The sequence below is a fragment of the Daphnia pulicaria genome, chromosome 8, assembly GCF_021234035.1.
Source record: "Daphnia pulicaria isolate SC F1-1A chromosome 8, SC_F0-13Bv2, whole genome shotgun sequence".
Lineage (NCBI taxonomy): Eukaryota > Metazoa > Arthropoda > Branchiopoda > Diplostraca > Daphniidae > Daphnia > Daphnia pulicaria.
Window position 1 is genome coordinate 4,080,372 of NC_060920.1, and position 60,948 is coordinate 4,141,319.

A 60,948-nucleotide genomic window follows, 5' to 3' on the forward strand; every position below is an offset into this window, starting at 1 on the left:
TCCGAGTTTCAATAAAACTTTCTATCGTCACTTTTCTGTGTAGATTTTCCCATTCACCGATTTAGTCTGTAGGCAATTATTATTTTCTCCACAGAGTGGCGTTTTTCTACTGAAAATTGCAGTGTAAAGAAGAGTAGTTAGGGTTGGCACACTTTTTTTTTAAATTTTCTCTACATTTTCCTCCATCAATACCTTTTTTATATCTTTTGGTCTTAGAAAAAGCAAAAGTTATTTTATCTTGAAAGTATTTTTTGAATATTTTGTTAATGACCATTCCAGCGTTATTAAAGTTATAAAACAAAATAAAAAATGGCAGAACATGCCCCAACAACGGGGTTAGTTGCCTTTCCCTGTAATTCTAATGGGAAAACACGATACGGGAGCTCATTTGAAACCTCGATTTTTATAAAATAAATCATAATAACAACGATTTATTTTTTCAGGGTGGTTTTTATATATTTCCCTTGATTAGTTTTTCATATCCATAAATAATTTGAGCTAATTCAAAAAAGTTATTCTCAGCAATGCAATTTTTCCATAAGCCAACTAGCCCTACGGTGAAAGGCAGAAATAGGCAACAAGGTAGTCTACAAAAAAATATATTTTTAGCCACTATAATTTATTTTTCTGTTTACACCTTTACATATTATTTTTTAATATTTTATCATTATTCCAAAAGAAATTATTGAAAAAGCTTTTCAAAAAATCTTACATCAGAAAAGTCAAAAAGTGTTTTTATTTTTTATCTTCAGAACGACTAGTCATATTTTCCTAAAATTTCCAATATTAGTGTGCATGATCATAATGACATATATGGTAAAAAGCTCAAATTTTTAAATTATATACAGAGCTAAATAACTAGAAAAGAGCGACCTGCTCCCGAGCCTTTTCGGCCTACTCTCCCCTACTAGAGAGCTTATTAAGGGAACTGTTTGGTTGAATAGAGAGAGTCACCTACAGTGAATTTTCATTTCTTGCTGATGCTGTTGAGGAAATCCGCAAAGCAATTAATTGTTTTCTCGCTCTCCCTTTATCATCGCTGACGCAGTTACGCCGAGTTACTCTGGGCTATGAAAACTGTGGTATCCCACAGGTATTCCAAAATTCGTTTAACTCATTAGATGGGTCGGCAGATTTTCTGGCCAGTATATGAGTTCCCGGACTGCGAAAGAAGATTAATTGCGTCAACAAAAATGGCTTATCTGATCAATTTCGGGTTTGCCAAATTCTGTAGAGAATGTCTTCAAGATTTTTTGTCCAAAGCAGGCCAAAGACACTTGGCCAAGTCTCTTTGTCATTTGTTTTAATGAATCGTTAAACAAAGTTGCAAAAAAATGACAAAGAAACACAAATAAACGGACGAATTGATTTAGCTGTTCATTACTACATCAAGAACGAAGACAAGGAAGAGGTGGTAACACAGTATTTCAATTCAGCTTTTCTTAAAAAAGCATATGCCAGCGAGTTGTTGTCGAAGTTCAAAGAAGGTATTACTGGCCTTCCTGTGTGGAAGATTTTGCAGGTGTCTATGGATGGCCCTAACGTAAATTGGGCATTTTTGCGTCAATTGAAAGACAACCTTCTTTCCATCGACCCTGAGGCGACAGATTTACTTTAACTAGGTTGCTGTGGACTGCACGTCATTCATGGAGCCTTTCAAGCTCATACTAAGGCAACATGGAACGTCAACCAGATTGTAACATCTGCCTACTATGTGTTTTAAGATAGCCCAGCTCGCCTTGCAGACGACACGAATTTTACCGGTTCTACTTGTTCCCCCTAAAATTCTGCCACTAGCTGGATTGAAAATGGATCGGTTTCAAATGGCTTTCTTGAGATTTTTTTGAAAACGAAAAAGAAATTTGTGGAAAAGAACCCCGAAATGAAGAACGCAAGTCAGAATTGGAAAACTTGGAGTCCGCATTCAAAAGCAATTCCTTTCCTATTGCCAAATTTTACTTTTTTTCATCGATGCAAACGAATTCCAACTCTTTTAACAAGATTCCAAACCTCCAAAACTCTCAGTTCCTTCCTATACGAAATCTGTGTTTCTCTTTTGAGATATTTGTTGAAACGAATAGTAAAATTAGACATTGATGCAAAGACTACTAGTCAAATAATGGAGATTAATCCTGAAACCACGAAGTATTGCTTGTGGAATAAAAAATTGAGCTCCGCAACTGAACGAGAGTTGAAGAATGTCAAGAATGTTTCAATTTCATCAAAGGAATTTTTTGAAAGATTATAGAGAGGTCCCCTATGAACTTCAAGTATTTTTCATGTAATCAAATCACCTTTTCCTTTCTTAATTATCTCATTCGTCAAGTAAAAATTGCAATCTAATATGTTTTTACTGATTTTATATTAAGAACAATGTTTTGTGTTAAGGAAAAAGTGAATACGGAGAACTCCTATAAATAAGAGTAATCCAACTGAAATCTGAAAGACAGTCAAAAGAGGTTTTTACACTCTAAACAAACGAATATTCATCTGAACATATAAAGTCCAGTAAAATCATATTTTAAGCATTATTTATAGTTTAGATATATCTTATTTGTATGAGATTGTTTTTTATGTATAGATAAAATATCGTGAATCATTCTCTGAAAAATGGGGCAAAGCTGAAAACAAGGCTTGAAGATCGCATTTTATTTATCAAGATCAATCTTGGCCTTAATAAATTGTGTGGTATTTCTAAATGTTTGGAAAAAATTATATGAATAAAACAATGTCCATCAATTTTTCTCCTTTTTTACCATTATTTTATTAATAGTAACAATCACTTACCAATTTAACAATTAACAAACTAACAGCAAACAATATAACAATTGCATACAACAACTTTTCAAAAAAAACATACGACACAAATTACTAACGACTTTTAAACGTTAGCAAAAAAATGAAAAAGGTAACTAGCTATTAAAAAACGGCGTTTAAAAATACGAAATGGTTAGCGTAAAGTAAAAATAAGAATTCATGAAAAACCAACAACTTATTTCAATTACTAACAAAATAAGTCTATTTTGTTAATGAAATTTAATGTCGAAATAATAACAAACATGACAATTTAATGTTTATAAAACGATGAAAGCTGCCTTATCCATCCCTTGAAATTGTGAAGAATAAGAGCCCCTTTTTAACCCTCATGGTGTGACACTTTATGGTTCCAGCTGACCAAAAGCCAAGCTTTATCAAATTGAAGTCTCCCGAAAGTTCACTTTCGTTCTCTCATAGACTCACTTCCGTCCCAAACATTACTAGCATATATACAGATGGATATTAGACTATTGGCAGAACGTTCGGCGTAGTTTTTATTCCTCAAATAGACGTTTCTAAATCCAGGCTTCTCGAGAAGAACTCTACCCTACTAGCACTGCTCACCCTTTTTTTATAATATAAGCGTCAATATGGGATGGTCTGATCCCCATCCAAATGAAACGGCTGTGGAATATCACGGGAATATAGTGTTTTGCACGCAATTTCAAATATTTAACGTTATACCTTCCTGTATGATAAACTTGCATATCTGTTCCGTAAAATATGTATATCTCATTTCCAATTAAATTTCACATTCTTAAAATATACGATTTGCATACACACAATAGGTATCAATACAAATCTAATCCAAAAATGAATAATAAATGTAGCTTAATAGATAGACACATATAAGAATATTCCGGGAATGCAGTCAAGATTGCACAATATGCACGTCAAAATGGGATGTAGGGCCCCAGGTTCTACTGGGAGAATGATAGTAATAGGGGATGGCGCAACAAAATAAAAAAAATAAAAAAAACATACTAAAAATAAGAGAAAAAAAAATCTACCAATCATACTATAGCTGGGAAAAATTTACTTTACTAGTTATTTACGTTTAAAGTTTCGACTTCGTGGCCAGCCTCTAAAACGCAGGAGGTGGCCTATTTATCACGTGATTCTTGGTGCATTAGCGTTGGTCAGTTTATAACCAATGAAAATAGATCACGGGATCGGGGGAACCAATAACTGGTCGAAGTAATTACTACAGATGTTAGAGTTTACAAACAGCTAATTGAGATGGTTTAATTTTACGATGTGGTTAAAGGCACAACAATTGAAGAACTATTAGTTCTCTTTCAGTGTGGAGATGAAAAAGCTAAAATCCTAGTGGAAAATTAGCTTGAATTATTCGAGAACCAAAATTTCCACTGGACATGTAATATTATTGTTATTCGTTCAAGTCAAGTTACTTACTATATTCTTTAACTTTTTTAGCTTAGTGGGATTCAGTGCTGCTACCGCTGTAACTCGAAGTTTGGAGTCCTTGCGTCTGTTACTGCCTTGCTAAAGAAAAATGTCCGCATCTTATTGCTGTAAAGTGTTCGTGTCACATGTCACACTTATGTACATCGCATGCGTGCAAGAGTTTGCCACCTATTCTAGATAAAAGTGTGAAATGGATGTAAAACCACTTTGCCATAGTTCAAATAGGAAAAAAAGCATCTGCAGAAATTCAACAATTCACTATGTCCGTCAATCGAAATGGTTGTTTTATCACGGCTCTATAATCAATAAATTTGAAGAATAATATGTTAAACAAATTGATTAAGCTAACTTATTTCTTTTCACAAGATGCTCTGTATTCTATCCAAATTAATCGCAATTTTATTCGCAATTTTCAAAGAAGTGGATAATAAGTGTACACTAAGTGGGATTAATTTAAGTATACATAAATTCTTGTAAAGAAAAATATCCATTTAAAAGGAAAAAGCATCCTCAGACGAGTCTGAACATGCTATCTGTATATAATTTTTCCCAATCAATTAGCACAAATTATACACAGCATATAATTATGAAATATATGAGATAAAGACTTGGTGTTTCTGCTTGGTGGTGTTTCTTTTCAATATGGACATAATTTCACCTGCATCTATTGAACAGCATCGGACGAATGAGTAAGATTTCTCCAGGCAATGTTGTCTAGCATGTCTGCAAAATTTTGGTTTGAAGAGTTAACTGTATAGCAACTTTCTCGTAAGAATATCCAAAACACAAATTGTTCAAAGAAAAGATACAATTTGCATAGATGTTTTGGGAATTCTACTATTAACATGAAAAAAGAGGCGAACATGACACTAAATGCCCTCGCGCAATCGCTGCCAATGGGAATAACAGTAAAGTCTAGAATCAGGTTAAAGGACAAAGAATGCTCCAAAGATCCAACAACAATAAGGTAGGGCTGCTTGTTGTGGAAAACATTCGTCGCCTTAACAATTTCTGAAATTGATGCATTTTCTCGTTGAGTTAATCATTCGTTGAGATAATGTGGGAATTTATTTTTGATTGCTTTTAGTTCCCTTCACGAAGTGAAATAGGCGATCAAGTTTGTTATCAAATGATGGTTTATTGACGTTAAAAATGGCTGGCATCAGTTACATAAAATGAATTAATTCCATGCAATTTTAAACAAGTTATGGAAGTCATTGCAATGTTCGAGAAATTTAGTTATTGATTTATTTACCATCAGACGATTCAGAAAACGTTCTTGATTTCAATTTTAGCCAATAACAAAAGAGCAATAAAGAATCTATCAAGAAACCGGCTTTGTAATGAAAATATTTTCCCATTTTTGGTGAACATCACGAACAATTTAATTTTTAAAAAATATATTTAGAAGTTGAATTATGTTGTATGAAATAATTAGAAATTCCCAAAGATCCTTCATCACAATCCTTTATCCTTGGATACACCAGAAATATTTCAGATACACATTTGAATCGAAATATTCTTTCGCGTTTAGGGAAGTCGAAAGTTTTTGCCATGTACTCAACAGTTTTTGCTTTATTTGTGCCTGGCTATAATGATGAAAATAAAAAGAATTAAGGCTTTATGCCACTTCATAATTTTCTTATCAAACTAACCATGTAGATTTTTCACTGATACAACACCCTTTGTCAGCTTTTTCACTTCCTTTCTCATTAAAAAAAAAATATTCCATCAAATTCACTGTTTTTGGAGAAACCATTAGGTTTTCTATTCCTCATTACCTCTTTCCTTCTTATTTCCTTCAAACTTTACTCGATGAAACCACCACCTATTAGATGGTATAACACATCATGATTAAAGGACACACCACCAACTTGATCTTCCTGCTTGATTGTTAGGCATGGGGAACTCTTGATAATCGCAGCTGCGTACAAGTGTTTAGTTTTCACCGATGGCAAATGTTTTTGTTGGAACAAAGGCAATGATGATCTGGTTTCGATCCCCGGCTGAACCCGTCATAAAACTGTTGGTTTGCGCCTTGAGGCTGCGGCATAACACTAAAATGTTATTAGACAGGATCCTTGATTGCTTTTAAGGATATGACGTTAAATTCGCGTCATTAGAACTTTACTTGGATAGTGCGCGTTACAAATAAATCAAATCAAATAAATCAGCGTACAGCATCTTTAAAACGCTTTACGCTGATTGGGCCATTTTGGACACAAAATAAATGAAACGTGTATGTTAGACTGCTCTATTGGATATTTTTTGGTTATTTTTTTCTTATGCAGCATTCATTTATGCATAAGGGCCATGTTAAACACGGCGAAAAAATTTCGTATAATAATTCGTGTAATAATAATGCATGTTTATCAAAGTCATTAAAATTTGAATTATTTTTACTGATACATAAATTATGATAACATGTAGGCTATTAAAGTAATTAAATATAGATAGTGAGACCCCCATTTCTCATTTACAAATTTAGAATTAAAATTTGTTCTAGGCATAAATGATAAAATGACTTCATACTTCATTCGAACACTCAAATAAAATTGACACCTGGTGGATTGGTGCCGAATCGGTAAAAAGACGGTGCCGAATTTTCACTAGATATTGCCGAAAGTTTTTTTTGACAAGTCAGTGCCGAATCGTCCGGACACCAAACAGACTACAGAAAAAGGAAAACAAACTTTCCCTGTACTTTAATTCATATAATTTCATTTCTTCGATTTCCATTACTTTAAGCGAACACAAAAGTTAAACCATCAAAAAGGAAAAAAAATTCCGGTTTGATTGGTATATTTATACATAATTAATATTGGGTTAAACTATTTTAAATATATATTTTCTTAAACTGTCCAAAAAATCCACTTCTGTGGGGTGAAACCGGACAAAAAGTCAGTGAAACTAAACCGTTAATATTTAAGCTATTTATTACTAAAAAACATTTTTAACAGAAGTTTTTAAAAGAAGAAAACCTGGGCTACATTTTGGTACCAAAACAAATACTTTTCTGAGCTTTTACTTAAAGAAATGTAAACTATAAAACAGTTTGCAAAATTTTGTCCGGAATAGCACCGCTCCCCCTATGCTTAGCCAACAAAATCGACGGACAAAAAAAAATGCCTAGGACATTCCATGCACCGTGCTTTGCATATTAGCGTATGTTTAGGCATTTACGCCAAAATTTCCCAATTTAAGTATGCTAAAATACCTACTTAAATTGTAAAGTACTGTTCAGTTTCCAGTACATACTTAAATAGCGAAATATAAGTTCCTTACCGCTACTGTGTTGTTTCTCATATAGATGTCGGCCCGATATCTGAAGCCAACATAAAAACTTGACAATTTTGAAACGGTTGGCTGAGAGTCAGATAAGTTGGCCGATATTGCCAACCAAAAAATAAATTGGGTCGACATCAGTCCAATAAAGTGTGTTACTTGCGTAAATTTAAGAATTTCAATAAATTTTGTGCAACCTGCGTATAAAAGCTTCGTGTTATCCATTTTTGAATAATACACCAAATCAAATCATTGTAAATATCTGTTCAGTCGATTCATGTGTTTTAACTTCAGTTTCATTTGGCTTACTTTTTAATAGTACTCGTTATTCTCCAGCAATGATGTCAGCACTTCGTAATGTTTCCAATAGTTTAACATTAGTTACGTAATTTAGAATATGGGCAAACTTTAAAGCCCACCCTTGCCACTTCTGCGCAATTAAGGAAAAGAAACATCTATTAATAATTGATTTTTAAATCACGAACTCTCGAAAATTTTTGTCAGCGAATCTTGGACTAGGTTTTTTTCCAGAATCATATAAGCAATAATGAAATGCTCGGTGAATAGTGAAATGATTTCTTATGTCAGCTCTTGAAATTTAACGTAAACGTCAGAGTTTAGTCGCTAATGCATGGGTCCATGAAAGGACCGATTTCATGCGCACTCTTGGTGTCGGCACACAGAGTTACTACTGTCCCATGCACTCGAAAACTGGGCCAATGAGGAATGTCAACAAGCATCCCCTCTTCTGATTGCAATATTCTTTGATGATTTGATTCTTAGGAATTATTTAATAAAGAAATTTAATCTGTGATCTTTTGATTGTTTGGTTTTAACTATGAAAAACGGAAAATATTTTTTTGAAGAACTCTCAGGTTAATCTATATTTTAAATCGTGTAGCAGAAATGGCCAATTTAATGAATATTTACTTTAGTCCCAAGCGGATTAACCAAATCTACACCATCAAAGAAAACTTGGAACCTTATGCAAACGGGAATCGTTTTCATCCCTATGTGAACGTAAATAACTGTCAGTCAACTTCCTTTCTAAATTTTTTTTCTAAAGTCGTCGTTCGAAAACAAAGAAGTCATTGTGTGTTAAAGACTGATGAACCGAAATTTTGTTTTGATTTGCTGAGGTAAATAAAACACCATTTCGATATCTAATTGGTATTGTTTACAACCAAATTCAATTTCTTAAATGCCGTACATAATTTATTCTAGTGAAACAAACTTTAAATGTTGAGATTTAGAAAAAAAGTCAAAGCAAAGGCCTGTTATTTTCTCCCCCTGCCTCTCATATTTTAAATCTCGATATTGGGAAAAATCGGCAACTACGGGAGGGGGAACTAAGGGATGAAATCTTAAAAATGAAAAATTTTCAATTTCAAATCGAAATTCAAAAATTTTTTCATCTGGCATGGTATAGTAAACCATGCATGCTGTTTCAGAGCTAACGATGCTTTTTTTTGAGCCTTAACGAACCCACCTAGCTCTGTTTTTCGTCCCGTAAAAGAAAGCCAAAGTAGTACGATTTAGGCTACTACTGCCCCTTTCGAGTGTGCGGAAACTTCAACTTCAAATTTCAAGGGCCCTTCCCGTAAACGAAAAATTCCCCAAAAATTATATGTTATAAAACTTCAATCTGTGAAATCTTGATTTTTGACGATTTTTCAAAAACCCATTTCCCCATAAGCTTCTCTCAGCTGTGCGGAAACTTAAGATAGTTACTGTATTTGTAGTACTATATTCGACTATGTCTTTTGACAGATACATGAAAGACTAGTCATTAATTATGCAAGAATCAAACAGGGATGGTACAGATTGGTATTTATCAAATCCCATAAACGAGTACTTTCTCGTCAAGCGGATGAGCGATGGGAATCGCATTCTGCGATAATTAATTTTTTCCAATAGCAGCAGGCTGATCCATTCAGACTTAATTGATGAAAACGGCAGTTTTCTGACGAATTTGCCTTCTTCAGACGACGTTAGCGAAGCTGCAATAGGTCTAGTCCGTTTGCAAACTACTTTCGAGTTAGCCACTCAAGATGGAGCTGAGGGAAAATTGTTAGTTTCATCTATTGGTCTAAATTCAACAACTCGTCATCGACAGGTAATTTATTTTAGAAAGTATAGTAAGATGTCCTCCTTTCAACGAGAGATTGGCTATTTATGTTTTACGAATAGCCGGCGACTGCTCGGAATTGGTTCGACAAGCTTACTTAATCGAGGAAGACAAAACTGCAATGGGTTGGATCCAAGAGTCTCTTGTGAGATACAAACAAGAAGCCGATAATGAGAAATCGGTTGGCATTGAAGACATTCTGAAGTATTATGCATTTTCTTCTCTCAATCAAGGTAGCCTCCATCTTTACACATTATTACATTATTGTAATTGGTAAAGGTTTTGACTTAAAACTGATTTTTAATCCCAATGTTCCACAGGGCATAATGCCACAGCTTCAAAATTAACTCGAACATTGACCCAGTTACTTCCTGTTGACCAGTCAGAACTCCAGAATATTTTTAAATTGGAGTCCGAATTATGCGATTCTACAATTGCAAATACGGGACACGCTTTTCTATGACCAAGATTACAAGGCTCTTTGCAGGTGGAAATTGCTGAAATATATACGGTACCTACCGAAAGTCTTTGGATGCCCGAAAGGACCTCATTTAAAAACGCTGTTTTTTAAGTCCTCTCAGTACTACAGTTTTTAACCAAATGCTTTCAAATTTAATTTGTATATAGTAAGAGGTAGTGAGAACACCTCTGTTTTTTTCAGATTTTTGTTTTCATTTCCTGAAGTACTTTTGGCCGGTTCTAAAAGTCTTTGGAAAGCCGAGACGGCCTCATGCAAATTAGGCCACTTTGGTCTTTTTTTGCAGTTGAACGGCTAAGGCTAGGAAAACGCGACTCAAAAAAAAATAGACCTGCGTTAGCTATATTTCAGGTCTGATTTTCAATTTTTTTCATTTATATTATCCAAGTTGAATTTTAAGTTGAAAAAGGAAAAAGTAGATTTCCCCTTTTTTTCCGCACCCATCCCTTTGTTTTTTCGTTCGTGCGAGAGAAAACAAAGGGATGGGTGCTGAATTGTAAGTTTCAAACGGTGGAAACAAGCTTTGGAAAGTTGAACATTTTACTACTTTCGGCATTGGCTATGATAAGTCAGAGAAATGTGATGGGAAAGGCTGGATCCATTCGACATCAGAGGGATATATAGCCAGTATGTAGGCAGTGATGGTAGTAGGTCATGCTTTCATTAAAGGACTTTCTGCAAATTAAACATTGCCTAAAGTTCTTCAATCCGTATTCAACAAAACTTAAACTAACTTTAAATCCCGAAGGTGCCCAACGGGCTTTATTTAGATTGGATTGAAATATCACCATTTTTAAAAAGCAGGAATTATTCTTTATTTTATAGATTTGGTGGATCTAAATACGTTGGAAAACCTGGGAATGGGAGCTAAGATAAAAAAGTGAGCCATTTGCTTCACTCTCCCATACTAGTCTTCACCATCCCTGTTTGATTCTTTCATAATTAATGCAAAGGGGAGAATGGAACAACTTGCTCGTTTTTTTCTTTTAGCTATAATTCTCTTGTTTTTTAACGAAATTAAGTTCCCCAAGTCTTAAAAAAAGAGATCAATTCAACCTTTTCCTGGTTTTTTTCAAACTGATCAAGTTATATCTAGTTTAAATATTTGACGATTAAAAAAAATTATATTAAGGGGCGGCTGACCCCAGATACGAGGTCACTTGCTCACACCACCAGGATCTCGTGGCCCCTGTATTTCTTACGGGAAAAACCGTTGACTGACAGTAAAAACTCAAAATTAAAGAAAATAACCCAATAATGCAACCCACCAACGGAATATCAATAAAATAGGTTAAAATAGTATGGTAGTTAACTATAAACCAAAAAAATTGAACTGGAAAGAATTTTTTATTTTTTTTAAACCAAAAGATATCAAAAAGGTATTGATGGAGGGAAATGTAGAGAAAATTAAAAAAAAGTGTGCCAACCCTATTTACTATCCTTTATACTGCACTTTTTAGTAGAAAAACGCCACTCTGTGGAGAAAATAATTATTCCCTACAGATTAAATCGGTGAATGGGAAAATCTACACAGAAAAGTGACGATCGAAAGTTTTATTGAAACTCGGAAAGACAATCATCCGGATCGGTAGACGGGGGTTAGCAACGTAAGCGAATGCTGGTAACACCTGTTAAACGTGTTTTATAGTTACCTTTCTCTAAACTTGGCTCCATCAGGCTTTCCCTAACTTTATCTTGTTGCTGACACAAAGTAAAAAAGACTTAAATATTTGCATGCGTCTATATTAGAAATGCACGACCAAAATAGGCAGTGAACAATGACCCAATATGAGTGTGACTTTTTCCCAAATATGTATTGTCACGGGTATCTTGCTAGGGTTCATAATACAGCGTCTCTTGTTAACTGTTGTCGACGCCAAACCCTAGCGGCGACTCGCTTCGTATAATCTAGTGTGAACGCTGGATCCGAATCCACCACCAGTCACAACACGTTACCACATTCAAGTCTAGTTTCTGACTTTCCATTAACTCCTCTAAGGACATTCAAATAACACAGCCTACGTTCTAATAACACTTGGGGAAATGAGGGGTGATCAAGGAAGGAGGAACTTAAAATAGTCTATTTGATAAAGGGACAATATAACCCTTTTTACCTTTTCAAAGTCCAGAGCCAATAACTACAAGCATGTTTCTCATCTATTATAACTTGTTACCCCTGCTTTCCTCCCTTAAAATTTTCCTGATTTATATATTATTAGTATACCAGGTAAACAATACAATAAACAGCACAGGTTGCCACCACCAGTTGCGCAATAAAAAATATATAAGGTTTCCGTAAAAAGGGAGAATCACCTACATTACTCTGGGAGTTTTTTTAATGCACTTTTATTTTACTATATGTATACTTGTACTTCTTAAAAAAAACATCCGTATTATCCAGCTCTTAACCAAGATGAATGTAGGAAAAATAATTTGCAACTTAATGGATTATGCAACTTGTTCTTGTTCAACGAATTAGTTTTAGAATTTTTTAAAAAATAACTTCATTTATAATCCTTTTTTATTTTCACCAGAACGAGCAATTTCGCATAAAATTGTGCTGCATTTCTATAATAAATTCCACGAGGCCCTTCAACATGTATGTCGAGCTTGAAATCTGTAGGAGGATTTCATTGAAAAACAGATAAAGTTTCAACACACTAGACAAAAACTCAACTGCTGGATAAAGAATCCCCCCCTCAGTCTGTATAAAGTAATTTGAGTATTGTTATTCATATCAATGAAAGTTTCTTATGGCTTATGGGAAAGGTTACAAACCTAGTCGAAAGATCAGCTGCATCAGACTGTCTGTGGGTTTTACATCCTAAAAATCTGGCTACACAGTCCCAACAAAATTCTTCTTCAATTCCAATGGCCAGAACATATTAAGAATCTTCAGAAACTTTCATAAATCTTCAGAATCTCGGAAATTCTGCCCAACTTTGTCTACCAAAAGTTCACTTAAAAGTCGGTAAATAAGCCACAATCAGGAAGTGACGGTGTGGTGGCAGGTCCCTCTTGCTGGTGTGGTCTTTTTTGTGTCTGTGTGTGTGTAACGTCTGGTGTCTGCTTAGCGAAAACACGATTGAATCAAAACAAAACGAAAGCAGACAACACTTTAACTACCCATCATAGTGGGGGTAGGCCCCCCGGTAGAAATATCGACTCCTCACTACCCGCTTCTCCCCTCAAAAATTGACCCTTTCCCACCCATCCCCTCCTAAAAAATTGACCCCTTCCCTCAATCCAAACCGAAAATAAAAAAACGAAAAAAAGCGGTTTAATCGCCAGCGCTCACGATCCGGTGAACGGATCGTAAATTTTGTCGTGTCAATTTGTCCGTCTGAACAAGTTTGACTACGCCCAACTACCACAGACAGGATCCGAGGGGAAAATTTCACGAAATCCTTATATTTTCCGAAAAACCGGTCCTAATAACACACCCACATCTTTTCGAACATGGAAGTATTGGGCTATTAGCAATGGGCATAACTTCTCTCATCCATGATGATTGCGTCCCTGGAGGATGGCAGGTCCATTATCCAATGAAGATCAACAGGAAAAAGGACGACGAATTAGAAATCCAATAAACCAAAGTTCCAAGGTGACTTTCTTGGGTGAAGAAAACACCATTCGTCAACAGAAGCAAATATCTAATTTTCTATGTTGGTTAGAAATTAGGTGCACCTAAAAAATATCTAATTGTTTTAAAATTATAACATCACAACCTATCACTGGCGATAACAACATTTCCCCTTCTTTGCCTTTAGGGTTTGTTGGGGTGGTCTCCTTCATAACGTCAGTAAACACCAGCAGAAGGGGGCGGTCACCCAAACAGACCAAGGCAACATAGTGAGTCGCCGTGAAAACAGTTGGGTTGGTTCGGCTGTTGGTTAAGGAAGTCCGCAAAACAACTAATTTCTTGGTCACTCCTCAACAAATCTTGAAGTGATAAACTTAACTTGGCCTACCACTTTCATAATTAATTTTTTAAGTCAATAACTAGTAAGCCACTATACTAAAGCTTTACTAAAGGCCTTAGCAGTCTCGTCCATTTTGCTACAAAGCCACTCAGTTTTTAGAGTGTGGGAATACAGTTGGCTCTGGGCAACGGACTAGCGTTCTTGTAAGTCTTTGTCTCCCAGAGATTTGGTTTACAGCAAGCTACTGGCTTATTCATTCCTCTTAAAAATGAAAGAACAATTTACTTTCTCTTTAATGGCTCATCAACAGGTATATGGGCACCATTGGCACCATCAATATTTTAAACCCATGACATAATTTTGAAAAACAAATCGCCATTTTGATTTTCATGAGTATTTATTTCTGCTCTGGCCGATTAATTGATTATAGTAGACTCTTTAAACACCAGAAAAGATAAAATAAATCAGTTTTTGGCACTTATCATCTTTTTCTAATAATCTTGCTTGCTTTAACAATCGATCTTTTAATCAATGGAGTCAGAAGTGCTTTCTTCAATTTTTACAGCTCCTCCGGATGAAGAATGGGTAAAGTAAATGGATCTCAAAAATTCAGCTTGATCTTGATCATCAACGTTCTCAGTTAGAGCTCCATAAACCATATTCAACGAGACCATCAACACCAAGAACGTAGCCACCAAAGCCATCGAAATCTTTGAAATTAAAAAAAAACTAACTTTATTCAAAATAAAAGTTGCAATATAATAATAATATTCAAATTGTTTTTCCTATTTACCATGGATTTAAGTTGATAGTTAAACATGTTGCAAGGAGAGAATTTACGCTTTGCCTAGCTCGAGTTGATAGAAATAGATAACAGATACTGTTTCAGACTTAATCCTTATCCTTTTATAAACTTGTGCTCGACGACACGATTTAGACTCCCTGAATTGCTGCTCTCCTCTCTATTGGAGGCAAAACTCTTCGCAGTTCGCAGTTTGTGCGCACACGTGCACGATATTTTCCACTTTTCTAGCTGCGTCGTAGATGAATAATTTAATTTATGCTTAGAAAAACCCAACACGTATACAGAAACAGCTACACCAAACCTGGCTAAACTGAATCTGGAGTGATGAGAAAAACCCAAATCTGAACATTAAAACCTGTTCACTTTGTTGTTTGTTCGAATAAAATTAATTTATAATTTGGTGACGGGAAAACCCAATAAATCTGTATAGTTAAGCCAAGAACGAAGTCAGCGAGAGCTCCACTTCCTTTTAAAATTTCCAAATTGCAAAAAGGCGAATTGGCGTTGTTTGAAAGAGACCCAACATTTCCTTGCCAATTTTTATTCCATCTCTATGTAGCAACAGATCAGGAACTTAAATGCTTAAATTATTTCAATCCTGTCTTGAAATCCTAAATATCCATTCATATGATTGGTTAAAAATTCTGTTGAAAATGAACTGGAATAAATAAATCAACATGGTCGCGCACTATCTCGTCTTTGCTTAGCGATGAATCGCGCCGTCACTTTTTCTACTGAGGAAAGTCGACTTTTATCGACTGTCTATAAGAGTCTACTTCTCCATTAGAGTGTGCCTTTTTGAATGCTAGCTTTATTTTTGCTTTTTCTACTGAGGAAAGTCGACTCTTATCGACTAGTCGATAAGAGCCGACTTGTTCATTAGAGTGTGCCTTTTTGAATGCTAGCTTGCATTTTTGTAATGATTATTGTATTTAATCGTTTGAATGTAGGGTTTGAATGTAAAACGTTTGCAGAATAAATTTATTTTAAATTCTCGTGTGTATTTTTGATGAACGGTTGATTTTAAAGGTCAATTTTAAAAAGGTGATACTCTCACTTGGTGCTGGTTGCTGGACTAGTGATGCTTAGGATACATTACAAAAGTGGTACAGGGATATACATAACTAAAACTTTATTAAATTAAAACGTTAACAGCATTTGTTAATATATATTTAAATCTGATTTAATCTAGATTGCGACGAATCGCACAGTCACTTTTTCTACTGAGGAAAGTCGATTCTTATCGACTAGTCTATGATAGACAACTAGTCCATTTGAGTGTGCCTTTTTTATAGCTAGTTTGTAATTATTATTGTATTAAATCGTTTGAATCCAGGGTTTAAATATAAAAACGTTTGCAAAATACTTTTATTCTTAATTTTTGTGTGTATAGTTGTACAATGTGGTACAACTTGTTTTTCTCAACGCTACATAAGTAATTGATCGCCCCTACCCGCTCCCCGCAGTTAAATACACATGTGTGTGTTCATATTTCGCTTATTCTGACTTCAAATTTTGATTCAGCGAAAAAAATTGAGTTAAAGTCGTAATTTTAATTAATTTTCAGCCGGTGGTTCAGCCGCATAGAAGCGTGCGTGAAAATAAAAATTCGTTCGCAGTTGAATACACATGCGTATGTTCATATTACGCTTATTCTGACTTCGAATTTCGATTCAGCGTCAAAAGTTGAGTTAGATGTGTAATATTCATTGATTTTGGTTGTAGCCTGCGGAATTTAGTTTTTGGCGATCAAATTTTTCCCTGAAAAAGTCCGCCCTGTTACACTAAGCGAGTTACTGCGCTTTTTTTCTAAAAAAAAAGTGTCGTAAACCAATAACTCCCGCAGGCTACCACCAACATGGTAGGCAAGACAATCCACATTGCACTGGTTATCTGGTTATCGAGAAATAAAACAGCTTCTCTCTCCTTCGAAGGCTGAACGTGCTGGATGAAGTGATTAAAAAAAATGAAATCTTTGACTTACATCCAGCCAGAATTGTTGGCTGATCAAGCAGAACCGATAAAGAACCATGAGAACCAAGAGAACCATGGAGGAAATATTCCTTAAAATTATGAACTCTGAAACATACAGAGAAATTTATTAGCAAAAGACGATATTTAAGTTGAAAAGAATGTTACCGTGGAAAGACAAAGAATGGTGGGATGGGCGTCCCTGTGGCAGATACTGCAAGGCAGACTGTAACCAGTTTGCCTCTCTCACCTGAAGTTATAGATCCACTTTTGTTTTCTTCCTTTTCGAGCGATAATTTCATCTGGTACATGCACTGTGGTAAAACCAGACTCGTAAGCATTAAACCAACGAGAAGGGGGAGTGAAATGCCTCAAGCCCTTATGATTTCAACATTTTCAAAGGAGGAATCAACGTTATGCTTGTTGAAGCTGGTATATCTGCTTAGAGATGTTAATTGTGGTTTTTCTGATTAAAACGTCTCGATGTCTTCTCATGAAACCAAAGAGCCAGTCCCTTCCGGCTTCCTTCTTGACTGACCAACAAAGAAGGGGGGATACACATTTTTTTGGGTAGCGATAAGCCAATCTTCTCAAGTCAGTATTAGTGATTCCATGATAAATTTCATTGGCCCTATTAACGTAATTGCTAAGATTACTTTCTTGATCGTGACTGAAAACCTAGAGTGAACAAGAAAAATTTCACATTGCAACACATATACAGTAAAACACACAAGTGGAATTACCCAACGCTGTTTTTGGTAACCCCCAAATATCGTAGTTACTTCAGCCTGATCTTGAATTCCAGCAGCTAAGAAATGTTTAAAATATTTCAGTTTAGATCTTTTTTTGAAGGAGGTTTCTTTGGAAACAACACATACAATTTTTTCTCAGCAACAACTTCCTTGACAACTTTTAAAATGTAACCGTCTGGATACATACAACGTTCATGTTTTCTAATGTAATGCCTAACTATCTTACATTTGAAAGAAATTGAAAGATTTTTTAGACTTACCATTTTGACGTTGGACGACGGATTTTATACGCACAAACTGCCCCACGTTGCCAGGCCAGCAGTAAAAATAAACAAAAATATGGAATTGAAAAAGGAAAGAATTTCCTCAAAGAATTAAATTTTTCCAAAATTTTATGCTATTTCTGAAAGCCGTAAATTGGAAAAATCTGTCGAAGCTGACGATCCGATTTTAAGGCGCAAAAATTAATTTTTCATTCATTACTAAACTCTTTGGACTTTTTCAATGATTTTTTTTTAAAGGATGGAGATTTTCGGGTTGCATAAGCATCAATACTCATCTTCTAAACATATCTAAATATTGATAGTGCCAACTTAAAAACTACTCTACTTACCCCGATCTCCCGTACATATTTTAATTATCGGTGTTTTAGGTGAAGAAAGATGGCTTGACTTTCAAAACACGTAATACGACTGTAGCTATCCTCAACCTCTGATATCTATGACGAGAATTCTTCTGTTTCTGTATTTGATGGCTCCGGACAAATTTCATTTTCTATCTTCCAATATTAGTTTGGAGCTTCTTGCTACGCCCACTGTCTCTAAGGTGTAGTTGTATTTATCCAAATGTATCAGTAATATGAATGACAAAGAACCTCTCCTACAAAGGTATCTTGGTTTTTTCCTTTTTTATCATTTTTGCTTATACCTTCGTGAATTATTTATAGTAGGGAAGACCGTTCACCCTTTGGATAACTCCGGTTTTTCCCCATTATCTTCCATCCCCTTAATACGATTTCGTTTATTTTTTTGAAATTAATAATTTTTGCCTCCTTCCACCTCCTAATTTGTTTTCGTTTCTGTATAATAAGAATTTTTGAAGTTATGGCAATTTTAATTTTTTTGTGTTTTTTTTCCTGTACCGGGGTGTGACTTTGGACAGACGCCTGTTCCACTTTAGACGGGTTAAAAAAATGAGGAAGAGTCCACTTTAAAATTAACAAAAACTTTGAGCTGATAACTTTTTAAGTAAGGAACAAAAAACATAATTTCTTAAAGAAATATTGTTAAATAAAAAGGTTTTTTCAGTACATGTAGTTTTTGACAGTGGATGCAAGAGAAAAGAGGGATATAAATTTATATCGATATTTTACTTACGGGTATCTTTCAAATCGATTTTGAGCCTTCGCCAAGATTGGCCCTTTGACTTTGAACCTCCCCTAACACACCCACCTATAGTTCAAAGTCACCCCTCGTTAGTGTCCCCAAAATACAACATTTTGCAAACGATTAAAATAAAATTCTTTTGAGTTTTAACTGAATAGTTGTATAATAAATATAAAAAATTTCACCGAGCAGAGAAAAAGATTGCGAATTTTTTCTTCCGTTTTTATTTTTTTAATAACTCGTAAAATATTCAACGTCAGTGTTTCAAATTTTCACACCATGTGCGAACACTTAAAAAAAAACATCCTGTTAAATGTTTAAGGCCACTGTATAACATGGGATGGTGTACAAAGTGGGAACGGTCTCCTCTAATATATCCTACTATATCTTTTAACATACTTGAACGACTAGGGGAGAGTGGGGCGATCTGGCGTTCGGGTCGGTTGGCTCAATGGATTTCTTGATGGGTTAGAATTGCAATAAAATATTGAAAAAATCGGGAGATGTAGATGTTAGTAATGTGCATCCTAAAACAAAATTACAAAGTATTTCGACGAACAGTTGAGGAATGAAAAAAATAATAACTTTTTCGTCTTAAAATTGGGTCGTCCTACTTTGACTTTCGAATCAATTATCGGTTTTAACTATTACTTTAAAAGTATCAACACAATTGGAAAAATAAGTTACTATTACGTTATCTCCTCTTAAAGCCTGTTAAGTTTGTTTTGTGTTAAGGGGAGAGTAGTAAGGGTTGGCACACTTTTTTTATTTTCTCTCTCAATTCCCTCCATCAAAACCTTTTTGATATCTTTTGGTCCTAAAAAAGAGCAAAAATTCTTTTATCTTGAAGGTATTTTTCAAATTTTATTAGTTACAATTACAACGTTATTAAAGTTATAAAACGAAATAAATAAATGATACAACATACCCCTACAACAGTGCTAGTTGCCTTCCCCTGTAATTCTAGTGGAAGAACAGCTGATAGGGGGTTCATTTTAAACCTCGATTTAAAAAAAATGAATCATAATAACAACGATTTTTTCAGGGGGGTTTTTATATAATTCCCTTCATTAGTTTTTAATATCCGCAAGTAATTTGAGCCAATTAAGAAATTAGCTTATTCTCAGCAATGGCAATTTTCCATAAGCCAACTAGCCCTACGGTGAAAGGCAGAAATAGCCTCAACAAGGTCATCTACACAAAAATGTATTCTAAGCCAATATAATTTATTTTTCTGTTAACGTTTTTACATTTAGTCGATACAGAATGAAATTCTCTATTTCACTACTTCTTTAAAATATTTTTATCATTATTTCAAAAGAAATTATTTTAAAAAGCTTTTCGAAAAATCTTACATTAGAAAAGTCAAACAATATTTTTATTTTTTATCTTCAGAACGGCTAGTCATAAATTCTTGAAATTTCGAATATTAGTGTGCATGACAATAACGCACACATGGTAAAAAGCACAAATTTTTTAATTAAATATAGAGCTAAATAACTTGAAAAGAGCGATCTGCTTTATAAGTTTAAATAAGAAATATTCAATAATAAACTAAGAACCCTTTGTTGGTGCCTTGGGGCGCATCGGCCAAACAACATCGTGGTTATTTGCAATACATAAAATTTCATTTGATAGCAGTAACATTATTTGTGTTCAATTTTTTTTTTGGTTTATAGTCAACTCTCATACTTATATAACCCATTTTATTGATATTCCGTTGGTTGGTTGCATTATTGAGTTATTTTCTTTAATTTTGAGTTTTTACTGTCAGTCAACGGTTTTTCCCGTAAGAAATACAGGGCCAAGAGATCCTGGTGGTATGAGCAAGTTACCTCGTATCTGGGGTCAGCCGTCCCTTATTTTCTTTTGTTTTTAAATCGTCAAATACTTAAACTAGATATAATTTGATAAGTTTGAAAAAAATACCAGGAAAAGGTTGAATTGTTTTCTTTTTTTAAGACTTGGGGAATTTAATTTCGTTAAAAAAACAAGAGAATTATAGGTAAAAGAAAAAAACGAGCAAGTTACCCCACTCTCCCCTTTGCATTAATTATGAAAGAATCAAACCGGGATGGTGAGGAGAGGAGAGTGTCAATATTTTACTGCAATTCTAACCCATCAAGATATCAATTGAGCCAACCGACCCGAACGCCAGATCGCCCAACTCTTCCCTTTTTGGTATTATTCTATAATTTAAACTAAATGGGACATTTTCAGTTTTTTAGTGGCATCTTTTTTAAACTTTTAAAATATTAAATATTCCGTCACCATGAAATTGGGAACGGACCTCCGAGCATCCGACCAGATATCATAATCCGTGCTAGTTATAACGGCAACTGTAGCCATATAGCTATGCCCGTTTGTGTTATGTGATTTTAAGTATGTATAAAATCGTATATGCGTCCTTTACATCGTTGGATTTGTCATCATTTCAATGCTAATCAAATATTCTAATTAAAGTTAAGTCACTTCACCTTGCGTAATAGCGTATAATATTAAACAAAAAATGTTCAGTCTTTGCTTAAATTTTTGGAAAACATGGACTTTGAAACTAAACTGTTTCTGCTCGTATGTTGCCATTCAACTTAACTTCAAACTAAACACCAACTTAAACCTTCTCTTTCGCTCATCATTTGTCGAGGAAAGAGCAAAAAGAAAAAAAAATCTTTTTATGTTAAATTCCCCCTCGGCTTTTTTTAAAGGATACTGTACAATATGCATTCAAATTAACATGTAATACAAGAACACCTCAATAAGTTGGTTAGTTTTTATAAAACTTATTGTTTAGTTCTTTTCTTTCATCCAAGCATTGTTGCTGAACTTCAAGCGGAATTTCTTCGTCAGAGTTTACACTTTGGCATCAAAGTTCAAACGGCAAGGACGGCGGAACATTTGTGCTTTATAACCAAATCCTTTACCAAGAACTGTTTTGAAACAGATAAATAGAGCAAAATCAAGGAAACTGAACAAGGAATAATAATAAAACAAAATTTAGTAGACGATTAAAACTTTAAATTACTCAATTTAGATCCGACTAGGACGGGGCAGCTGGAATGCCTCGTTTGAGGATCTCCTTGTCCATTCGGTAATATATTGTACCAAAAAGCGGCTGATCCTTTGACTGGCTGAATGGCCGTCTTAATTTCAGTAAAGACGGTAGCTCCACCGACTTCTACTTCACTCAGCTTCAGATTTAACAGTATTTACAGTATCAGAAGAATAATAAAAATAACCTTAAACATTATAAAAAATAATGCTAGTTGAACTATAATTAGCCTAAATACTCACATAAAAAATCCAACTTGCTACTTGATTATCCCTATGGACATTTAGCAAAGTCTCGTTCTTTTAAAGAAATCCAAACGATAGACGGAAAAGATTTAATTTAACTTCATATATAATGACAATAGTTATGTACACTGTATACTGACAATCATGGAATTGTAGTCCCAGTGAGGAATAAAATGACCTCCAACTCCGTATTGATAAATGTTAAATGAGCCACGGGTCAGTTTGAGCCCAGATATGTTCTCCATTCGACGAGATAGCTTTGCATTGCGTGAAGTCATTTGTTTAAAAACGGTTATTTGTTTTGTTGCCTATACAGAAAATTTGTCCAAAATCTTACCTTCTTCACAATTTTATGATCTTCATCGCGAATTGTAACGTTCAAAAGTACACACCGTTGACTTAGGCTCATCTCACCAGTAACCGAATTCACATTTAAACCAGCTTGCAACTGTAGAATGATTGTCAGAGACGCTTTTCTAAGGTTATTTCCGATTATGTTCAAAATATCGTTATTAAATTACTTTTGGTTTAGCTATGGATTTGAGGATATCAATCTCGTCATCTGAAATGACGTCGTAAAACACGGTTACAGGAGGATTCAACGAAATCTGTTCTCGTTTTATGGGTTGCAGTGCCATGAATGCCGACAGTTCCTTTGCGCCGGAGTAACTGCAGTGTAAAGGTGAATCGGGTATCGGTTTCATGACGGTCTCTCCTCTACACAAATGTAGTTTTAATGACAATTAGAAATCTAACTTTATATATATATAGCATATATTTAAGCAATTTCCACCTGCAAAGAGCCTTGTAATCTCGGTCATGGAAAGCGTGCCCCGTATTTGCAATTGTAGAAGCGCGTAATTCAGATTCCAATTTAAAAATAGTCTGGAGTTCTGACTGGCCACCAGGAAGTAACTGGATCAATTGTCGAGTTAATTGTGAAGCCGTGGCATTATGCCCTGTGGAACATTGGGATTAACATCAGTATTAAGTCAAAACCTTTACCAATTACAATAATGTGTAAAGATGGAGGCTACCTTGATTGAGAGAAGAAAATGCATAATACTTCAGGATGTCTTCAATGCCAACCGATTTCTCATTATCGGCTTCTTGTTTGTATCTCACAAGAGACTCTTGCATCCAACCCATTGCAGTTTCATCTTCCCCGATTAAGTAAGCTTGTCGACCCAATTCCGAGCAGTCGCCGGCTATTCGTGAAACATAAATAGCCAATCTCTCGTTGAAAGGAGGACATCCTACTATAGTTTCTAAAATAAATTACCGGCCATTCGATGACGAGATGTTGAATTTAGACCAATAGATAAAACTAACAGTTTTCCCTCAGCTAGATCTTGGGTGGCTAACTCGAAAGTAGTTTAAAAACGGACTAGACCTATGGCAGCTTCACTTACGTCGTCTGAAGTAGGCAAATTCGTTAGAAAACTGCCGTTTTCATCAATTAAGTCTGAATGGATCAGCCTGCTGCTATTGGAAAAAATTAATTCTCGCAAAATGCGATTCCCATCGCTCATCCGCTTGACGAGAAAGTACTCGTTTACGGGATTTGATAAATACCAGTCTGTACCATCCCGGTTTGATTCTTGCATAATTAATGCATAGTCGTTCATGTATCTGTTAAAAGACAAATTCGAATGTAGTACTATAAATACAGTAACTATTTAAAGTTTCCGCACAGCTAAGAGAAGCTTATGGGAAAACAGGTTTTTGAAAAACCGTAAAAAATCAAGTTTTCGTCGAGCAAAAACTATTTTTTGGCTAAGATTTCATGAACTGAAGTTTTATAACATATAGTTTTTGGGGAATTTTTTGTTCACGGGAAGGGCCCATGAAATTGGAAGTTGAAGTTTCCGCACACTCGAGAGGGCCAGTAGTAAATCGTACTACTTTGGCTTTATTTTACGCGACAAAAAATAGAGCTAAGTGGTTTCGTTAAGGCTTAAAAAAATCATCGTTAGCTCCAAAACGGCATGTATGGTTTACTATACCATGCCATATGAAAAATCGTGTGAATTTCGATTTTAAATTGAAAATTTTTCCTTTTTAAGATTTTATCCCTTAGTTCCCCCTCCCTTAGTTGCCTATTTTTACCAATATCGAGATTAAAAATATAAGAATTGATATTGGTAGGATTAGGTGCGTCTGCTATGTTTAGCAGACATCTGGTCTTCAACTAGATGACCTTCTTGCACTGACGAGATATTTTTTCTATTGATTTTTGAGCAATGGCGTGAACAGTGTAAGTGTTGTATTGTGTGGAAGGAGCCCCAAGAAGGGGGATGGAAGTACCATCATTGTGTACGATTTGGCGCTAGTGCCTGCCTTTTTAGGAAGAGATCTTTATTGTATGTGTAGTGGTAGTGCCCGGGTATGGGAGAAACTATGCTCACCGGGAGAGTCGAACTCAGGTCTCAAGGTGCTCCCCGATCACCAAGCGACGCCCCTAAACTATTATAAGGTAGGGGGAGAAAATAACAGGCCTTTGTTTTGACCTTGTTTTTTTAATCTCGGTATTTGGAAAATCGGCAACTACGGGGGGGGGGAATAAAGGGAGAAAATCTTAGAAATGAAAAATTTTCATTTTCAAATCGAAATTCACGTGATTTTTCATATGACATGGTAAAGTAAACCATATATGCCATTATAGAGCTAACGATGGTCTTTTTTAAGCTCTAACGAACCCACCTAGCTCTATTTTTCGTCCCGTAAAAGGAAGCAAAACTAGTGAGATTTACTACTGGCCCTCTCAAGTGTGCGGCAACTTTTACTACCAATTTAAAAGGGCCCTTCCCGTAAACGAAAAATTCCCCAAAAAATATACATTATTAAACTTTAGTCTTTGAACCCCTAGTCCAAAAATCGTTTTCGTCCGACGAAAACTCGGTTTTGGACAATTAAAACAAACTGTTTTCCCATAAGCTTCTCTCAGCTGTGCGGAAACTTTAGGTAGGTACTGTTATTCACGAAGGTATAAGCAGAAATGATAAAAAAGGAAGAACCCAGGATATACCTTTGCAGGAGAGGTTTTTTTTCCTTCATATTTCCGATGTATTTGGATAAATACAACTCCATCTTGGAGGCAGTGTGCGTAGCAAGAAGCTCCAAGTTAATATTGGAAGATAGCAAATGACAATTGCCCTGAGCCATCAAATACAGAAACAGAAAAATTTTCGCTAAAGATAACACAGGGGGAAGATGGCTACAGTCATTCCATATTTTGTCAGTCAAGTTATCTCTTTTCGCCTAAAAATCCCACAATTAAAATATGTATAGAATATTGTGTTGAAACCAAAGCGAGTTCGATAATTTAGAGAAGAAGCGATACATTACAAATGTTACCATATTTGTGTGAGTCTCACATCAAGTTCCTGATCTGTTGCTACTGAGAGTTGGAATAAAAATGAATTAGGAAATGTTTGGTCTGTTTCAAACAACGCAAATTCGTTTTTTGCAATTTGGAAACTTTAAAAGGAGGCGGAGCTCTCGCTGATTTCGTTCCTTGCTTCACTAAACAGATATATTGGGTTTTCCCGTCACCAAATTATAAATTTATTTTATTCGAACAAGAAAGTGAACAGCTTCAATGTTCAGATTTGGGGTTTTCTCATCACTCCTGATTCAGTGTAGCAAGGTTGGGTGTAGCTGTTTCTGAATACGGGTTGTGTTTTTCTAAGCAGAAATTAAATTATTCATCTACGACGAAGCTAGAAAATGGAAAGTATCGTGCCACGTGTGCGCACAAACTGCGAACTACGAAGAGTTTTGCCTCCAATAGAAAGGAGAGCAGCAATTCAGGGAGTCTAAATCGTGTCGTCGAGCACAAGTATATAAAAGGATAAGGATTGAGTCTGAAACAGTATCTGTTCTCTATTTCTATTAACTCGATCTAGGCAAAGCGTATATTCTCTCCTTGCAACATGTTCAACGATCAACTTAAATCCATGGTAAATAGGAAAAACAATTTGAATATTATAACTATATTGCAACTTTTATTTTGAATAAAGTTAGTTGTTGTTTTTTTAATTTCAAAGATTTCGATGGCTTTGGTGGTTACGTTCTTGGTGTTGATGGTCTCGTTGAATAATTTTAAAATTTTAAAAGGAGGCGGAGCTCTCGCTGAATTCGTTCCTTGCTTCATTAAACAGATATATTGGGTTTTCCCGTCACCAAATTATAAATTAATTTTATTCGAACAAGAAAGTGAACAGGTTTCAATGTTCAGATTTGGGGTTTTCTCATCACTCCGGATTCAGTGTACCAAGGTTGGGTGTAGCTGTTTCTGGATACGGGTTGGGTTTTTCTAAGCATAAATTAAATTATTCATCTACGACGCAGCTAGAAAAGTGGAAAGTATCGTGCACTAGTGCGCACAAACTGCGAACTACGAAGAGTTTTGTCTCCAATAGAAAGGAGAGCAGCAATTCAGGGAGTCTAAATCGTGTCGTCTAGCACAAGTATATAAAAGGATAAGGATTAAGAAAAACGTGAAACGGTATCTGTTCTCTATTTCTATCAACTCGAGCTAGGCAAAGCGTAAATTCTATCCTTGCAACATGTTCAACTATCAACTTAAATCCATGGTAAATAGGAAAAACAATTTGAATATTATAATTATATTGCAACTTTTATTTTGAATAAAGTTAGTTGTTTTTTTTATTTCAAAGATTTCGATGGCTTTGGTGGCTACGTTCTTGGTTTTGATGTTCTCGTTGAATAATTTGGAAATTTTAAAAGGAGGCGGAGCTCTCGCTGATTTCGTTCCTTGCTTCACTAAACAGATATATTGGGTTTTCCCGTCACCAAATTATAAATGAATTTTACTCGAACAAGAAAGTGAACAGGTTTCAATGTTCAGATTTGGGGTTTTCTCATCACTCCGGATTCAGTGTACCAAGGTTGGGTGTAGCTGTTTCTGGATACGGGTTGGGTTTTTCTAAGCATAAATTAAATTATTCATCTACGACGAAGCTAGAAAAGTGGAAAGTATCGTGCCACGTGTGCGCACAAACTGCGAACTGTGAAGAGTTTTGCCTCCAATAAAAAGGAGAGCAGCAATTCAGGGAGTCTAAATCGTGTCGTCGAGCACAAGTATATAAAAGGATAAGGATTAAGTCTGAAACAGTATCTGTTCTCTATTTCTATCAACTCGAGCTAGGCAAAGCGTAAATTCTCTCCTTGCAACATGTTCAACTATCAACTTAAATCCATGGTAAATAGGAAAAACAATTTGTTTATTATAATTATATTGGAACTTTTATTTTGAACAAAGTTAGTTGTTGTTTTTTATTTCAAAGATTTTGATGGCTTTGGTGGCTATGTTCTTGGTGTTGATGGTCTCATTGAATATGGTTTATGGAGCTCCAACTGAGAACGTTGATGATCAAGATCAAGCTGAATTTTTGAGATCCATTTACTTTGCCCATTCTTCATCCGGAGGAGCTGCAAAAATTGAAAGCACTTCTATTGCTGACATTGATTAAAGCATCGATTGTTAAAGCAAGCAGGATTATTAGAAAAAGATGATCAGTGCCCAAAACTGATTTATTTTATCTTCTCTGATGTTTACAGAGTCTACTATAATCAATCAATTGGCCAGAGCAGAAATAAATACTCATGAAAATCAAAATGGCGATTTGTTTTTCAAAATTATGTCATGGGTTTAAAATGTTGATGGTGCCAAGTGTGTCCATATACCTGTTGATGAACCATTAAAGAGAAAGTAAATTGTTCTTTCATTTTTAAGAGGAATGAATAAGCCAGTAGCTTGCTGTAAACCAAATCTCTGAGAGACAAAGACTTACAAGAACGCTAGTCCGTTGCCCAGAGCCAACTGTATTCCCGCACTCTAAAAACTGAGTGGCTTTGTAGCAAAACGGACGAGACTACTAAGGCCTTTAGTAAAGCTTTAGTATAGTGGCTTACTAGTTATTGACTTAAAAAATTAATTATGAAAGTGGTAGGCCAAGTTAAGTTTATCACTTCAAGATTTGTTGAGGAGTGACCAAGAAATTAATTGTTTTGCGGACTTCCTTAACCAACAGCCGAACCAGACCAACCGTTTTCACGGCGAATCACTATGTTGCCTTTATGGTCTGTTTGGGTGACCACCCCCTTCTGCTGGTGTTTACTGACGTTATGAGGGAGACCACCCCAACAGACCCTAAAGGCAAAGAGGAGGAAATGCTGTTATCGCCAGTGATAGGTTGATTATAGGATAAAGGTCAGCATGGCCGAAAACCGTTGAAATTTTGGGAAATGTTTTCCAAAATTTCATTTGTTAATATTTTTACTTCTAAGCCGAATATTGAAAAAAATATTAAAATGGTTTTAAGAGATGGGCTATGTAATAATTTTAAAACAATTAGATTATTTTTAGGTGCAGCTTATTTCTAACCATCATAGAAAATTAGATATTTGCTTCTGTTGACGAATGGTGTTTTCTTCACCCAAGAAAGTCACCTTGGAGCCTTGGTTTATTGGATTTCTAATTCGTCGTCATTTTTCCAGTTGATCTTCATTCCTTCAGGAACGCAATCATCATGGATGAGAAAAGTTATGCCCATTGCTAATAGCCCAATACTTCCCTGATCGAAAAAAAGTGGGGGTGTTATTAGGACCTGTTTTTCTGAAAATATAAGGATTTCGTGCAAATTTCCCCTCGGATCCTGTCTGTGGTAGTTGATCGTAGTCAAACTTTTTCAGACGGACAAATTGACACGACAAAATTTACGATCCGTTCACCGGATCGTGAGCGCTGGCGATTAAACCGCTTTTTTTCGTTTTTTTTCGGTTTGGATTGAGGAAAGGGATCAATTTTTTAGGCGGGGATGGATGGGAAAGGGTCAATTTTTTTAGGGGGAGAAGCGGGTAGGGAGGAGTCGATATTTCTACCGGGGGGCCTACCCCCACTATGATGGGTAGTTAAAGTGTTGTCTGCTTTCGTTTTGTTTTGATTCAATCGTGATTTCGTTAAGCAGACGCCAGACGTTACACACACACAGACACGAAAAAGACAACACCAGCAAGAGGGACTTGCCACCACACCGTCACCTCCTGATTGTGGCGTATTTGTCGACTTTCAAGTGAACTTTTGGTAGACAAAGTTGGGCAGAATTTCCGAGATTCTGAAGAGTTATGAAAGTTTCTGAAGATTCTGAGTATGTTCAGGCCATTGGAACTCAAGAAGAATTTTGTGGGGACTGTGTAGCCAGATTTTTAGGATGTAAAAACCACAGACAGTCTGATGCAGCTGATCTTTCGACTAGGTTTGTAACCTTTCCCATAAGCCATAAAAAACTTTCATTGGTATGAATAACAATACTCAAATTACTTTATACAGACTGAGGGGGGGGGGGATTCTCTATCCCACAGTTGAGTTTGTGTCTAGTGTGTGGAAATTGAATATCTTTTTCAATGAAATCCTCTTACAGATTTCAAGCTTGACATCCATGTTGAGGGCCTCTTGGAATTTATTATGGTCCATTCAGAGAAATGCTGCATAATTTTAGGCGAAATTGCTCGTTTTGATGAAGATAAAAAAGGATTATAAATGACGTTTTTTTGAAAAAATTTCTAAAACTAATTCGTCGAACAAGAACAAGTAGCATAATCCGTCAGGCCTTAAGTTGCAAACTATTTTTGCTACATTCATCTCGGTTAAGAGCCGGATAATACGGATGCTTTTTTAACATAAGTACAAGTATACATATAGTAATATAAAAGTGCATTAAAAAACTCCCAGAGTAATATAGGTGATTCACCCTTTTTACGGAAACCTTACATATTTGTTCTTGCGTAACAGGTGGCGACAGCCTGTGCTGTTTATCGTATTGTTTATCTTGTATACTAATAATATATAAATCAGGAAAATTTTAAGGGAGGAAAGCAGGGGTAACCAGTTATAAAAGATGAGAAACATGCTTGTAGTTATCAGCTCTGGACTTTGAAAAAATAAAAAGGGTTATATTGTCACGTTTATAAAATAGACTATTTTAAGTTCCTCCTTTCTTGGTCACCCCTCATTTCCCCAAGTGTTAGTAAAACGTAGGCTATGTTATTGGAATGTCCTTAGAGGACTTAATGGAAAGTCAGAGACTAGACTTGAATGTGGTAACGTGTTGTCACTAGTGGTGGATACGGATCCAGCTTTCACACTTGATTAAACTAAGCGAGTCGGCGCTAGGGTTTGGCGTCGACGCCAGTTGACAAGGGACGCCGTATTGTGAACCCAAGCAAGATACCCGTGATAATACATATTTGGGAAAAAGTCACACTCATATTGGGTCATTGTCCACTGCCTATTTTGGTCGCGCATTTCTAGAAAAAAGTGATGAAAAAGGTTTTTGTTTAAAGAATTTCAGTACCAATATAGAAGCATCATGCGTCTGTATCTATTTGCATGCGTAACGCATGCGCAAAGTAAGGAAAAGCCTGATGGAGCCATGTTTAGAGAAAGGCAACTATAAAAACATGTTTTCACAGGTTTTATCAGCATTCTCTTACGTTGCTATTCACCTCCCGTCTACCGATCCGGATAATTGTCTTTCCGAGTTTCAATAAAACTTCCTATCGTCACTTTTCTGTGTAGATTTTCCCATTCACCGATTTAATCTGTAGGCAATTATTATGCGTTTTTCTACTGAAAAGTGCAGTGTAAAGGAGAGTAGTAAGGGTTGGCACACTTTTTTTAATTTTCTCTATATTTTCCTCCATCAATACCTTTTTTATATCTTTTGGTCTTAGAAAAAGCAAAAATTATTTTATCTTGAACGTATTTTTCGAAAATTTTATCAATTACAATTCCAGCGTTATTAAAGTTATAAAGCAAAATAAAAAATTGCACAACATGCCCCGACAACGGGGTTTGTTGCTTTTCCCTGTAATTCTAATGGGAGAAAAGCCAATACGGGAGTTCATTTGAAACCTCGATTTTTATAAAATAAATCATAATAACAACAATACAACCTATTCAACCTACGGTGAAAGGCAGAAATAGGTAACAAGGTCGTCTACACAAAAATATATTTTAAGCCACTATAATTTATTTTTCTGTATACACCTTTACATATTATTTTTAAATATTTTATCATTATTCCAAAAGAAATTATTGAAAAACTTTTCAAAAAATCTTACATCAGAAAAGTCAAAAAGTGTTTTTATTTTTTATTTTCAGAACGGCTAGTCATATTTTCCTGAAATTTCCAATATTAGTGCGCATGATCATGATGACACATGGTAAAAAGCTCAAATTTTTAAATTATATACAGAGCTAAATAACTAGAAAAGAGCGACCTGCTCCCGAACCTTTTTGGCCTACTCTCCCCTACTAGAGAGCTTATTAAGGGAACTGTTTGGTTGAATAGAGTGAGTCGACTACAGTGAATTTTCATTTCTTGCTGATGCTGTTGAGGAAATCCGCAAAGCAATTAATTGTTTGCTCACTCTCCCTTTATCATCGCTGACGCAGTTACGCCGAGTTACTCTGGGCTATGAAAACTGTGGTATCCCACAGGTATTCCAAAGTTCGTTTAACTCAGCAGATGGGTCGGCAGATTTTTTGGCCAGTATATGAGTTCCCGGACTGCGAAAGAAGATTGCGTCAACAAAAATGGCTTATCTGATCAATTTCGGGTAGCCCAATTCTGTAGAGAATGTCTTCAAGATGTTTTGTCCAAAGCAGGCCAAAGACACTTGGCCAAGTCTCTTTGTCATTTGTTTTTATGGATCGTTAAACAAAGTTGCAAAAAAATGACAAAAAAACACAAATAAACGGACAAATTGATTTAGCTTTTCATTACTACATCAAGAACGAAGACAACGAAGAGGTGGTAACACAGTATTTCAATTCAGCTTTTCTTAAAAAAGCATATGCCAGCGACTTGCTGTCGAAGTTCAAAGAAGGTATTTCTGGTCTTCCTGTGTGAAAGATTTTGCAGGTGTCTATGTATGGCCCTAACGTAAATTGGGCATTTTTGCGTCAATTGAAAGACAACCTTCTTCCCATCGACCCTGAGGCGACAGATTTACTTGAACTAGGTTGCTGTGGACTGCACGTCATTCATGGAGCCTTTCAAGCTCATACTAAGGCAACATGGAACGTCAACCAGATTTTAACATCTGCCTACTATGTGTTTTAAGATAGCCCAGCTCGCCTTGCAGACGACACGAATTTACTTACACGAACTACTTTTTCCCCCCAAAATTCTGCAACTAGCTGGATTAAAAATTGATCGGTTTCAACTCGCTTTCTTGAGATTTTTTTGAAATCTTAAGATATTTGTGGAAAAGAACCCCAAAATGAAGAACGCAAGTCAGAATTGGAAAACTTGGAATCCGCATTCAAAAGCAATTCCTTTCTAATTGCCAAATTTTACTTTTTTTTTCATCGATGGCAAATGAATTCGAACTCTTTTAACAAGATTCCAAACCTCCAAAACTATCAGTTCCTTCCTATACAAAATCTGTGTTTCTCTTTTGAGATATTTGTTGAAACGAATAGTAAAATTAGAGATTGATGCAAATAATGTAGATAAATTTTGAAACCACGAAGTATTGCTTGTGGCATGAACAATTGAGCTGGGATTCACAACTGTACGAGAGTTGAAACAATTCGTTATGAAGAAACAATCTGAACGACCATCTGAGTTACCCATTTCACGATTTCGTCAAGAATGTTTCAATTTCATCAAAGGAATTTTTTGAAAGATTATAGAGCGGTCCCCTATGAACTTCAAGTATTTTTCATGTAATCAAATCGCCTTTCCCTTTCTTAATTAACTCATTCGTCAAGTAAAAATTGCAATCTAATATATTTTTACTGATTTTATATTAAGAACATTGTTTTGTGTTAAGGAAAAAGTGAATACGGAGAACTCCTATAAATAAGAGTAATCCAACTGAAATCTGAAAGACAGTCAAAAGAGGTTTTTACACTCTAAACAAACGAATATTCATCTGAACATATAAAGTCCAGTAAAATCATATTTTAAGCATTATTTATAGTTTAGATATATCTTATTTGTATGAGATTGTTTTTTATGTTTAGATAAAATATCGTTAATCATTCGCTGAAAAACAGGGCAAAGCTGAAAACAAGGCTTGACGATCGCATTTTTTTTATCAAGATCAATCTTGGCCTTAATAAATTGTGTAGTATTTCTAAATGTTCTTTGAGAGATCTTTATGATAAACAGGCTTATATACATGCATGTTCGTTTTTTGTGTAAATGACTCAACAAAGTATAATGATAAAAATTTTCATATAATTCTAGAGCTGTATTTGTTAATTCAGCTCATCTTCTTTTACAAACATTCAACACAGATTGTGTCCAGTATGAGTTTTGCGCGTCAATCAACGCTTTAGACTCCAATATTTTATCCCTTGGTGGCTGACGGATGTTTATATATTCTGGATGGTTTGCTTTGAAGTTTTACGACGTAATAGGGTAATACGTTTTATTTTGTTTAAATTAATTTGTATTTTTTGTATGAGTGTGGAGGTTGTTTATGCATGTCTTCCATTATTAGTGAGTTTGTAATTGGTGAGTTATTCCAATGCATTTTTTTTTTGAGGATTTATTCAGCCAACTTAAAATATATTTTTATATTTATACCAAATCAGACGGAGTTCACGAAGTCCACAATTCTAGCGCTTCGACTCGAATCCATTCGCGTCAAATATCGCAATTCGAGCTGAATTGCTTTTTTGAAAACGCAGTTTCAGTTGAATATGAATTGATTCAAATTGTCAGAAACTCCATTCGAATGGTCGAATCCATTCGAATGAAATCAAGAAAAATAAAGAAAAAATGGCTTTTATTAGGCAATAAATATTGCATTTTAACTGTTTTAATTAATTGCAGTAGGATATCACTAAAATCGACTGGATTTAATGATAATTCAATAATAATAGAATATTTGTCAATTTGAAAGAACACAAACAATACCCATCCCCTTCATTTATCGAAAAAAGAGGTGGCACATCTAGCGGTCGAAATTGAAACTGAAAATATTCCAACTTTGCAAAAATTTTGTCAAATTTGACACGAATTGACCCATATATTCGTGAATATTCACAATGAATATTCAGGTAAATTTTCATGAATATTTACCCAAAAATATCACAATTCAAATGAATATGAATTTTGATTTTTCCTATTCGAGGTGAACTGAATATTCGAAAAATCTCAAAAAACGCAATTCAAGTTGAATCGATTCGAATCAATTCGAATCAATTGCCTTTCAGGCCCAATTTTGGTGACATTCAGGCCCAAGTTTTTTTTTTAATAAAATGGTGGTTAAATTTTAATTTGTTTGTTTAATTATTCATTTGTTAAAAAAATACGCTTTTTTAGTGTTAACAAAAGATAATACTAGCCTAGAAATGTAAATGTTTGCAAAGTGGTTATAGCATTCGTAATCTACACTGTAATCTAGAGTTAAATTCCTAGTTGAACCAAGGTTTGATTGAATGTTGTACGGTTTTGAAGAGTGGCGGAGATATAGGATCGGTCTAAATAGGCATGGCAGATAGGACCGGACGAAATAAGACCCTACGAAATAGGCCCACTTTAAAATGAAATTTAAAGCGGTGTTCTGTTTCTCCGTAAAAGTGAGACTATTTCTCCCTTTCATTTCTAAGTTCCATAAGGAACTCTAAAATAAATTCATAAAAATTTCGACCTATTTTCAATGAGAGAGAAGGCAGTGATGTACGATACTTCCGCCACCGTTTATATTCTTTATCGTAGCCATGATGAGTGAAATTCACGGATTGCCGTTTCGTTTTTCAAATGATAGCTAGCTGATTCCCGTCTTTATTTTTTCTTGAACATATTCCCCGTGATGTTATCTGTAAAATTCATTTGTTACAAACGTCGTTTTCGCTTAATAACTATCGCTTATTTTAAAAATGAACAGATTTCTGTGTTTTCTTCGCCATTTGTTTGTTCCGTAGCTCGATCCCCCCCCCCTTCAGTGGCTCAGCCTTGAACACGTCTACCCCCTCTACCAATGCCAATTCCAGTACTCGGGTGAAATAGGAAATTAAACAAATTTTATGAAATAACTCTTACGGATTGATTTCATAAACAATTTCATGTTTTTTAAAGTAACAAACGAATATTAATTTTAAGTTTCTTTTGGCCTTACTATACGGAATTATGTTTTCCCGTCTTCCAACATGTCACCGGTGGTCTAATGGTCAGCATCCCGGGTTGACATGTCGAAGGACCGAGGATCGAATGTCAACGGAGCAATTTCGAAATAATTGAAATTTTTAAAATTTAATTTTAAAATTTAAAAAGACAATAGCACCCAGAGCTTCAAAATGAGTGTAGTCTAACATTTTTGAAATTTTCGACCACAGATGTTCCACTTCCATTAACTCCGGAAGCTTTTTAAGTTAAATTTGTCAAAATTGAGTTTATTTTACTAAATGACTTACCGAGATTCAAACCTCACTCCCTTGGCATTGCAGCCCGGACCGTTGACCTGTATGATTAAAGGGAATGCATGAGCCGTATGGTAGCTAACCATCGATTACAGAAATTGACTAATGTAATGGAACATGTGACCGCATGATATAGCAGTGACTGGTGCAATTGTCTTTATAAAATTTAAAAATTGCAATTATTTCGAAATTTCTATTTCAACTTGCCCGAGATTCGAAACTCGGACCATTGCCATTACAGCCCGGATATCTGACCATTAGACAACCGTTGATATGATGGCATAGGAGGAAACATGGCAGTGTATGGTATGGCCCAGGTATACCCCCCTTTCACTCACCCCTCTCCCAGGGGTGCGTGCAGTCCCCGCCGTCAACCTCAGCCGCTAAACCCTATATTAAAAATTATCAGTATATTAAGATCTTCATTCCTGTATCAATCGTTTTTCGATAGCAGAAAACTTATCTTGCTAGGGAACAAATCCATTTTGAATTATTCAAAATGCACGTCTGCTAAACGTTGATTGGCTTTCGATATATTTATGTATTGTGTTATTATGTATAGCCTTAAATGATTGATCATTACTGATGGATCATTATTTAAAAAGGTTTAAATATTCTTAGGTATGAAATGTATTCCCAATATATTTAACTGTGAAAAACATAAAAAATTATATTGGGCCTGAATGACATTCAAGTCCGCCTTTCAGGCCTAATTTTTGCGACGTTCAGGCGAAATAAAAGAGGGCTTGGAAGACGCGGGCCTGCATGACCGGGTCTGAACGTAGCACATCCACTGTTTTCTATTGCCGTTTTTGTTGACTCCGTTTGGGCTCATTAAATATTTCATTTGTAGGAATAACGACTGTAGATCAGGCCCGTTTTTTTAGGTCACAACTCACTGACAGGAGTAGAAACAGTTTATTATTTTCTTCATTTATTAGATAACTTGTAAAAAATAAAGTAATCTCTTCTATTTAAAGTCGTGCAACGCTACCATCTCCTCGTGACCCTCACGGGCTGCCTCCATCAGAGGCGTGTAACCTTCATCGTTGACCTGAGAACATCAAAATCAGGTTAGAAAAAAAAGCGAATTCATTTCCATTCAAACTTGCACAAGTTACTTCTTCGATGTTGGCTCCATATTTTAACCGATAAGAAAGTCACACCAGTAAAGAAACAACTCACCTAACATTAAATACCAAACGAACGTCATTAAAGTAAGAAGAATCGTCGTTTAATGAACTATTAACACGACATGGTTCATTTCAAATGTTGGTCTCTTAACATTTTGGTCATTCGGAACTGACAGTTTTCGTCTTTTTTTTTACACCGGCGGTGTGGCCGTCCATTTCTTGCGGGATTTTCCGTGAAATTCATAGTTTTGTTTTAAATGAAACCAAATGTTTATGTTATTTTTTGCAACATAAGCGTTTCAGCGTTAATTTCTATGTAATTTCAAGTTGCGATCAGCATTAAAATTTTTTTTTTTGGGGGGGTCAAAATCAAGTCCCCTGTGGCCCCACCCTTGATTAAGCAGACGGGCGTGTTCAGCCATGCACAACTATAATGAGCATGGAATTGTCAAAACAATTTGGACAAATTCCAATCCATTAACGAATTAGAGGCAAATGAATTTTCTCACATTTCTTCCCTCCACCTGCGTTTTGTAAGTTTGGCAATCAAAATTGGATTTTGCTGGTCGCGTCTAAAGTTTGCAGGTACAATTCGGCCAATGCCTTGTTTTTATGTTTTTTATTCGGCCAAAAATGGCGAGTAATTAATTAAAAAATATACTGTTTGGCCAATTGATCAGACTTCTTTCTATTCTTGAATTGACTGGTGGCCGAATGAGAAATTATTGACTTTGTGCGATTCGGCCAGAAAAAATTTTAATTTGGCAACCAAATTATTGAAGGAGGGAGAAGGCCGGAGGATTGCCGCCAATAATTTGGTCTATAATAGTCAACAATCTAGTTTGAATTTTACTAATTGCCTTGGATGAACACTCGGAACACTCTTAACGTCTATCCATACTTTATAATGTCTCAGTGCTTCATTTGCAAGTTAGAATTTGTTAAAGTGTAAGAAGTGTAAGTGTGAAGTGTAAAAAATTAGTTGCTCAAATAAACCTAAAAGGTAAAATGGCTGACAGCCCTATTATCGGAATAGCCCTGAACAGCCCTGAATCGTCTGATCTGATAACCTTAATACGATTCGGCCAAAAAACTTGGCGAATAATTTTTGGGCCGAATCGTCTCATAAATTTAAGGCCTATGGCCGAAAATTTTTTTTTTTTATAATTGGCCGAATCATTCAATTTTTCAACAGGCCGAATCATTCAAATTTTTCAATAGGCCGAATCGTATGTCGTCAAAAGATCATTCGGCCTAAAGTTCAAAATTGTTTTTGGTCGAATCGTACTGTATTCGAAACTTCAAACTTGGTGTGTGTATTCAGTTGTGTATTTGCATCCACAATCAAAATTTTGGAACAGAAATTCCTACCCCTTAATGAATAAGAGTCGAACAAATTTTCTTCCCTTCTCTTTCCCTTGAAATTTCCCCCTTCACAAAAATTTGGTGTCGACATTAAACAAAAATATTCGAAAATGTTTTGTGTCGACGATTAAGTTGAACCTCAAAGGGATGCCCCAATTTCCTCCTCCAACATGAAACCCGTGAAATGGGTCCGGTGGAAAATGTCGTCATACAAATACGAGGATAAACCTGAATTATATTCCACCCAGAGTCTCGCCTTTTTTCAAGTTCAGCGTCGACTGGAGGGTCAACGTCAATCGTCGATCGTCGTCAATCCCATTTTGTGCCAACTGTATTGGATCCAAGCCGGATCTAATCCGGATCTAATCCGGATCTAATCCGCCTATCGAAATGGCTTGGGGGTGGATGGTAATTATGCAGCCATAGCTTTTAGTTTTCATTTCAATCTTGATTCGTGATTTTTCCCCTTTTATTTCTCTTTTTAGGTACGAAACGTCAAGTTGTGTGTTTACCCTCTGGATCACGCCCATCCGTGTCACCATGGACAGCACGATTTTCTGGGCCGATCACACGCTCAGCACGAAAGAGATGATGAAGCGGGACGGAACTGGTCGAACGACTGGTCTGAGAGGCGACAACATTAACCGGCCGTCTTCCCTGGATGTTTTCGAGAGCACGCTCTACTGGATATCCACCGGTAAAGGGAGAACTCAGGCGACAGGGCCATGCAGTTTTGCCGTGGTTTTGTGATTCGACTTGTCAAAGACATTGCCACGCCCATCATTACCGTAAAAGGTAGAAATTCTTCCATTCCGGATTCAATCCAGCTAATTTATTTATTTCCATTCAATTTTTCCTCAATTCATTAAAATCAAAGCCATCTAGCGTTCCAGGCTTAAACCTTTTTTTTCAATTTTTTCTAATTTTACTTCGTTATGGTGTGTGTGTTTTTTTTTAACAATATTGTGGTGCAGAAAGTGCTTGTTAAAATACTTAAATTATTAAAAAATGCATACTTTGGACCAAGAAATATTGATTTTATAACGTGACTGAAAGGGTTATCACCGATCCACACCGATCCACTGAGGATAATTCCATCAAAGCTTTGATTTGTCCGATTGACGAATTGTAGTTGATGGAGCGTGAATAGCAACCGGCATCGGCGCGCAGTGCCCCACATTTAAAGAAGATTCACTATCGTGTACAATTGAGGTCGATCCTGTTTTTATGGAAAGATAATGAATCAGATCATATATTTGTCTTTAATTGAAAATTTAACTATTTGGCCTGATGTCATATCGAAGTAAACGTAAATTGGGTCATCGCCAACACTTTGACCGTCCGGATCGATCCAGTGCATTCCGGATGAAAGCGAAGGATCGGCCGCACGAAGTTCTCTACATGTCCTTGGGATTCCGCTCTTTCCAGATGATTGAATTGAAATTTCTTTTTTAACTGAAAATCATTTTGAATCAGCGGAAACTGGAAGTTCAGCCGCTTCCAACAGGGAAGTTATAATTCTTTCTTGGTCCTGAATTTTGACTTCTAGTAGCATTTTTGGCTTCTAGTTGTATTACTTTCAATGCCAAATCTTGTCTTAGTTTATTCTGTCATAGAAAAGCGGAAATATTTACCCACAGTGAAACTCGGAATTAAACTAAACAGTAGACTTACATTTAGTTCGAGTTTCAGCTCGAGTTGTGTCACCTTTTCTTCAAGTTGAGCATTTTTAGCCTCAATTTTGGTTTCTAGTCTCACTTCCAATTCTTGCAGTTTGTCTTCCAAGGAAAATCTGGTAAGAGCAGAGGAAAAAATTTCCCCACAGCTCAAAATCAACATTAAACCAAAACAGATTGACAAACGAGCCATTTTGACTCGATTTTCTTCAATCCAATAGCGTTGTGTAACAAAAGCGACACGTAACAATCGATAGAAAACCCCACTTTCTAGTTGAAATACCTTTTGTGCGGTGTTATCAATCGCCTATCCGCCAAAAGAGTCCATAAATAAAAGATAACTAACCGACATTATTTATTCGAAATTTGGTTTTTACTGTTGTGCAACATATTTCTTTTTTTATTATTTGAGTTCATATAATCGAATTATTGTATAAAAAATTTTGCAAAGAAATACCGCTTATTGAATTGGAGTCTATTGAATTTCCTCCCGTTCCCGTTTGTCCGTGAGAAGGAAAAACGTTTAGTCGGACAAAATGTGTCCATATGAAAGAATTCAATTTCTTTGAATGCGCTCTAACCCGATCGGATGCAAAGGATAATTATAAGATCTGTTGAATCTCCTAGATCCTTTCTAGAATGGTCCAAACGTTAATAAAAGCCAACGTGTTTAACGTGTTGGAGTCGATCGAAAATCCTCCCCTTCCCCTTCGTGAAATCCTGCGCCCGTGAGAAAATAATTGAAGTAAAAATAAATCATTTAAATATAATTATACAGTGAAAACCCTGTTAAAGGTAAACGAGTCGTGTAGATTTCATATATTTTATTCGTTTCTCTCGGTCGACTTTCACCTGAATTCCATTTTTTGTAGGGAGTGTATACTTTTTCCTCTTGTATTTTAATAGCTATTTAGAAATAAAGGGAAAGTATTTGCTAGCTTTAACTTGACTTTGCCGTGTTCACTTTAAGAGTAGAAACAATTTTCCCGAGTTCCAAAACCGGAAAATTTAAACGTCATAGCTTGTGGCTCAATCTGCATTTGAATGGTGGTACTCAGTTTCACAATTTGATTCAATTTGTGACAAAATCCGAAGTTTTATAACACTGGTTCAAATTGTGTTGAGATTTTGTCAAATGCAGAGTTTTCATTTCCAAAATTATTAAATTTTTTTCTGGGCAGTAGATTAGATACCAATAGGAATTCATTTCTGACAACTGTTATTCATATTTTTGATCTACCATTTTACCAACTTATCAAAGACTACGCTATTTTCTATTTTGTCAAACATTTATTATGCAGAGTCGAGCTTCAATTGGCATCACTGCTTCCCAATTTCTTGCGAATATCAGTGTCGCAACTAAAGTGTCGCAATTAAATGTAATTGAAAATTGAAATTGTTGGTCTTTCATTTTTAAAAGGCCGTTGCTTTTTCGTCATTTTCACACCGAGCGAATAGATGGCGCGTCTGTCCATTTCATGCGGGTGTGGCCGGATAAATTCAAATTTTATGTGTAATTTTTAAATTGTTTTCGAAAAATTCCAAACCGTAAAATATGAATCCGAGGCGAATGAATTATCTCCTATTTCTAGTCCACCCTCTATATTGTAAATGTGGCAATCAAATTTGGTTTTCGTCTCATCACGTCCACATTGTTACAGATAGAAAATAGAAAATTGGTGTGTGCATTGAAAATGTTTAGTTGCATCCACAGTTCAATTTTCTTAAAGAAATTCCGATCCCTTAACGAATTGGAGTTGATCAAATTTCTTCCCCCTTTGTAAAATCCTGTGTCCGTGAGAAAGAAATAATTAAAATTTTATAAAATCAAATAAAAATAGTGGAAAACTTTTATTAAAGATAGACGAGATGTGTAGTTGCATCGTTTTCGTTTTGATTACAAGCGACATTTTTTTATTAAAAAATATGCAATTTTTATATCTGGCAATCAAATAGAGTTTTCACGTCCCTTGCCCTTATTTTTAGAGATAGAAAAGCCCATTTTTTTGAACGATTACTAAACAAATTATTTGAAAATTTCAATCTGTAAAGGAATTAGAGGCGAATGAATTTTCTCACATTTCTTGTCCACCTGTATTTTGTAACTTTTGAATTTTCAATCCCTCCCCCCCCCCCCCCATCTAAAATTCCCTTCCCACAATGTTCGTGTCGATATGAAACAAAAATGTTTGGGTCGAAAATTTTTCGTGTCGCCGATGAAGTTGAACCTCAAAGTGACGCCACAATTTCCTCCCCCAACATAAAACCCGTGAAATGGGTGTGGTGGGAACTGTCGTCATGCAAAGACGATGAACCAGTGTACCAAATCTCCACCCAGACTTGATCGCCTTTTTTCAAGTTCAGCGTCGACTGGAGGGTCACCGGATTATATTGATCAACGGGGTCGTTATTCTGTGAAACAAAACTCGCCCCGATTGGATTACTGTTCAAAGAAAGAAAAGAATTTAACGAAGCCGAAGATAAAAGACGCGCCGTTCCCGCGAAAGAGAAAAAATAAATTCCCGGTCGCGGTGCCGTGAAGATCCCAGACGTCAAATCCATGGCATTTCCCTCGTTCACCATCGCCAAATCGAACGGGATCGGAGTTGATTCGTTGTAAAATGTATAATTTCTCTGGACGTAGAAATGGACGGGCGCAGATTTGACGTCGGCGTATCCAATCCATTTCTGTTTGTCTGTAAACAAAAAAAGATTTAGATGAACAATAACAAATGAAATTAAAACATGTCGTACCATTTTGATTAGCAAAAAAGTTGCAGTAAATCATTTCCATCTTCTTCGCTCCTTTTACGGAAAAGAATCCGCTCAGTTTATGTCCCGTTCGTTGTAGATCCGCACACGAGGTTGGCATTTTACCAATGTCGACTAATTCACTCGTTCGGGCTGTTAAATTCAAATTCTTTCAATTAGTCAATAAATTTAAATTTTGGCTGGCCAAATTTGGCAAATTTGGTGGCCAAATCCGCAACGGCGGACTTTGTTCTGTTCAATTCCGTTCTCGTTGAGGCCAAACTTGTTTTTGTAGTTTTCAAATCAGTTGAGGTTGCTGAACCATTTTATTCGATTAAAATTAAAACAATTTCAAATAATAAAACATAATTATTTTACCTCTTAGATCTTTTTTTAAATTTTCGGCGGTAACTTTTAATTCTTGACCAAATCGATCCGAATTCGCTACACAATCTAAGAAAACAGAATTAATTAAACAAGACTATTTTCAACAAAATTCGATTCGTCGTGAAATTTACTTTTGAGTTCAGATGACAAATTTCCGGTCGTGATTTTCGTTTTCGCCAATTCTTTTTCGGTCGCTAAATTTAATTTATTGAAAAGGTTTTTGCATTCGTATATTTATCGGATTTTTTAGTACAACAAAAAAATACCATTTAATTTTGCAGATAAATCATCGACGGTTTTGATGAAATCTGCACTTGTTTTCACCGAATCCTGCTTAGCCTCTGTGTGTAACAAGCAGCATAATTACGTGCGTGAAACCATTTTAAAAATTTAAATTTAATTTCCAGTAAAATAATGAAATACCATTTAACTTTATAAAGAGATCATTGACATCGGTCTTCGTTTTCTCCAAGTCGATTTCGGTTTCCCCCAACTCCTTTTTAGTCCCTGTTTAATCACAACATTTTATAAATTTAATTTTTCGTAAATTCTTAAATAATTTAAAATACCTTCTAATTTATTAGTAAAATCAATTCGCGTTTTAGTTAAATCGCTCTTCGCATTTCTCAGTTCGATATTCATCTTCACCAAGTTGTTCACAGTTGTACTTAACAGCTCAGTAGTGGCTAAAATTCAATTAAAATAATTCAAATTAAATTTAGTAAATTTATTTTGCAAAATTTATTTTAAATAACCTTTGAGTTCCTCCTTCAAATTGTTCCATTCGTCAGTGACGGTCAATTCTGTGTGTTCTAAAAATTTTATCGGTGCCGACAGTTCAGCGGTCGTGTAACGAACACGAACGCTGCGATCTTGAAACGATTGAGAATCACGAAATTTGCCCAAATTGATTCGGCTCAGTTGCATCGGTTTGGGCACGAATTTCTCTCCGTCCCATTGGACGTAGTCTCTACTTTCTTGTAATAATTTTGCGATTTCTTCTTTCATAATTTCGACTCGCCGGGAGCTATCGGAATCTTGTGCCATTTTCCCTGAAATGACTGAACTGATTCTGTCCGCGTTAGCCCAACTGTTTGAGTCGAAATTGTGTTGGATTATTTCTTTATTCTCTAACTCTCTGTCGTGTTCATCAGAGTTGGTTTTTGCCCTGTCAGTCTTCTCGTTTTCTCGTTCGGCATTGTGCGTGTTACTATTTTCCGGTCCGACTTTAACGCCAAAATGAATGCCCCACCCACCGCCATCGACTTCCGTGTCGACTTTGTTTATATTCGACTTGTCATCGCGAGTTTGATTGCGGCTGGTTTGCCCTTGGTCCGTTGCTTCTGATCTTCTACTTTCATTTTCATTTGCATCTTTCGATTGATTTTCGCGACGAATTTGTTCCTCACGTCTTCTTTCCTCGTCTTTATTACTTGAAGTTAATTTTTCGGTTATTTCAGACAGCCTCTCCGCTTTCTGAAACATGTCCGCCAATTTCTTTTGAGTTTCCGTGTCCAGTTTGTTGAGGATTTCGTTCAAAGTTTTTGTCGTCTTGTCCGGCCGGTAATTATCTTCATTCCAAAAAACAGAGTCCCACATTTTGTCACTTTGCTCTTTGATGGTAGTCCTGGATGTGACCAGCAAATCCTTTAAAATATTTGAAATTTGAAACTCCGTATCAGGCGACCCGACCTCAGAGTCGTCAAATGTGTCCATTCGGATGTTGGTGGCCGTTTCCGTCAACATTTTCTTCTCGTCGTTGGCCGTCAGAAAAATTTCTTTTTTGTCTCCAAATTTCTGTAAAAGAGTCGAGACCATTTGACCGGAAGTGACGCTGTCGATGCGGATGGTCGTCTGTTTGGTTTGCGACGTCTGCGATGACAAACTGTAAAGAAGTTTGAAATGGTCAAATTGTTCGGGGTCGGATCGCATTTCACTGGCCAGTTCGTCGCAGATTTTCTGTTCAAAACACGACAGAGAAAGTCTCAGAGTTTTGCTCTTGTCATAATTCGTCCACACTGGCGATAGCGAATAATCTGTTGCGGGTGTGTTGCTAGTAAGAATGACCTTCTCCAAGGGAATGACTCTCACTTGATTTGATTTGATTTGATGACCGACGATTTCGTTCAAATATTTCACAACTTCATTTTCGACTTTGTCGTTCCACATTTCCACACGAAATCTCATCTCTTGTTGTTTCGTCACTCTGTTCAATCTACTAACGGCACTTTTGTGGTCCAGTAGCGCAATGGGGGAGTAGAAATATTTTTTCTTACTGTCGGTCGTCGTTGCCTTGTGATTATTGGCGTGTTCGTAAATTTCAACGAGAAAGTTGCCGTACTTCATGGAACTTAACGTATCAGGTGAGATTTGCAGTTTCGCCCAAGAAGAAGAAGCACCGGGGTTGTCTGATTGGCACTTACAGCAAACGGCAGCCAAAAATATGACGAGGATGCACCTCATGGATGTAATTGCCATTTCTGTTAGTTTTATCGACACTTATTTGACGTTTAAACTGAACGGGGACTCGGGAATTACTGCGTATTCATACAGAACGATTTTGCAGACTCATTCGACTGGGTTTGTGTTTGACAGCAGTGCGTGTCCAAGGTTCACGATAAAAACTTGTTTATTTATTTTTCGTGGGCGCGATAAAAGTCCAGGATCGAGTGGAAGAAAATACAGAAATGTAATTTAATATTCCTGACGAAATTCACAGTTTTATTTTTGTGTTTTATTTTTAACTAAAACGAAACATATTTTTGTGTGTGGAATTCAAGCGTTTCACCTTTCATTTTTATGTGATTTCAAGCTGCGATATCATTCGCAATATCATTAGGACAGATATCATTCGGCAAACTCATTCGAATGGGTTTTTCCAAGGGTTTTTAAGTTTCGGCCAATTTTAGTTCAGCCTCGAGATTTGAAAGATAAAATAGAAGTGTCATTTGATATTCCCGCCGAGGTTTTATAATCTTGCGTATTAAACAAGTTCACGATTCTTTAAAACACGATATACCAATCAAATCAAATAAAACAAGCTGGCAGATTAGATCAATTTCGAATGCCACTAATTTTGTAAAATAAGTTTTTTCTTCAGAATTTGCCACACCAACTGATTTCTACCCAAAACCTAGGCGCACCCAAAGTCATAGATAAATGATCTTATATTACATAAAATTATTTGTTATACTCGTGAGCCTATCCCGCATACCCAAATTGTGGGATCAACTATTTTTAAAATCAACTTTTTATCAGACATTTTGAAGACATATTTCAACGTTTGTTTGTTTTGCACCTCATTTCTAAATTTGGAGGGCATTTTTTTTAAATCTTTTTAATGGGATCGCCGACCAAACAAAACATCTCATAAATATCTTATGGTGAATATCTAGAACATAAAAAAAAAAATAGATAAAAAATATATTTGATCTCCCTGTTCCCGCTCGCTCAGCTTGACGGACATTTGCAAATCTTGAGTTTCGACCTCCCTTCCATAGGTGTCGTATTGACAGAGTAACTCCCCCCTACTCACCCTCCTTCTGGCTACGACAAATAGCTTTAGGCCTAATATACTAAAGTAATTAAACTGATGATTTGATTATAGCTTGTAGAACTGTTAGGATGTTTTTTTTTTTTTCATTATAAAGAAATGGTCGTTCACATTTCAGTCGTTGCTTGCGGTAACTTCCCTCTTGACACGTAGCCCGATACGACGGGACAGGCGGAATAATCACAGGTGATGATAAAGAGCTAACTGAATTACGATCGCAGTAAATCTCGAAGTCGCCCATGTCTTGCCTCAGATGTAATCTCTCGTCAGGATCGCAGGGCCCTTTTGTTCCGATTTCCCAACACTTTTTGGCAATGTGAACGCCGGCATCCGGACTCCAGTACACGTGTCGACCGTCAGCTGGGCATCCGCCGGAATTTTCTTCGCACTGCGGGATGTTGTTGCGCAGCACAAACCATTGCCCGTTTGGACAGGGACCCTAATTTTGGGGAGAAAACGTCCCAAACATTTTTCCTTATTTGTTTTAATTAGCTGGACGAAATACCTGCGTATTTTGCGTATAGCATTTCTTCTTTTGGACGGAGTAAATGACCCGGAGGTCCGACTTTTCTTTGGCCGATTCCAACGGCAAACAGTCGCAAAATCCTTGATTTTTTGGTCCGTCGTTCAGCTCCTTGTTTTCCGGACAGTGTTCGGTGGGACCGACGGAAATGCATGGACCTTTGAAGAATATTTCATCGGGAGACTCGCAGGGTCGTTCGCTTTGAAATTCAGTTAATTACAACATTGCGCAAATTCATTAATTAGCGAAATTAAAAATATACTTGGACAGAAAAAGTAGCCGAGCCGTGTAGATTCTCAAATCTTCTTCTTCCTGCTTCGATTGAGGAACCCGGAAGTCGAAAAATGCACTGGACTTGTTGAATATGCGCAGCCAGGCTTCTTTGAAATAAATTAAAAGTTTCGGCGACAATTCCGTTTCGCTCGATTCCAGCTCATCGTCCAGCGATTTGAGACGATTGATCAAATCATCTTTCGTTTCGCTTCTCTTTGGCGGATGCAGCAGGGTCAGGTTGCTCACAGGCCGGATCGATTCCAGCTTAGTGTCCTCCGACGACGAAGGATCGGTTTCATTCGTCTCTGATCCAGCATTAAGTTTGATCTTGTTTTCCTCTTCCGGCGGAGGTAAAAAATGAGCCTCATGACAAAGGCTGCTGTCACTTGAAAATTTGATTCCACCCACCCACCCGAAATAAAATATTACATCATTCATAACTGTCAGATTGGATTACAATTTTCTTACTTTGCGAGAAGAAGTAGGTCGGCCAGGTGTACGAGTCGGGTCCTTCGCTGATGGCGGGCTGATGGAGTCGGCATCTTTGGACGTGTCTTCGATGCGGGACCAAAGGTCGACAATGTCGGACAGGAGACTCTCGGCCAACTCCACCGATTTCTTGTAATTGGCTCCGAGATGTTTCAGGATCTTTTTGAGTTTCTCGTTCGATTTGCTCATTTCTTTGTCGAGCAGCTCTTTGTGTTTCTCCAATTTTTTCTCGACGTTGATGAACAAGACGAGTGGCTCTCCGTCAGGATCGACCCTCCTAGCTAAAGGCTTCTCTATACTTGCTTCCGCAATCTGGCTGTTGTTTCACCTACAACAAAAGGAATATTAATTCTAAAGCGAATGTGCAATAATGATTCATTTCCAAGTCTCACCTCTTTGTCAGGATTTGGTAGACAAAGCAGATCGGAGAACAGCAGAACCAGACAGAAACTTTGAAATAAAAGTTTGATCCGCGTCATTTTCCTCAAGCCCCGTGTACTTTTGAATAAATCAGGGCCAGGATCATTTTACCGACGCCTTTCAAAATCCTGCGGTATATCAGATGAGAGCACACGCGAACATCCCCAACGCCCTTGTCACTATTGAACTCTGCAACAAGTTAGTTCCTTTAATATACTTTCCCGAGTCGAGCTTGAGAGCATGTGGAAAAATCAGCTTCATAGCAAGTATGAATATAATGGTAACATGGTCCGTTATAGCCGCGAGGCCATTAGAGTTCCACTAGAATTTTTATGGACAAACAAAAGTCTTGAGATTAACCCCGCGCGCCGAGATGAACCAAGAATTTATATACTCGACCAAGTTATTGTTCACGCCAACGCTTTGGTTTAAAGGGGTGTTAACGAAGGGGCTTGTAAAATAATTTCTGGGCTGAGGGGGGAACTAGAAATTCTTTATCTTTATTTGACCTAGACGATATACTTGCGCGCGAGCCTATATCATCCAAATGAGGCTCTTGATGCTTCAAAACATTTTCACGGGTGTAATTACTTCTAAATCGTGTCAAACTGTTTAGATTTCGTTCGAGAGAGACCTAAATTGTTGTTGATGTTCGCCCTTATAACAATAAAGGCCTGCCTGTTACGAAGTAGAACTAAGTTCACTATGACGAGTCACCTTCGGCTCGAATCCTCACAAATTTTACCTGCCTTTAACATTATACATCCGCCTTTTTTTTTGTTTTCAAAAGAGTTTGGATAAATCCGCCGAGCGATAACAGGGTTAGCATTGAAGCACCAGTGGACGGTGGCATCTTATCTTCCATTAAACATAGGGCGGATGGCTTGAAATAATTAATTCACCGAGATAATGACATGCCCTGTTAGCTTAGATTCTTCAGTCCCCCAACTAGGCCTACTTGTTAAGAAAACAACAACATCAAATTCACCTGTGCAATAAGGTAAAAAAGCCATATACTCCATTTCAATAATTGATTCGGAAGATTAGAGATGGAGAGAATGGATGGCTGACTCCGGGAGTAATGTACATGTCACCGTTGCCATTATTGACAACCGATTCAGACTTCGATGAAGTAAGGATGTAGTTTTTAATACATGAGCGTCTTTGCTCTTTGGCTCTTAATATTTAATGTTGTAAAGGAATTGGTGCGTATTACATGTCTCACAAAATTATAATCACTTATTATCGTCTCACTAAAATGATAAGATATTCACAGCAGAGGTTATATATACCTTTCTGCTTCAAAGTAACGCGGGAAAAAGATTCGAATAATTGGTTAATCAAAGAAGATATTAATCCGGTTCTTTCGAGAAACGGATTAATTCAACTTGTCAAAGTAAATCCTATATCAAGGTTGTCACATGCTGATGGGGAATCTAGGCCTTAAAAAATAGGGGGTTAATGACGTCATTGATACAAATAGTAGTCCTACACTGAGGGGGCACTTATAATTGTCATGCGTGCAGGATACTGTGCACTCCGCAGTCCGCACAATGGGCGGACATGTTGATGATGCCAGGAACGTTACACCTCCGTGGGGAACAACACACTCGAATTCCAAATAATGGATCAGAACTTTATATTACGAGCCCAGGAGATTTTTCGGTCATCGATCGTCGCCGTCGGACTATTTCTGAACGTTCTCGTGTTCTCCGTAGTGAGTCTGTCACGAAAGTTGCGTTCTTACCCCCTCCACATTTTCTGGGCCGCCATTTCCATCTTCGAATGTCTTTTCCTAGTCGAGTACGCCCTAGAATACTGTACCTGGAATTGGCCGTTGTCCTCGATCACGACGGCCAGGCCTGTCGGATTTTACTTTTAATTTACCCGGTCGACTACTCCCTGCTGTTGTCGTGTCTCCTGCTGGCCGCCATCGACCGATACGTGTCGATTGTGCGCTACGAGTGGTTACAAGGCGAACGTCACTAATCGCTGGGTCGATCACCATCGTGTCCGTCGTGTCGTTTTCCATCATCATCAGTCCGTTTTGGACCGGCTATCAATCAATTGACAAGTGCACCGTCAATTTGACTCACGGGAATCGGGTTTTTGTGTGGAACTTGTTGCTGGGACTCATTTGTGTCGTTCTCCACTTGAACATTTTCATTAGGACGAGAGCTCTCGTCCAGCAGTATGTGCCCAGCTCTCGGCAGACGCCCATAACGGTCAGATTTGTACGATCGACCATCGGCCCTTCCAACGCCAGTTGTGGTATAACTTTTTAAACATTTATTTATTCCTGCACTTGATCCCGTTCCCAGTAACCGGCTTTATTCGATCCCTGGTGGATGAAGTCTGTAAGGATCAAATTTTTATAAATTCCGCGGGAGTGAGACAAGCCAAAATAATAATTTGATTTGTTTATATTAAACAGAACTAGCGGTTATGAACAAGAATAATTTCCCCGCGTCAACGGAAAGAGTATTTATCACGATTCCCGAAAATCTAACCGCCGACAAACGGGATTCTTTGCTACCCCAGTCGCCCGTCCACCGTCACCAGCCGGCGCTGAACGATTAAAGTCGAAACGTTTTAAAATCCATCGACTGGAAATTCAGGCGGCCTTGATCATGTCGGCCAACATCTTGCCGTTTTCACTGTGCACTTTCCCCCGTTTCCTGTTACGCCATCGCCCTGTACTGGTGCCTCCGGCTGGACGGTGACTTCGACACCATTTTCCTCACGTGGACGTATATGTGGGACTTGTTCATGCTGCACAGCATCTACAATCATGTTTATGAGCACCAGTCCCGAATTCTGGAAGGCCCTCCTCCGCATCACGAGGAAATGGACTAAATTGTTTCACGTTGGTTTTCACGACTAGAATTAGGATTTAATTATCGAGTGGTTTGGAATGTTTACTTGTTTACCCGAAATTCTTTCGCCAACATTTCTTGTTGCATAAATTTGCTCCGTTTCAGTCTTATCAGCTCATCCACATCGCATGTTCTGTTTGTAACATCGAAGTGGCCGAAAGGGCTTGCGCATTTGGTCGAGTCTTTCGCGGTATTTGCATACATACTCTCCTACCTGTTGCGCCATTTTTCATATAAGATGTAAAGGCTACAAGCTTCCCTAAAATGATAACAACATTTGTGTTAATAAAGTTTTCTATTGACGTCGATTCCTTTTTACTAGTATACGTTTTATACTGCTTATTCTACCAGCAATAAAAAATGGCTAGACAGCTAGTCAATTCTAGGCAATCAATAGGTTTTGAGCCGCGGTACTGTCCATACTTTTTGCCGTATGTAATTCTAAAAATAACTCTAATAAAGGCCGAATAGCGCTGACCTATTGCCGCGAAAACGTATATTCCGCGCATGCGAAACGGAATATACCTGCCTTAATGTCCGAAACAGTTTTCAAGATATTAGACTGGTAGATTGATTGCTTAGTCGTTGATAACACACCAAGATGGACACTTGCACCTGCTTGCACCGTCAATTTGACTCACGTGCTTTCGGTCAATGTCTGGAATTTGTTGCTCTCTTCTACAATTCAAAATCTTCCACACGACCAAGACGCTCGTTCGAAATTACGTCCCGAAATACCATCGTTCGCTATCCGTCAGCGTCAAATTCGTTCAGTCCATTCCGCCGGCTGATAGTGGAAATTCCGCTAAATCTGGAATCGATTCGGTTTTACCTTTTGTTTTGGTATTCCGATTGAATGAACAATTCTTAGGAGAGAGAACGGAGTCGAGAGTTTCCATCACATTCCACGAACCGCCTGATCCTGATGGAACTTTAAACGGAGGTGATCGAATGGATCAGCTGCCGTCAGTCCGGGATCTGGAAGACGCCAGATGTTTTTCGTGGAAACCAAAAGGATCCCGGATCGAACCCGGGACTCCTGAATGCCATGCCAGTGTTATGCATCAATGCTACACTTGTTCTTATTAATATGAAACAAAGGGAATATTCAAGCTTCCCTACTAGCACACAATGTCCACAGGACGTTCTATGGATATCCTGTGAACGAAAACCGTCCGTCTGTTTAGCGTCAGCTACGGATATCCTATGGATGGAATGTTTGGATCAAGAAAACACGGTCCATACTGGGATGTCCTATGGATGTCCATCGGTACCAATCTGGGATGTGAAATTAATCGTTAGTTTCAGATCCTTATTCTGATATCCATACGATGTCCAATACTCATCACGAATGTACGGCTGACTTCACATCCGAGATTGGTACCAGATGGACATTCATAGGACATCCCAGTATGACCATCCGCGACCAACCGTTATCTGGATCAAAATATACCATCCATAGGATATCCGTAGCTAACGCTAAACGGACAAACGGAAAATGGACCGTCGGATATCCAATGGACGTCCTATGGACAATGTGTGCTAGTAGGGGGCCTGTGTCTTGTTATGCCATTGTCACTTACCGGTGTATCCAGCTGGAGGTTAACCTTGACAACATTTTGGTAACATGGAATTATTTTTGGGACACGTTCCTGCTTCACAGTGTTTATAATCCAATCATGCACATGGCGACCTGTTCGGAATTTTGGTGGGCGTTTCGTCACATCGCCAAGAAGTTGTCAAACAAATTTCGTTTTGGTTAACGCAAGACGCAATCATATTTTTAGTTTATTCTGCACTCGTTGCTGTTAACGGTGATTGTCACCACAAGTGGCTTGCGCAGCTGGTGAACTTGCTGAATTGCATATTCCTCACAATCCTGACCTATCGTCGTCTCCTGACTACGTACGTACGCTGTATTGCTTTTAGGTGGGTCGGTGTATATCGTGTGCGTGTGGCGGGTAAATCGTGTACTATACCCGTGTATTTCGTCTGCTCCGCCCTGTAAGGGGAGGGGCTTAAGACCGTGTATTCTACACGGTCCAGGTATATCGTGTGTATTTCTTATTTTGTTTTGTTTTCCTCAGTTCTCTTTTCTTGCTATTTATAACGAAAGGGTTTTTTTTCACGGGGTTTAGGTTTTTTTTGGGGGAATTTGACATGTGAATTTCTTCAGCTGTCCGAGAAGTGTGTGGAATTCAAATGTAAAATTTTATTTTTTAAAATGTTTATTCATGCAGTGTGATCTGTTGTCGTTTCTTGTTAATTATTTCTTTGTCTTTTTTTCTTTCTTTTTTGAATGGTGTGTATTGTGAGAAGTCGAATTTGGTAAAAAGTTTTTCATAGGTTATTAGGGGAGACTGGAGTAAAACGGGACGGTTTTCGTTTGCCCCCTATATCTCCCCAACTAATCATTTAATTTCTTTAAAAATTTTTTTTATGTATTCCCTATTGTAATGTACCCCCCATATTTTTTGTATAATTTTATTGCGAGCCCGAAGGGCGAAGCTAATAATCGCATACGCAGAAAAAAAAAGCCATGTCACTTTGTCTGTATGTATGTATGTATGTATGTAACGCTCCATAGCTCGGGCGTTTTACGACACATTTAGGACTTTTTGGTCTTAAAAATTAAACAAAAAATATGCGGTGCAACCAGAACAAAAATAATTTCATTTACTTAATTAGTTCTCCTGTAATTAATGAAAAACTGTTAAAATAATTGCTTAACGACTAGTGACATCTGGCGGTGGCGACGACAACTTTTTCACCTTAGGTTTAAATTTCACTTTCCACTACATATGTAAGTGTCATTTATTTAACGTGTTAAGTTTAAAATTCATCCTTCTCGTCGAATAATTTTTATTGAAATATATTCGTAATGGATGGTTAACCATGAGTAAAATAATTTTACGAATATATTCCGCCCAATCAAATCACCACCAGATGTCCGTAGTATCGCCGTGATGACGCAATCTTTGATGTCCCATCCATGACGCAACAACCAGATTTGCATTTATGTTTTGCAGTTATTTGACTAAAAGATGGTTATTTTTAAATTCAATTATTGAACTTTATGTGTAAAAATTGGAAAATAAGAGTTAAGCAAACTAAACGATAAGATACCACCCGGTGGCGCCCTCACAGGTTGCACCTAAAAGTCAGTCCCGAACAACGGTTTTATTTTAATTGTTTTAGTTCTGGTTTCATGTGATAGTTTGTTCCCAATTATTCGTGAGTGTGTCGTGCATCTGCCAAGCAAAGACTTAGTGTACTTACTTCGTCCGTGCTGGTAGTTTTTCGTTCAATTTGTCTGTGTTATTGTCGGCCATGACACTCCATTACTCTCGTTCAGATCTTTTGGCTCTGAGCCTGAGGCCTACCCCCAGGCTCATGCCTGGCAACTACAGAATTTTCAGAGACCTTTGTCTGCTTGTGAGAATGTCAACAAGCCGATCACGCCGAAAGAAAAAGAAACGATGTGAGAAGTTGCTTAGTGATACTGATGCCAAACTTTTCTTAGTAAATGCAAGGGACCTCCGCAATTTCTCTTCCTGCACTAAAATTACCCGTCTACTCGCTGCGTCTTGTCCTGACCTGCTGGCGGTAACTGAGACTTGGTTTACTGATGCTGCTGGCGACCATGACGCCAGGTCTGTCTGCCCGCGCGGCTACTCAGCAGTGCAGAAGCCTAGAAACCTGGTTCTAACGAAAAAGAAGAGTGGTGGTGGTTTGGCTCTCTTCCACAAAAACTCAGTCAAAGTGACAGTATTGTCTGAGTTCCCTGATTTTCTTTCTTTCGAGTGCCTTGACCTTAGTGTTGCGATCAAATCTACAAAAGTCCGTCTCATCGTCATCTACAGACCACCGGATAAATCACGCGCCCAATTCATTGAAGAATTCTCTTCTCTACTGGAATCTACAGTTTCAGTCTCCTCGAAGCTATTGATCACCGGAGACTTCAATCTTCATGTCGACGCTCCAATCACCGACGCGTATGCCAATCATTTTCTGACTCTCGTCGAGTCTTTTGGCTTGCAGCAACACGTGAACCAACCCACACACAACGATGATCACATTCTCGACTTGGTTCTCTCCCGTCAGTCGGAATCCCTGGTGAAATCCACTCACGTTGATGACAGCTTAGGTCGGAATATCTCTGATCACTCTGCTATCAAGTGTGTGCTCAACATCCGACCTCCCCGTTGGCCGACTAAGACCATCACCTTCAGGTCGTTCAAGTCCATTGACTTGGACGCTTTTCTCTTGGACATTGACTCTCTTCCGTTGGTACAGTCTCCATCCGACTCACTGGATGGCCTTGTCACCCAGTACAACGATGGCATCCGCTCCACTATCGATCAACATGCTCCTCTTCAGACGAAAACCATTGTTCTCCGTCCTTCTGCTCCTTGGAGATCCTTTGAAATCCGAGGCCTTAAAGCGATGGCACGATGGGCTGAGCGAATGTGGCAGGCTGCTAGGAGAAAACGCGACCCAGCCAGTGAACGATTCCACAAAGTCTACAGAAAACACCGATTAAAGTACTCTACTACTCTTGACGCCGCCAGAACCGATTCAGTTCGGGAACGTGTGTCTGACTGTGGTGGCGATATGCGCGCACTTTTTCAACTGGTTGGCGACTTAACTGGCTCATCCTCACCCCCGGTTCTTCCAGATCGTCCCTGCATGCAGGAAGTTGTCGACGACCTAAGCGAATTCTTCTCGTCTAAAATCTCTACAATACGATCGAATTTGGACCGTGTGGCTGAGTCTACCTCGTCTCACACACTTCAGCACGAGCAGTCCTTCCTTCAGCTACATGAAGAAAACGACCTGCTCAAGTTTCGATCTGTGTCCACTGCGGAGGTGTCCAAACTTATTGAATCGTCGCCAACGAAGTCGTGTTCCTTGGACCCACTACCAACTCAACTACTCAAGAAGTGCCTCGTGGTCCTAGTTAGACCAATAACCGACATAATCAACCTTTCCCTTTCTACTGGCGCTTTTCCTTCCAGTCTGAAACATGGCATCATCACGCCTCTCCTGAAAAAACCAACTCTTGACCGGAACGTACTAGGCAACTTTCGTCCAGTATCAAACCTTTCATTTCTTTCGAAACTGATCGAGAGAGCTGTTCTCATGTTGCTGACTGAACACTTGTCTAAGTTCCACCTACTTCCGGTACACCAATCAGCCTACAGAGCCAACCATTCAACTGAGACAGCCCTACTCTCCTTATTTGATGACCTTCTCACCACAGCAGATCAAAAAGACGCAAGTGCTCTTGTTCTTCTCGACCTGTCTGCGGCATTCGACACAATTGACCACCAAATACTGCTTGAGAGACTGTCCCACTGTTTCGGCCTTTCTAGCACCGCTGTCAACTGGTTCTCATCATACTTAAGCAATAGAACGCAGTCCGTCCATGTTGGTGCATATACATCTGCTAGCGTTCATCTTTTGTTTGGCGTAGCACAAGGCTCCGTACTCGGCGGCCCACTGTTCATCATGTACGTCACACCTTTTTCTGAGGCTACGAAAACTGAAGGCGTGCAAGTTAGTCAGTTTTCAGATGACAAGCAGGCACGCTCACGTTTCGCTCTCAAGGAGGATTTCTCCTCCCAGTCTCAGTGTCGCACCCGCCTTGGCTGCTGGTTCGAAAAGACCGACGCCTGGCTCACCATCAACCGCGTCCAGCTCAACATTCCTAAAAGCACACTAATCTACACATACAACCCCGGTAAAGGCTCCACAACTCGTCACATTGATTCAACCCCTCTCCAGATTGGATCGTCACTAGTCCAGCCGTCCACAACGGCTTGTAACCTTGGTGTCATCATTGATAGTCACCTGACAATGGAAGCCCAAGTCAAGAAGACCTGCAGAGCCGCCAACTTTCATCTCAGCAGGATAAACAAGATCCGTCGGTTTCTCGATTTTTCCTCTGTCAAATGTGTTGTGAATGCTTTAGTTCTTTCTCGCCTCGAATACTGCAATTCTCTCTATCTTAATCTTCCATCTTCTCTCTTGAAGCGCCTTCAGCGTGTCCAAAATGCAGCGGTTCGTACGATTTTTAATCTTCGAAAACGTGAACATGTGTCTATACACCGCCAATCTCTTCGCTGGCTTGAAATCGCTGACCGTGCTAAACTCAAAGTTGCCTGTCTCACTTTTCGCTGCCTTAATGGCTCAGCCCCTCCCTATCTTTCTGATCTCATCTCCTGCTATTCCCCAAGTCGTGAACTCCGCTCCGGCGATAAAACTCTTCTCATTTGCAAACCTTATCGTCTCACTCTATTCGGCAAACGAGCTTTCTCATGCGCCGCCCCTCTTCTCTGGAATAGTCTACCCGACCCTGTCAGACAAGCCCCGAACTTGAACACTTTTCGTTCTCTTGTAATTCGTCACCTTCTGTCCAAAAACTGTAACTAAGACACACTATTTATTTCCGTTGTATTTGTCGACTGTACATATCTGCGTCATTTGACAATTCCTTAAAATGCGCGTTACAAATAAATCTAATCTAATCTAATCTAAAACGTTAATAACTTGCAAGGATATTGAACTGTGACAGAAAAATACCGTTTTAAGACCAAAAAGTCTGTGAAGAAAAGTGTGAACTGTGAATAAGTCCGAGTTAACAATAGGCCCTGAATTTTTCATTTAAGACAGTTTTCAACTGGCTTACGATTATCCCTTCGCGGCGAGCTGATAAGCTTGCTTTTCTATCTTAATAAACCATTTCCCCATAAAAGACCTTTTAAAAAGTTTACTCAGATTTATGGGAGGAGCCTATTTTTGGGAGTAAGTGAGGACACTGAGGTGGGTGGTGAGGGACGCCCTCCGTTTTCGCCTAAAAATTCATTAATAAAATTTTAAAAAAATTTAAAAAGTGTTCCACTGCATAGACTCTTTGAGTTTATAAATGTTTCAATTTGATTATTTTGTTAATGAACCATTTTTCTTATATAAACAAAATTCCTTATGGAGCAGTAGGATATCCTGCGTTGCCAGGTCAGGAAATCAAGCCTCTTTAAAATGCTGTACCCTGATTGGCCCGTAACTGTCCCAAAATAGTCAAAAACAGCTGTCCCGATTTCCCGGTTTAGACACTTTTTTTTAAAAGTTAATACTGTCTAAACTAATTGATCTAAAATTCTAATTTTTTTCCTAACGATCAAGAAATGATTTATCTTCATTTCCATATTAAATTTACATTCCATTTAGTTTTTATTTGGTTCTATAAACATACAATGGCGGAGACAAAAATAACTAAAAAAAAAACCGTTTTTTAAGTTTTGTCAATAACTCATACAGTTATTGACAAAACTCAACCAAATTTCATGCCAAAGTAGAATATACGTATTGAAATAACATACTAAAATTTTTATTAATTTTATTAATATCTACTATTTTCCCCCCTACTGTCCCTTTTGACCCGGTGTCCCGGTATACTCCAGTCTCCCCTACATTGGTTACTTTTTTATGGTTTCAGGCTGTTGTAGATGTGAAATGGACGTAGGATGCGATGGTTTTAGGCAAGGTATCGGAAAGAAGTATTCGCTGGCTAAGTGATATGTTCTTATTTTTTTGTGTGATACATAGTGCTTTTTGGATTGTGTTGGTCTTTTCTTCTTTTGCTTGTGTTTACGCTTGTTGTTTCGTTTGTGCCGCTTGGAGTCGTTGTATGGTTTGAAGATTAATGGCTCGTAGGCGGTTCATTTTTCGCTTTACGTCGTTTCTGGCGTTGTATTTTGTTGTATTTTTCTCGATGTTCTCCATGAGGAACAACCCTTCGATGGTTTTTACTCTTGAAAGGATGACGTACAGCCATCCGCTTACTCCTGATTTGTCTTTTGGCGCTAGACCAGAGAGTATGATGGAGTCTGTGGTGAGTCCTTGTGTTTTGTGTCCAGTCAAAACTAAGGATAGGACGCACGGTAGTTGATGCATTTGAATGTTTGTCCGGTAGGCTCCGTTGAAATTGCACTCGACGGCCTTTGTGGAAGGTATGATTGGAAACCAGCCTTTTGGTATGGTTGTAAATGGCGATACGTTGTTCCATGCTGAATTTTTATGTTTGAATAAGAGGCATTCCACATCTGAAGCGTAGACGGTTGGTACCCGTTTCCCTGATTTCAGTTCGTGTAGGGTGATGGTGCATCCCGTTTTCAGGACATGTCTTGAAGGAAGGCTATAGCGTTCCCTTCGCTACTCCTTTTGAAACGTCGTCGTTGTTGGTGACGATGTATGGTGCGTCTAAGATGCAGTACAAGTTTCCGGCTCGGCCTAGTTTTTTTGAACCCAGATTGCGGATGGCTTCTATTTGTTGTTCTGTCATTGGGTTTGATTTTTTTGTTTGTTTGATTACGGCTTTGACGAGTAGGATGCCGTGGGTCCGCCAGTCATTTGGGTTTTTGCAATTTGGTAGTTTTAGAATCAGACGTTGCTCGCAGTATCGCAGAGCTTTTTCTCGCATGTCGTTGAACGGTAATGCAGTGATGGTGAATTTTTGTGGGTTTGCTATCGGATGGCTGTCGTCGAACATGTATCGAGTCGAAACGAAATCAATATCTTCTTGACGAGGTTGGTGGATTCTGAAATGTTCAAGGGTTGAGGCCCATTTTGGGTCTTGTTGTCTGTGGGTTTTGGTGAGTTCTATGACGTCGGTGAGGCATGTTTTCCAAGTGTGCCGGCCGTTCGATGCTCGGATTGTATTGACACCTGCTGTAACATTGAGGTTGGAGTAAATGGTGCCGCTGCTTACAGGTGGTAGTTGGTAGAACTCCATTTCGGGTCTTGTTGTCTGTGGTTTTTGGTGAGTTCTATGACGTCAGTGAGGCATGTTTTCCAAGTGTGCCGGCCGTTCGATGCTCGGATTGTATTGACACCTGCTGTAACATTGAGCTTGGAGTAAATGGTGCCGCTGCCTACAGGTGGTAGTTGGTAGAAGTCGCCACAAAAGATGAGATAAACACCACCGTAGAGTTTGTCGGGTTGGCCTTTTAATTGCCTTAGTCGAGTGTCGATGAGATCCAGCATGTGTGATGTCACCATGCTAAATTCATCGATGAACAAGACTCCCACTTCTGACCAGGCGTCGATTTGTTGTTGAGTGGGTTTTGGGGGCTCTCTTCGAATGCCAATCCCCAATGCGGAGTGGAGGGTGCATCCTCCAATGAGCATAGCAGCCACGCCAGAGGAAGCGCCGATGACGGTGGATGCTATGGAATGCCAGCGCCGAGCGAAATCTTTGAAGCATTGGATTACGCGTGATTTTCCTGTTCCTCCTGACCCGGCCAAGAACATCACGAGTTGGCGGTTGATGGGAAAAACTGCATCTAAATAGTTGTTGATTTTGTGAATTTTCGCTACCAGTCTCTGGTTGTGTTCTAATTGGGAAAGCTGGTTGGTGGTGTGGACGTGTTGTAACAGCGCATCTCCCATGAGAAGGAAAGCGTCGTGTTGTTCTGCGTTCAACGACCAATGTTGTGATTGTTTTTGGAGGCTGAGGCTTGTTAAGTTGGCTTCCAGCAATTCTGGTTCACTCCCGTCTGAAAGTCGTGGCTCGTTGATCTGATGGTCAAGTGCTTTAGCTAAGTCCTCCAGTAGTTGTATTCGCATTCCTGGAAAAGAGAAGGAGAAAATCAAAGTCTGTTTGAATTTTAAGTTTATTGTATCAGTTTTTACCTAAGGGTCTATCCAATTGGGTGGCATTTCCTGCATCTTCCGTTGTTGGGTTGCTTTCTGACATGGGGAATCCCA

At 37.6% G+C, this 60,948-nt stretch overlaps 3 protein-coding genes and 1 long non-coding RNA gene across 9 annotated transcripts; 1 reads left to right on the forward strand and 3 right to left on the reverse strand.

The window, feature by feature from the left end:
• Nucleotides 1-21,691: 21,691 nt before the first annotated feature.
• Nucleotides 21,692-23,630, reverse strand: LOC124352565 (prolyl 4-hydroxylase subunit alpha-2-like). The gene is made up of 9 exons (XM_046802104.1): nucleotides 23,549-23,630; nucleotides 23,304-23,474; nucleotides 23,060-23,225; nucleotides 22,788-22,983; nucleotides 22,604-22,714; nucleotides 22,407-22,523; nucleotides 22,264-22,320; nucleotides 21,995-22,160; nucleotides 21,692-21,899 (listed from the first exon to the last, which is right to left on the reverse strand). Exons 1-9 carry the CDS (start codon nucleotides 23,553-23,555, stop codon nucleotides 21,823-21,825), a joined length of 1,068 nt encoding a protein of 355 aa, XP_046658060.1. The 5' UTR covers nucleotides 23,556-23,630; the 3' UTR covers nucleotides 21,692-21,822.
• Nucleotides 23,631-25,291: 1,661 nt separating this feature from the next.
• LOC124352566 lies at nucleotides 25,292-25,767 on the reverse strand. Its single transcript, XR_006921494.1, has 2 exons — nucleotides 25,624-25,767; nucleotides 25,292-25,527 (listed from the first exon to the last, which is right to left on the reverse strand). It is a non-coding gene; the product is annotated as an uncharacterized LOC124352566 (long non-coding RNA).
• Nucleotides 25,768-41,610: 15,843 nt separating this feature from the next.
• On the reverse strand, nucleotides 41,611-45,572 carry LOC124352561 (myosin-2 heavy chain-like). Of its 6 annotated transcripts, XM_046802093.1 has the most exons (9): nucleotides 43,802-45,572; nucleotides 43,616-43,732; nucleotides 43,470-43,553; nucleotides 43,313-43,387; nucleotides 43,178-43,240; nucleotides 43,038-43,112; nucleotides 42,875-42,975; nucleotides 42,663-42,816; nucleotides 41,611-42,604 (listed from the first exon to the last, which is right to left on the reverse strand). In XM_046802093.1, exons 1-9 carry the CDS (start codon nucleotides 45,522-45,524, stop codon nucleotides 42,138-42,140), a joined length of 2,859 nt encoding a protein of 952 aa, XP_046658049.1. In that variant the 5' UTR covers nucleotides 45,525-45,572; the 3' UTR covers nucleotides 41,611-42,137. The 6 variants fall into 6 exon arrangements, with proteins under 6 accessions (XP_046658049.1, XP_046658050.1, XP_046658051.1 ...); XM_046802094.1 differs by lacking the exon at nucleotides 43,313-43,387; XM_046802099.1 differs by lacking the exon at nucleotides 41,611-42,604 and having other exon boundaries at nucleotides 42,669-42,813; nucleotides 42,868-42,975.
• An 8,938-nt stretch (nucleotides 45,573-54,510) lies between these two features.
• Nucleotides 54,511-57,615, forward strand: LOC124311881. The gene has a single exon (XM_046776249.1). The coding sequence runs from the start codon at nucleotides 54,511-54,513 to the stop codon at nucleotides 57,613-57,615; it is 3,105 nt and encodes a 1,034-aa protein (XP_046632205.1).
• Nucleotides 57,616-60,948: the final 3,333 nt, after the last annotated feature.

What these genes read in the sequence shown, in the direction of transcription:
- LOC124352565 (XM_046802104.1), bottom strand. An exon ending in ATTTTCTTCTCTCAATCAAG is followed by an intron (nt 23,226 to 23,303) that starts GTAGCCTCCATC and finishes AATGTTCCACAG; the next exon opens with GGCATAATGCCACGGCTTCA. An exon ending in TAGCAAGTTGGATTTTTTAT is followed by an intron (nt 22,161 to 22,263) that starts GTGAGTATTTAG and finishes TTAAATCTGAAG; the next exon opens with CTGAGTGAAGTAGAAGTCGG.
- LOC124352561 (XM_046802093.1), bottom strand. Translation starts at nt 45,524, where the DNA reads ATGGCAATTACATCCATGAGGTGCATCCTCGTCATATTTTTGGCTGCC. An exon ending in TTTGAAGGAGGAACTCAAAG is followed by an intron (nt 43,733 to 43,801) that starts GTTATTTAAAAT and finishes ATTGAATTTTAG; the next exon opens with CCACTACTGAGCTGTTAAGT. An exon ending in CTTTTTTGCTAATCAAAATG is followed by an intron (nt 42,605 to 42,662) that starts GTACGACATGTT and finishes TTTTGTTTACAG; the next exon opens with ACAAACAGAAATGGATTGGA.
- LOC124311881 (XM_046776249.1), top strand. Translation starts at nt 54,511, where the DNA reads ATGACACTCCATTACTCTCGTTCAGATCTTTTGGCTCTGAGCCTGAGG.